Source organism: Phalaenopsis equestris, unplaced genomic scaffold, assembly GCF_001263595.1.
Source record: "Phalaenopsis equestris unplaced genomic scaffold, ASM126359v1 Scaffold001327, whole genome shotgun sequence".
NCBI lineage: Eukaryota > Viridiplantae > Streptophyta > Magnoliopsida > Asparagales > Orchidaceae > Phalaenopsis > Phalaenopsis equestris.
Window position 1 is genome coordinate 163,188 of NW_018165766.1, and position 58,752 is coordinate 221,939.

The following is a 58,752-nucleotide window of genomic DNA, read 5'->3' on the forward strand; positions in this document are numbered from 1 at the left end:
GATATTTAGTTGAGAACTTGGGAAAATGAATAACTATCTTTAGTAGGAAAAATTGTATTTTTTTGAAAAATTAAGGATTCTTAGAATTCTTATTTTCAAACATTTAAGGCTCTCTTAGAAAGTATTTTTTTTTAATATACATCTTTTCAAGTGAAGGAAAGTAATAAGTTTTAACTTTAGAGGATGATAGTGGATTTCAAAATTATTTAAGGACTTCTCTAGATATAGTAATCCTCATATATTTCCTCAAATACAAAAAAAAAAGAAAATAATAATAATTGATCAAAAAGATCTCGAAAAAAAAAGAATAAAGTGAGGAGAAGCTTGAGGAGAAGTCCTAATAAAAAAATGGTTTCACTTAAGCCTTTCTAGAGTAAAGAACTTAGAACAATCCTAAGCTTGCTTTTTATACTTATATTAGTAAAAAATATTTTTAAGAGAGTTCTTAATTCTAGAAAGTAAAGTTCATAGGAACTGAAGTTTGAAAAATCTGCATATATTTTTGAACTAAATAGGAAAACAAATTTCCAAGTTTGATGATAAATATTTTAGACCCAGAGCTAGTCTGATTCACTAGAAGTTCTTCTAAATTGACCTATCACATTTTTAGAAAAAAATTTTAACAATTCTAAGGGATGACCCATTAACTCTAATCTACATAAATTATTTTTAAAATGTAGTACTACTTGAGGACAAGTAATGTTTAAGTTTGGGGGATTTTGATACGTGATACACCAAAAATATATGCATTTTTGGACCCATATTTTATACCTATTTTTGATGATATTGCACTTTAATGGAAGGTATTTTGATTTTTTCTTGCAGGTTGTTGATTTTTAGGGCTTAAAGTAAAAAGGATGAAATTTGGAGTCAAAATGAAGTTTTTGAAGAAATGCTCAGCGCCGGCAGCGCCGATGGCGCAAAACAAATTAACGCGAAGATTTTTTACTCAGGGCCGACGGTGCTAGACCAGCACTTACGGTGCCAAAGGTGATGCAGACCCCGTTTCTTGAAGGTTCAATGTATTTGGATGATTTTTTCGAAGAGTTTTTGGAGGCACCTCTTAGAGAACCGACCTTGGGCTTTATTTGGGGCCGAATTTCATCAGAAAAAGCGCTCCTCTTCTTTTTTAACTCCTCTACTTTCATTTTTCACACCACATCATTCCATTTCACTTCCATATTGGAGTCAATTAGTGATTTTTCTTTCATAGTTTAGAGTTTTTGTGGTGAGATTTAGTGTGAAACTTTCTGTGTGAAACTTTCTGTAAGAGAGTTGGAGAAAGAGAAAAGTGAAAGATATCTTCTTCCTGCCTTTCTAAGGAAAGGCTAGGGATTTGCTTTGAGAAAGAGTTTCAGATAAGTTTTGTTTGTTTATTAGTGTTATCTGAATTTTCTTTTATATATGAAATTTGTGTTTTGTTGTGTCTTTCTCATGAAATCTAAGTAGTTCACTTTATCTTTCTCCCTACTCTGAGATATGGTGAAATGAAGAGATAATATGATGTGCCAATTTGTGATGATTTTTTAACTCTGAACTTAATTTACTTTTCGATCTAGCCAATTGAATTGTTAAAATATGTTGTGAAACATATGATCCGGAAAATGGAGTATAATATGATCGAGATAGAGTAAGGATCACATTTGATTCCAAGAAAGAGAACATCGTTTATGGAATTAAGTGCAAATAAATAGAGAAATATTCTTTATTGGGTGTATAATTGGAGAACCTTTAGGGTAACAGACTATAATCTTCAATTCAGTCTTAGTGTTTAAAAACTGAAGTGAGAGCTAGCCTTCAGGTAAAGGGAAGTGGGAGCTGGTATGCTTCTAGCCTAGCCGCGGATTTAGGGACTAAACACTGAGATTAACCAATGATTTTCTATGCACTGTATCAGGGTAGAGAATTAAAATTGCTCCTATTTGGTACAAAATATATTATGAACATTATCTCATCTCATTTTACCATAATCTCATTATAGTGGGAAGGATGATTTTTCACATAAGAATCTCTGTTACATAAACATAGTTAATAAATTAGTATTTATTATTTTAAATTTTGCACATTTGATTTGAAAATAGTTTAGAAATTTAATTTTGATTACATCTCAACAATTGAAATTAGTGACAGTGATTTCAATTAACTTTTTGTGAATTTCCTAGCAAATTTGTAATTTTCGATTTAAACCTTTCCCGTATGACCAATATTTGGGGCTTAAATAGAAAATCCATTATTACTTGATAATGATACATATACTTGCATAGAATTTGAATATTAATTGATTATATTTAATTAAATTTTACACAATCTATCACAACAAAAGTCGAATCAAGTTTTCGTGGGGAAAGTAACTGTTGAATTAAATAGTTTTGATAAATTAGGAAATTTAGAGATAATTATAAACCATAAAAAATTATTATTATTAAAAAATCTAAAACTATTATTATTAAAAAAAAATTAAAAAAATTTAAAATAAAAAATCCAAAAATAAATATTTTTATTAGAGTGTTTTACTTTGCTTGCTTTATTTGTTTATGCAAAATATTGGATCTGAAGGTTTAGTACCTTACGATTCAGAATTAGAACATACTATTAGAAAAATTCAAAAACAACAAACAAAAATAAAAAATTTACAAGAAATGGCGAATAACTTAGATAATCCAATAAATGAAAATCGACAAAGACATTTAAAAGATTATGCGAATCCGACAGCAAATGAACTTCACTTGACTATTCAAAAGCCTAATGTTGCTGCTAATTCATTTGAGCTAAAACCTGATATTATCCAAATGATACAAAATAATCAGTTTAGAGGATCAACTACTGAAGATCCTAACTTACATCTTGCTAGTTTTCTTGAAATTTATCCTACATTTAAATATGACGGAGTGTTTAATGATGATGTTAGGCTTAGACTTTTTCCTTTTTCATTAAGGGATAAAGCCAAGGCTTGGTTAAATTCATTAGCACCTAGATCTATTAGAACTTGGGGAGAACTATCACAAAAATTCTTGGCTAACTATTTTTCAACCTCGAAAACCGCTAAGCTTAGAAATGATATTACAGCTTTTTATAAGTTTGAAGGGGAATTGATATGTCAAGCCTCAGAAAGATTTAAAGATCTTCTTAGGAAATGTCCACATCATGCTTTACCAAATTGGTTAATAATTCAAACATTTTATAATGGACTTAGATATATTATAGATGCTGTTGCAGGTGGATCATTAATGTCAAAACTTTTTGATGAAGCATATTCTATAATAGAGGAGATGGCTAATAATAATTTTCAGTGACCCTCTGAATGGGTGTCTATTATTCAAGTAGCTAGTATTTATGATTCTGATGTAATGTCTATTTTGGCATCTCAAATTGCTGTTATTTCTAAAGAGATTGATCAAATGGGAATGAACTATTCTCAAGTACCCCAAGTATTAGAGGAGAATTCACTAGGACAGATTATTGATACTCAATCATCTTATGAAACTTTAAATGCTATAAAAAATTGAAATAAAAATACCTATTCTAACTATTTTAACCCTGGTTGAAAAAATCACCCTAATTTTAGTTGGAATAATTACAATAATTCGGTGAATCCATCTAGAAATTTGAACAATCAAGGAAATCCTAATTTTTTACCTTATTATCCTCCGGGATTTAACTCTAACCCTAACCCACAAGTTAAGGAAAAGAAGTTGGCGATGGAAGAAGTAATGTTGAATATAGGAAATCAAATACAGAATCAAGGGGTTGCTATTATAAATATTGAAAATCAATTAGGACATATTGCTACTGCACTTAGTAATAGAACCTCTGGAATTCTTTCAAGTACCGTGGAAGTTAATTCAAAAGATCAAAATAAATTGTAAATTAAAGCTATTCAACTTTTTGATTAAGCCTCAAATATTAAACCCACAAGAAAAATATAATATGGACTTTCTAAAATAGGAGAAATTAGATAACAAATTTCTGCTTAGCAAAATATTGTTACTTAAACTCTAGATACTAAAATAAGAATGAAAGTTTAATTCTTTTTGTACTTTTTAATAATTGAGAATAAAGTAAGCAACTAACTAACTTAACTAGATTTTTGTAGTAAGATGAAGGCAATATTAAATTATCTTTTTCCTTATCATGAATCAATAACAAGTATATGAATTCTGTTATTATATTGTGGAAGTATTCAAATTGTGTTGTGACAAATAGGAACAATATTATTATTTAATATTTTTTACACATTCTAAAGATATTATAAAGAACATTGGTTAATCTATAGTTTGAATAGACTTGAAGAAGGGTTAGGTAAGGAAGATACCAGCTCTAACTCTAGAGTTCCCTCTTCTCCCTCCACCTGAGGGATAACATCTCGTATCAAAACGTAAAACTATAAGTAAAACTATAAATCAATCAAAACGTAAAACTATAAATCAAATTGGGGGCTTTAGCCTATCACTCTAAAGTCCTCTAGTTTATTTCCCTATTTATTTTATTTCCCTATTTATTTACACTCAACCACATGAAATACATTCTCATTCATGGAATCAAATGTGATTCATACCATTTATTGATTGAGATAATACCATCTCGGATCTTACATGTTCTCACAAAAGGTATTAACATCTTAATTGACCAAATCAAGAAGTAAATGAAGTATAGAGTTTAAAATCATCAAAACTTTTTCCAACATTAAAGTCTAATACTTCACACAAATTCCCTCCAATACTTAATTAGTTATCATTTTAAAGAAAAATATAAATAAAACTACTCAGAACTCTTGGAGAAAACACAATCAAACTTGAGTTTGAAAGTAAAAATTATGCACACAAACAAGAAGTCTAAATTAAAATCAAATGTAGTCACAAAGATAAAAACTTATCTCAAATTCCTCTCCACCAAATGTCTTAAAGTTCCTTTGAATCTCTTCCTTCACTCACAATACAAAATACACTAAAAATAAAAAGAAAAAGTGGGCGGCGGTGGCTACGTATGTGGTGGTTGGCACTGGTTGGTCTGATGGATGAATGATGATTGACCTCTTCCATGGATGATCCAAGTCTTCTTTTATAAAAATCCAAGAAATTTCTTGGTGTCTCTTCAAAATGTGTCTCCATTCAATGAATCTTCTAGAAGTTACCTCCTTTCAAAAACCAATTGAATGAATTTTCGTGGCCATTAACTATTTCCCATGTTTTTATCAAGAGTTGCTTCAAACACCTCTTCAAAAATTCATCCAAATTCAATGAATCATCAAATAACTACTCGTCAGTCCTGGGCGCCTCAGTTCTTTTTTCTACCTTTCTCATTTTTGCTCCAAATTTGATCATTTTTCACTCCTTTTACCATTTTTCATCCATTTGATTGTACCTGAAAGAAAAACACACAAATACCTTTCATTAAAGCACAATTCTCAAAAATTATGTTAAAAAATGTGTACATAAAGACTATATATTTTAGGTGTATCGGGTCGCAAACACCAACCTCAGACATCACCTTATCCCAATAAATATTCACCTCTAACAGTTATAAATATAGTGCAAGATCATCAATATGTTACTCATCAAGCTGGTTCATGACTCCTACCAAATGAAAATAAGGTCAGAGAAAGGAAATAACAAAATTTAGATAGAACTATCACTGTCCAAACTCAAAATGCCTCCTGTAAAACTCAAGTCAAATTAAGACTCAAGTTATAGTGGACTCATCAATGCAACTACTACAAGAGAAGATATACAAGTCTAACCATAATAAGAAGTTAAGGAATCACCTCCCTCATGACACACATAAAGATCAAATAAATTCATAAACAATCCAAACATCCACCAACATCAATCAAATTGATCAATCCACACTAAAATAAACACAATACAACATAAACAATCACAACTCACAAACAAGCTAAATAAAACCACACTGATAACCATGGGTTGCCTCCCACGAAGCACATAGTTTAATGTCATAAGCCCAACAAACAATTTTCTCCCGGATCAAATTTTCATTTAAGTACACACCAATCAATCACCAAATATTTTCTAGATCCTGGGATTCCTATTAAATCCTCAAATTTTAGTTGTTTCTTTTAACTTCTCAAATTGATTCCAATTATTGTTCCTTGAGTTTCTTTCTAGATCCAATATTCTTCTAATGATTTTCTCAAATTTCTTATTAATATCATCCTTGAAATTTATAAGAAATAGATCTCTATATGATAAATCTAGGTTTCTTAACTTTTTTGTTAGATTCTCCCTAAATGATTCAGATTCTAGATCAAATTCCACTTCGATATTCTTCTGTCTCAATTTATCTTCTAATTCTTACCATTGGCACTGAGTAAATGGTAGAGGTGGTCTTTCTATATTTATCTTAGTAGGGGAAATAGGTTTTTTCCATTGACCTTTCAATCTCCTTATCCTCATTTCTCAACAGAAAGTTCTATTGAAACATATCTTCCAATTCTCTTCTAATTCTTAGATCGATTTCTTTACCAGTTGGTTTTCTATATTCCTAATTGTGGCCCCTTGACTTTCCAGCTGACTCTCCATTTGATTAACAACCTCTTCTATAGACATCTCCTTCTCGTATGGTAGGTTAGAGTTAAATTTAAAAGGGAAAGAAAGTCCAAAATTATGGTTATCCTGATTATTCCAATTACCTAAAGGATCATATTTATTTTAATCCCATGATTGGTTTCCTCCCTCATACTTGTTATTCCAATTAAAGTTGGAAAGATTCTCCCATCCTGAATTATCGCAATTGTAATAAGGGTTATTTGAGTGATCATCTATCTCATCGATATGTTCAAAAGAGTTAGCGTCAACCATCTATCCAAATGAATTTTCCTGAATAACTAGGGGTTCAAGAGGCTGATACAATGCATAATGATATAATTTTCTTTAAATATCTGCAATTTGAGAAGTTAAAATATTCAGAATATCATCTTGATAATAATTCATCATTTCTACAATAGCTTATAAAGATATTCTCTATTTCCTAATCCTCCTAGTATTTCTCTCTATTTTTAAGTCATATGATTCAAGATCTACAGCTCCTAAGCTATGCATACAAATCTAGAAACTTAACTAATAGGATAGATATCAAAAATAATTTTGATAATTTTGGTTTTTTTATAAAATAGATTCACAAAATCTAAACAAACTAGATAACAATACTATAATTTCCAAATCTAAGTCTTTTATGTTCAACTAAAAATTCTCCTAAAAGTTCTTACAGAAGCTTCCCCAGCAATGATGTCAAAAACTTGACCAAAATTATATTTAGCAGCTAGTGTGCAAAATCATATGCTATAAAATTTAGAAAATAATTTACAGGCTAGGGGTACTATGTAAGTATACGTATCGTTTCAAGTAATATAATGCTTTCTTTAAAACCTAGTATCGATCCCATAGAGAAGCAAGGTAAGAAATCCCTTAGGATAAGTTCTAGTCTGCTACTATGATATCTTAGTTTTGGAAGGTTGATTAAGATGATGTTTTATTTAGAATCTACTCCTAAATGCAAATATTAAATGTAAGGATAATAACTATTCCTAAATGTAAATATTAATTCTAAAGATAACTTATCCGGAGAAATTAGTTTGGTGAATTATGAGATGTAAAAACTACCATTCCCAAGTGCGACGACATAGAAAATGTGAAGGAATGAAATGCACATAATTTAATGTAGTATTGACAAATAGGAGCAAACCTAATATTTACCTCTTCTGAGCATAAAGAACATGGGTTAATCTAAAGTTGGTGTAGGCATGTATAGTAGTGTTGGGTAAGTTTTAGTCTCTCACTCTTAGATTACCCACTGTGCCCTCTCTATAGGACCTACCAGTGACCCTTAGCTCCAATCTCTAGACCAAATTGATAAATTGATAAAAGAATCTAAAAGAATCTAGCATGTCACTCTAGAAACATCATTTCTAAGCTCATCAAATCTTTTCTCCCTGTTTATTTGCACTCCCCCTTGAACGATCACTACTGCTCTTTACAAAGTGAAATGTGGCTCTACTCAGTTGAGAATTAATCCACCCTCCTAGGTCTTATTGCAATTACAACGGATTTTAACATTACAACAGGATAAAATTGCAATGTAAATTAAGTTCAAGCGAATAACATCACATTAATAATAAAAACAATTCTAACATGCATTCCAAAACATTTATTCAAATCATAGTAAAGGAAAAGTAAATGAAAATAATGGCATGAGCAGTAAAAGGATTTTATAGATTTTATGTCAACAAGGAATATAAGTCTACCTGCCATTCATTCAAGTGTATATATACGCTTAGTATTCTATTATTTTTGAACAACTATCTGTCACCTAGAAACTCCTAATAGAAACAACTCTTTAAATTATATTTCCTTAAAAGTTGCATTGCTGCTCAAACTACTTCATCATAGCCAATCGGACAATGTGAGTGCACTCAAGTTGTAAGATCATCACTCTCCCGAGTCTTAGTTTCAATTATAAAAAAATTTAACATAACCTATTGCCACTTACGTTATGTCAATGAAGTAAAGGAGATATTACTCATCACAAGAGATTTAAATCATTCTATAAGAAAATGAATTTTCCTACACATGCCACTACTTCAAATCAAAAGAAACGAGTAATGAAAACTACTCACGTAGAATGAAGAAAACAAAACATAAAACTTAATTAAATCAAAGCAAATCCACTAGAAAGTCTTTACAACTTTTAAAAGATAATGAAGAACGCAATACTTAGCTTTTTTCCCTCTGAAAGAAAGCTTAAAATCTCTTCAATGAAGTCTCCTGTCGATCCATGCTTCACTTATAGAATTCCCTTACACATTGCTCTCAAAATCCCTGACCAATCTCTCCAGACATGATGAAAATCTACATCTCCATCAGCTCACACCAAACTCTCTCTAAAATCGTTCTAAAACTCCTTCTAATAATCTCCCTATCCTTCTTCATTAGAGGCGCCAACCCCCCTATTTAAAGAGACACAAAAACCCATCCTTTCTCTAAGAGACACATCTCTTCTTCCAAAAGACACACCCTTTCACTCTAAGAGACACATCCCTTTATCCAAGAGCCTTTCCAAGTGTCTAGATTCATTTAACCTCTCAATGGAGCGTGCAAGCCATCAAGAATCTTCCAGAACATCCCAAAACTACTAAAAACCGTCCAAAACTACCCCTAGATGGTTTCTGGCACCTAGGCATCATTTTCTAGTTGTCACTGTCACCTAAGCCCCATTTTTGGGTGCCTAGGTGCCACCCTGCAGTCAGCTCCATCGTTTCGCCCCGTTTTGCTCTGTTTCAACTGTGTTTTGCACCGTTTCAGCTCTGTTTCGCTCCAAATTGCTTTAACTACAAAATAAGCATGAAAATAACATTTATTTAAAGTGTAATTTCATTAAAAAATATGTGATAAATGTATGAGATATTAAACATAGAAAGACATATGGAAATGTGATAGGTCAAAATTTTCTTCCTTGCTCGTTTTGACTCCAAATTGCACTATTTTTGCTCTATTTTCTCCAAAAATCTATTTCTTGTACCTGGAACCTTAAAAATGCAAAATGCCTTCCTTTAAGGTGTAATTTTATTGAAAATGTGCATAAAATGAGCATTAAATATATATTAAAAACAAGTAATTTTCAGGTGGATCACCTACGGATATCTTGATAACTCACCACTATGGGGTACGAGATCGACTACGAACTACGTTCTCACAGCAAATTTAACTTTCGACTCTGGCCCTTGTAGCGAAAAAATGTCATCGCTGCTCACCACTATAACCTATGTGACCAAATATGACCTACATGACTTACAGCTCATGAATCCAACCTTTATAACCTATGAAGGTTATCACAACTCACTATAATAGCCTACGTGACAAACTATGACCTACTTCACTCACATCTCATGCAACTCCTATTTTTGACCATTACACCATACGATGTCACACAACTCATCAATATGACCTATGTGGCTCATAACTCATGCAACTTATGTGGCTTATGAATGTTTTTATAATTTTTGATTTAGACCCAGATGATCTACAAATGTCATTTGTTGCTCACCACTATGACATAAGTGACCAACTATGGCCTACATGGCTCATAGCTAATGTAGCTCCCAATTCTAGCTCTTGCTGTCTACAGATGTCATCACAACTCATCACTATGATCTACATGATCAACTATGACTTGTGTGGCTCACAGCTCGTGCAACTCCCAACTCCAGCCACTACAACCTACAAACATCATTGCAACTCACCACTCTAGCCCGTGGGACCAACTACAATCTACATGGCTCATAACTTGTGCAATTCCTAACTCTGGCCCATGTAGCCTACAAACATTATCGTGACTTATCACTATAGACTGCGTGAGCAACTATGAGCTACATGGATAACAACTTCTATAACTCTTAACTCTGACCCCTGTAGCCTATGTACATCATCACAATTCACAACTACAACCAATGTGGTCCACAACACATGCTACTCTCAATTTTGGACTTTGTGGCCCATGAACTTTATTGCAGTTTACCATTACAGCTTATGTGACCAACCATGACCTACGTGACTCATGGTTCCCACAACTCCCTGCTACAACCTTAATGGCTAATTGACGCTCCCAAAGTAACTATCTATGACCTACATACTCAACTACTGCCATGGCATTCAACTACTATCTCCATGACAAGCTGGCTCTGCATCCATCATCTATAACATTCATGGCAGACTACTGCCTTCATAGCCATCGACTATGATCTTGATGACCCAGTATAGTTATTATTGTTAAACTGCTACTATATATCAATTTTGTAACTTCAACTTCTCTAATTATGGAGAATAGTTAATCCATGAACTCATAATTACATAGTGAATTATTTCAACTGGGCTAAGCCCCATGGCTTATTCCTTTTCTTAGGGTTTTCCACATAAAAATTTAGTCTTCTTTTACTTAATTGTTTTTCACATATGTGTGTTGGATCTTTGCTAAATACCGCAATGTTACATTATTACTCTACCACCAGAAACCATCATGCACACATCAGCTTGACTCCATCTATTGGAAGCAAAGTCACATTTGACATTGTCTCCAAATCTGAGATGGTGTGCTTCTATTTTTTTTTCAATTATAAACATTATCTAATTGACGAAAGAGCCTCTTTTGCACTTCTTGAAGATCATTTCCTTGCATTCTTTAATATTAGGGGTAATCTTTGTTGCAATCTTCAAAGGTCGTCTTGAACACAGTCATGATGTGGTTGTCTTCCTGAATCTTTTTCAGACATAAAGTCAATCAAAACTAATTTTAGGCTTGGGTTAACCTTCACTATAGTCTAAAAAGGTTTTTTACAACAGCATCCCAAGCATGACTATGGTACGGTAGTCATCAAATGTCTCATCCAAACATCTAGTTTTTAGGAATAGCTTCCAGACTGAGGGCGACCTTCATAACAAAAAGCACTTCTACAGTGCCCCCTCATAGTACCAGAGTTCTTCATCAACTAAATCAGGTAACCAATCTCTTCAAGGTTCCATACACGGACTAATTTACAAGCTCATATGGAAAATGCCCCCTTACAAAACATCATTCTTAAGTATGGATGCAACCATATTTCTAAGAAAGCGTACAATCTATTTCGACCTATGTCTTGTCTTAATCATCATTATAGTTGACTAAGCCACAATGATTATGGCATCTCATTGTGGCTGAATCAATCCCAAGAAAACTTGATTTGACATCTTCCATCACATATCACAGTTATCAACTAGAATTTTTGACTAACAGCCTCAAATATGTCAAAAATCTTTGGTGTATTTCATACAAATTTGCCCATCAAAAGTTAATGCCATCAGGTGGATACTCTGGCCATATACCCTAGGATGAGTCTTACTCCTTTAACAGATTCTCATTTCAAATATTCTTCAATACATCGTAAAGCTTTTAAGCATATATGGCTATACAACCTAGAACGAGTATTACATCTTTAATGGTTCTCCTTTCAACTCTGTTCCAATATGAGTTAATGTCGTCAAGCATATCTTACTATAAAACCTAGGAAAAGCCTTGCATCCTATATGAATTATCTTTTTGTCTTTGTTTTAATATAAGACTACATTCGTCAAGAGAAAGTGTTATAGATAAATAACCTAAGAAAAGTCAAAGATGCTTAGCGACATGCCATAAGTAAAGTGATGTTGGTTCAAAAGTTAGGCAACATAGGCTTATAACCACCCGAGAGATGAGACAACCACAACTCAGAAGCAAAGGAGAAAATGAACTCAGAAGTAACATAAAAATTTTTACTACATTAAGCTAAAAAAAGTTATACAGACAAACATATTATCACCATGTATAAATACCACATCATGGGATTAAAAAACTATAAAGACCGACATAGTAGAACAAAGGCTACAAAAAGATAGCGGAAGAAAGACCTTGATCGACTACAACATTATCCACATAGTCAAAAGATTGGTAGTTTCATGTTTTCTTCTTCAAAAACCAACATCATCACTTGAAAAACTTACAGTCCCCATGCTCTAATTGAGGAGTTATCTTTCTTGTGCTTGCGAAGGATACAACTGATGTTTGAAAGCTTAACCATCAAAGATAGGGTTACCTCATCTTCAAATAGTATTGAAATTTCCTCCTCAAAATTCTAGTACTTTCTTAGATATTTAGGGGACGAAATTCTCTAGATATTGACATCTCTGTAAAGCAAAAATTCTCCTCCAAATAACATCATAACATCGCATAAAATCTCATCTAGAAAGAACAACAACAACACAAAAAATCTCCTTCAAAAGGCATGATATCAAAACATAAAATCTTATCTAAAAAGCATGATAATAGAGCAAAAAATCTTGTCGAGAAAGTACAAAAGCAGTGCAAACAATCTTCTCTAAAAATCACACATTGGAAATTATCCACAAAAAACACATTAGCAGTGTGGGAAATCACCTCCAAAAAGCGTAAAAATAGCGCGAAAGAGGAGCTCCATCTATCACAAAAATGAGGGTAGGATACTCAGAGATATGCAACAACAACACATAATGGGATCTCTATTGATCTAACAAAAATAGGTTGAGAGACTCTGAGATAAGAAACAACAACACTAAAGGGATGCTCCATTGATCTCACAATAATACACTGGGAGACTCTGAGGTGGGCAACAACAATGCTAAATGGGAGCTTCGTTGATCGTACAAAAGTTGACTGGGAGATTGTACCGTTTTCTCCATTTTTTGGCCTATTTTTAGGATTAAAATGGATAAAAGTAAAAAAAAAATCATAAAACTGACCAATTTTAGTTTTACCTACAGATCGCTGACATGGCTCTCTACCATCCACCAAATCTCTCATGCCTTTCAACCTATGATTTGAAAGCCCCAGGATCCTAACATGGTAGCTCGTCTTCCATGTCCACAGATCACTAATGTGGTCCTTCGCCATCCACCAGATTGCTCAATCCTCCCGTCGTTCGATTCTATATCCCTGGATCACTAACATAGGAGCCCATTGTGCATGTCCATTGCCTTTGGATACCGGTCAGCACTACAGGCACCGTTTATGTCTCGGACTCCGACCAACCACCAGTCATCTCTACCATCAACTGTCACTGCCACCTTGACCTTGACCTCTAATGACTGCCTTGCCTTGGCCTTAGGCTCCAATGTTGTTGACTCTGGCGGCAAAAATAATATAATTTTTGGAAGGCCAAGGGATTTAAGTCAATGACCTCACACAAGTGAAAACAACCAGCTATAAATTGAACTATATAAATTTACATATATAAGTATATGTAACTAACGGTTCTCCTAACTTTAGACTCTACAACCTACAAACATCATTACAACTCACCACAATCACCCACATGAGAAACAATGATATATGTGTTCTAGAATTCTTACATCTCCCAACCTAGACCTCTGTGGCATACATTTGTCATCATAGCTCACTACTATAGCCTACATAACCAACTACAACCTACATGGTCCACAACTATGCACATTTCAACTTCAGCCCTTTAATCCTATAGAAATCATCATAACTCATCATGAAGACCTACACGACTCATAGCTAATGCAGCTCCTAAATACAGCCTCTACGACCTATAAACATTATTATGGCTTTCAACTCTAACTCGATGTCCTAAGAATGTCATCCTGACTCACCATTACGGAATATGTGACCAACTACAACATATGTGTCTCATAGTTCATGCAGCTTCTAACTCTAGCCTTATGGCCTACGGATGTCATCGGAGCTCACCATTACAACCTACATGACCAACTGCAACCTACGTGGCTCCTAGCTCATGCAGTTTCAGGCTCCTGCCTTTGCAGCCTGCAAACATCATCACAACTCACTACTACAACCTACATGACTCACAATTTTTTGTAGCTCCCGACTCCAACCTTTATAGGCTACGAACATCCTCGCAACTCACCACTACGACCTATATGGCTCACTACTCATGCGGCTCCTAAATCCACCGTCTATGGGCTACGAAAGTTATTTCAGCTTCTTACTTTGGCCTCAATAGCCTACGAACATAATCTCAACTTACAATTACGACGTATGTGACAATTTACGGCCTACATGGCTCACAGCTCATGCAGCTCTTGGTTTTAGCCCTTGCAGCATACGGATGTCATCACAACTCATCACTACATCCAACATGACTAACTAGAACCTACATGGCTCACGGCTCGTGCAACTCATAACTCCTACTTTTGTGGTCTACTTATGTTATTGCAACTCATCACTGTTGTCTACATGACCAACTGAGACATACATTGCTCATAACTCAAGCAGCTCATAACTCCGACACCTGTAGCCTACGAACGTCATCACAATTTACTACTATGGTCTACGTGAACAAATATAACTTATGTGGCTCACATCTTATGCAACTCTTAACTCTAACCCCTGCGACCTATGAATATCATCACAACTAACCACTATGACCTATATGACCAACTACGACCTATTTGGTCCCTAGCCATGCGGCTTCCAACTCTGGCCTCTATGGACATCACTATCATTTGCCACTATGACCTACACAACTAGTTGTAGCCTATGTGGCTCACAGCTCTTGCAACTCCAACTCTTGCAAGTCCGTACGACGACCTCTGTAGCCAACCAAAGCTCCCGAAGCAACCATCTAGGGCCTACAAATTCAACTACAACCACGTCATTTAACTACAACCTCTAATATAAATTTGTGCTACAACCACTATTTACAACATTTATGGCGGGCTAAAGCCTTCATAGTCATCGACTATGGCCTTAGCAACATGTTATAACACATATTGCTGAACTAACACTATATCTCAACATTGTAGCTTCATTTTCCCTATTTCTTGATAACAGTGGACCAATGTACTCACAAATTCATAATAGATTATTTCAACTGCGCCAGACTACGTGGTTATTTTCATTTTCTAGGGTTTCCCACATAAAAATTGAGATGTCTCCTCCTACTCCTCTTTTATCTTTGTGTCCTAGATTTTTTTTCAACGCTAAGACACAAAATTATTACTTTTACTATCACTGTCACGACCTACATAGAGATTGAGTGGTTTTTATGTAAATCTTCCTACATAATCTTACTGACGAAATGCGATATAAAACACATTAGCACAGAGACATAAAGATTCTCTTTTTCTCAACAGAAGCAAATAAAAAACTACAAAAGATTCCGCATTTCCTCCTATTCATTATGAACATTTTTAAGTTGAATTTTATTTTATTTTTCTACCTTTTGAGCAGCAAATAAATCATCTAAAAGCCAATAAAGATTAATTTGGTCTAAGTTGTGCATTAATCCTCGATGTGAATATAAGCTCCAAGTCAAATCATATAAAATCATTATATTCATTTGATTTTATGTACATCATTATATGTGCTCTATTATATCATTATATTTTTATTCTGAAATATGTAAAATTTATGTGATGGATTGATCCTCAACTATTCTAGTAGGATACTTGAAACTTAATATAATTAAAATCTACATATTTATAAAAAATATATATTTAAACAAATCAATATATTGATAGTTTTGTCGTTAATCATATGTCATTGCTGGCAATCCGCATAGATTATGAACGTCTACAAACAAAAGAAAATTTTATAGTTGTAAGTTAATCGTATTTAATTAGAGTTTAATTGCTATAAAAGTCATCCAAAACAAAATTAAAAAAATAAATTCATTTTTAATTAAATTTTCAAATAATTCAAATCTCAAGTTTCAACTATGGTGAAACGATAAAAAAGGTATTTAAATTCAAACTCCAATTTTACCAATTTAGCCCAGCCAAATTTGCACCCGTAGAGTAAAAACCCCATAATTGCATATAATATTCACCTTTAACAACATTCAATAGGAGTGTAAACGAGTCGAACACGAGCGAGCCCAGACCCAGCTCGTGTTCGGCTCTTTTATATTTTGAGCTCAAAAAGTATGTTCGTGTTCGGCTCGTTTGCTTAGCAAGCGAATACAAGTTGTTCACAAAGAAAGAGTCATTTTGACAACCCTAATCACGTAGTCATAAGATGTTAATAATTGGGACAAGATTTAAAACATCATTTGAATCTAATTTAATAATTTTTATTCTATTTTTTTCATTAATTCTTTTAATCAATTATAAATCTTTGTAGCCTTGTAGTCAATTAAATTTAAAAAAATACTACTCATCAAAAATATATATATAATTAATTAATAGTATTTCGAGCCAAAACAAGCCGAACACGAACGAATAAATATTTGTTCGTGTTGTTTGTGTTCGACTCGTTAACTTAGTGAACAAGCCAAACACGAGCTGTTCGCGAACAAAAAGTCATTTTAACAGCCCTACCATTCAACCAATGACCATGAAAACTTCAAACCTATTTTTTTTTTAATACAAATTTAGTCACATATTCATGAAAAATTATTGCATGAGGATACCTGACGCAAATTTGCACCAAGCTGGACCGTCAAAAAAATTTGAGTGGGTCCCATTTTAATAACAAAAACAAAAAAGTGTATTTCAATGACCTAGATTGGACACCTGACGCAAATTTGTGGCAGATGTCCGCACAGAATAATCGCTCCAAATTTTTAAACACAACAAATATAAGAACTGCTTAAGAAAGTTTAATTAGAAATTTAAACACCCAACTAGCAAATTAAAATAGACTTCATTCTAAGCTGTGCTTTAGTAGCTGGTAAGCTTTCCTAAAGTAATATGGTTCAAGGGCCCTTGCATATATACCACACATTCATTATGCATTTACATAACGAGCAAAATATCAAAATAATTCCTAACTATTTATATGGGACCGTTTATTCCCAAAACGTCTAAAAAAAACAGATAAATCTCCGTACTATTTAAATTGGGACTAAAATGTTCCTTGCGACTATAATAATCCTTCATGCGAACTATTTCAGCCAAAATTAAGGGTCTGTTTGGGATAGTAATCAATGACGATGCAACACCGCACCATAATTTTGTATGTTCGAGTAAACTACCTTTTGATATCTTTTAAAAAAACTATCACGAAAAGCTACATTTTCTCACCCGGTTAGGTTCTAACCAGGTGTAGTGGCAGCTTCTAACTACAGTTAGACTTTTTCAAAAAAAAAAATAATAATAATAACAACAATATCAGATTCTTTTTCAACAACTTCACGGCTATTTTTTAATAAATTAGAGCTGCCCCAATCAGACCCTAAGAAATAAATTAATCATATTTTAAACTTTAAGACTAGATAACCCTCACCAACCATCACAGTGTTTTGACCCTTTCCTTTTTATATATCTAACACTTATACTTCCATATTTACATGTAGAACATAAATTTTAAACATCCTTTCCTTTTTATATAGCTAACACCTATACTTCATATTTACATGCATAACATAAATTTTAAACATCACATAAAAATATCACTACTGCTAACTTTTCAAAAGTATGGTACACAATTTCAGTTTATAACACCAAAGTGTTCCAAATATAAATATAAAAAATTAGAAGTTAGATATGTAAATACATAAGAACATAGATAACCCTTTAGTTTAAATATCCCATCATATCATTCAATGGCTACATGTTAAATATAGCCTTTACAATCATAAACAAAGAAAACCATGCCCGGCAACAAAGAAAACTATTCTTTATCAATCAAGAAATTCATCCAACTAGATTAATATCACTAAAAGTATAAAACAAAACTTAAATCCCAAGTGTTTTTTTGGAACATTTTCACATTTTCCTTCAATAACTCTCTCCCCAATAAAAAAGAGTTATCAATTAGTTAAAAAATAAGCCTAAATGGCCCCTTTAAGCTTCCTTTCATAAGCTCAATTTACAGAAAACCTGCCTATTTTATGAAAACAGAAGTTAAAGTTAAGCTTGATCAGACCACCAGAAAACTAACTCACCAATTGAAGAGGCTCACATTTCCACAGAAACTCGCATTCATGCTATGTTCTTACACTTCTATCTTCTTCGCATCTGGTACAGGATGAGTCTCGTACCCATCACCATTGTCAGCATCAAGTGAAAGATGCACCCCAGGCAGAACTCCTGCCTCTAACTTCATCCTCATTTCCAGCTCGGGTTCATTCTCCAGTTCATCGCCATTGATAGCTTCAGGCGAAGGATTTACAGCAGGCTGGACTCCATTTTCATTGCTGTCGGGATGGAAATTGATCGGGAATTTAGTGACGCGGGGTTTGTCAGCCAATATGTTCCGTTGAACTCGATCAATCAAAACCTTGGTGGGAGGTTCTTCCCTCAGTTGCTCGTCATCATAATCGTTGTTTACATAGTATCCTACTCTTATGAATTCCTGGCCAACAAAGGAGCAGGTCAGAAGCAGCACTGTCACGCCAAGAATGTCCTCTTCGCGGATCTTTGAAGGGTCTGGCGGATCTGCCTGGAATGCAGAATAAGAAAATGGTCACAGCCTCCAGATAAAATTGAAGCACCCAATTCTTATGTATTTTCATATCTCACACCTAAACTTTCATAATTACAAAGCACACAAATCTTTAATATCACATATAAACACACAAATACTATTTTTTAAAAGTGAAATGCATACTTTCATGCCTAGCTTTGGAGCACAAAGTGCTATTTATGTAAACAAGAAAGTTTAGGTGTGAGTTATGTAAGTACATAAGAATTCTGTGATACATATGTAAATTTCCCAATTTTAGAAGGTTTTAGTTTTGTAAGAAATTGCCTGAAAGACGAACCGGTAGTTCCCCACATTGACGGGACCGACAAGCACACTCTCGAGAAGCTGGTCATATTTCTCATCCTCTGCAGAGCCAACATATATGAGTTTCCACTCTAGATCTGAGAGTCAAGGATGCGGATTTTTGCTTTAGTTTGTAATTCAGATAGTGTTGGAAGTAAAACAAAGTTCAAATGAATTCATTAAATAATGGGAAGATTTGCACACATACAATTTAATTCTTATGTGTTTACATATCTGAGACCTAAACTTTAATTTTAGGTATATGCGACCTTACCTATGCATGAAAATGTGTATTTCACTTTTAAAAATTAAAATAGTTATATTTTTTATATGATATGAAAATTTGGGTGGTATAAATGTAAAAAGTAGAGTTTAGGTGTTAGATATGTAAATTTATAGGAATTGGGTAGTATGCATGTATATGTCCCCCTAATAATGATAATTCCCTCCGACAGGATCAATGCCGAAGAATCATGAAAACCTTCCAGAGCACATGACGCTCAAAATATGTAACAGAAAGAATTGACAATCTTCGCTGTTTAGAAATTGACCACGGTTCTTTCTTTCCTTTTAGCAATAATTTAAATTGAGAATTAGTTTGGAGCACCTGTAATTAATCAGTGGTAAAACCTTATAAGAAAAATGGCAGGACTGTAGTTAGTTTATTCTTAAGGAGATGATTATGTAAATAGAGCATCATCTAGTCACTTAATATAAAAAAAATCAATATACTTAATATCCCCTCAAGCTTGAGTATTATCAGGCAATTCCAACTTGCCATGTAATCAAGAGAAAGAATGAGGTCCCAAAACTTCTATAAAATATCAATCTTTTACAATGCAATAATGAACTTAGTGGCAAACTTCTTAGACAACAGATCTAGTATAGTCTATGATAACATTTCTTCTGTGAGACTTAACTTTCCTGCAAAAACTAAGCTCTCAATCAATGGCGTAACCAAAATTATTTTCTAGGCTGGGCAAAGTCACCAAATGTCTAATTCTTTTTAAGTAAAATATATCAAGGGGGGTATAATTACTAGATTAACTAAATTACATAAGAAAATTTTATAAATTTTCCAATTTATATATAACCCAGTTCCACACATGCTCTCAATGCATCTATTTTGGAGTTAATATATGCTAACTTGCAGCTATGACAATATGTGAAATATCAAACCTACTTACAGTTGGATAAATCAACTTTCCTACCGATATTTGATTTCAAAATAGATCATCAAAGAATTTCTCTCTATTTGAAATGATATGAATATCCAAGATGGTAATTTCTTCAAAAATATTTGTAGCTTCTTCCTCTAAAAGTGAGAGCTCCCATTTAAGCAACTTCGATTCAATCAAAACTTTTCAATTGATTTATCTTAAAGAAAATTCTTTTTTGTCATTCTTGATAAAATATCAACAACATAAACAACCAATACGATTAAGCTTGAGGATGTCTACTGCGAAGGTGGCAATAACTTTACAAATATTTTCAAACCAACAATGTACGAATTTAAGCCCATAAATGACATTCTCAAGTAAATCTACGTGATTTCCCCCTGAAGAGCTCAACAAAGTGGTTGCTTCATATAAACAATCTTATTTAAATCACCATAAGGAAAACGCTACTCACATCCATTTATGACAAATAACAACCTTGATTGATGGCCATAGATAAAGGACTTTGTATGGAATTAAATCAAGCAACAAGGGGAAACATGTTAAAATAATTTATCCCATCAAGATATGTTAACATTTTGGCAATCAACCCTTTAAATCAACTAAACATCATCCATGTTGACTAGGCAGAGCTCTCATTTTAATATATGACTGTTGGCTTTTGATAAGTCCTTGAAATAGAGAAATATGGTAAAGACTATGAAAATGTACAGAGGAAAAAATAATTGATTTAATGGCACATACGAATGAATGGGATAAGCAATATATTGTTGAAAACCTTTTCAAAGAGCGATGGGTAAATGGTACTTAAATAGCTTGTCAAAATTTAAAAGGTTATGCTTTAAGAGGTGAGTGAGGTTGTGCAAAGAAAACAATAGAGGCAAGGAGGCAAGTGAGCGTTCTTGCAAAAAGAGGAATCAGTAGTGAAGTTACCTCAAATAAAGAAATAAAAAAAAAGGTGCGGTCTAAATGAAAATGACTTCATCCAAAGCACATAAGTATCAAACAAGACGATCATAAGTTTTATATCTTTTGTGAAAGCAAAAAAGGGGCATCCATACAAGTAATAGATTCCATGAGCTTCAATATATCAGCCAATTATCTTCCTTGAATTGAGATATGAAAAAATTAATGAGGAATAAAAAGTTACGAAGTAGTTATGAGTCTTAGTAAGCCTGTGAATAGATAATAGGTTTGTTACAAAATAAGTCATGAATACTCTTTACACAAAGCAAGTGCATGTACGTATAAGCATACAAGGTGAATACAAAAGCAAAAAAAGTTATAAGGTATCCTACACTAGCGTTTTAACTGGTCAAGAGCATGGTTTAGCGGCTTGTTAAGAAATTTGCAACGAGACATGCTCCTTTATGGGCGCGTATGAGGCAAGTGATGAAAACAAACTAAGCTTGAGCGAGCCCAGAGCTTGTACACATTTGACTCGCTCAATTTTTTTTTGTTTTTTTGTTTTTTTTTTTTTTGGTTTCAAATGAGATTGTGTAAATAACTCATGAATAACATATGCATACTCAACTCGATCCAAATTTGTTTGCTCAAACTGGCTCAAGTTCGGTTTGAATTTGAGCTCAACAACTAGAATTCCCACGTGGGCGTGGGCTATACGACTTAAAATGCTATAAGCAAAATTCACCTTTGATGTGGTACCATACAAATATAACAGAAAAACTTAGAAAAAAAAAAAAACTAATATCCATGACTCACGAATGGCTCACAGACCATTAGATTGCTCTTTCTCCAGATTTTTTGGATATTTAAATATATACCCGCCAATTCCTATATATTCACATATCTAACACAAACATTATTTTTTACATTTATACCACCCAAATATATTATATCACATTTTTTTTAAATGCAATATTAAAAATTAATATAAAAGGATATAAATAAATATTATTACTTAAGAACTTAATTATTTCGAGCCAAAAGAAACTAAACGCAAACGAACAAATATTTGTTCATGTTCGACTCATTTATAAATCGAGCTAAAAAATATTGTTCATGTTTGGCTCGCTACCTTAACGAATGAATCTAGCACGAGCCTACTTAACAAGTTGAACATGAGTTGTTCGCGAACAACAAGCTTTTTTGACAACCCTACAAGAGGCTTGCGCCTCACATAATGTGAAGCCCACCTCAAAGAGCACCTCGTCTAAATTCTGATGAGGCATACGTAATTAGACCTATAGATTTCTTTAAATAAATATAAATAAAATCACTCTAATAAATATTCCTTACCCATGTAATACACAACTGGGAATAAAACTGATTTTATTATCATAGTCATTATTTTAAAATTTAAAATATATTTTTATAAATTATTATTAATTAAATAAGAGAAAGATAATTGAAATTTAAAATGAGGAATGAGAGAACATAAATTCAATGGTGTACAATAACAACAACAACAAAGTCTTAATCCCACTACGTGGGGTCGACTAATGCAATGGTGTACAAAAGAGAAAAAATATAAATTGTTGGGCTGATGATTCTAATGACAGCTCGTCGAGTAATAAAACTGATGGAGACTTTTAAATTTAAAAATTCTATACTTAGCTTCATGTTATGTTTTTATTTTGATGTGTGATAGTAGAAGCATGAGAGAGATTAATTATATCAAATTTATTTTGAATTATTAAGTTATTATGTCATATTTTGATCTTTATATAATCATTCTTATTTTATGATTTAAAATTTACATGTTTAAAAATTACTTCTTAATTGAAAACTTTATTTTTTTTACCATATAAGCATGTTAATATATTACATCTTAACCTATTAATATGTTAGAATGTAAAAATGTTACTTCTTATTACATAATTTAAATTTAACATAATAATTCTTGTTTTACACAATTTAATGATTACGAGGCTTACCACTTAAAAAGACCCAATGCTTACACCTCGTGCACAGATGAAAACTGCTTCAATATCTAATTGTGCAATTTTAAACTTAGTCGAGTACACAAATACAAGGAAAATAGCATGTGACTCGAACCCAAAAGAAGGCAATCAAAATATTAGTAGCTATGGAGTTTGAAGGATAAAAGCTGGAGAGAATTTTGTTGACCAAGAAAAAAAAAACACTTTGTTCAGCCTACGTTAGAGTGTTGGATCAATAATGGACAATATTGAAGGACTTATCCTATTTTTGGGCAAAATGCTATAATTTTTTTGGATTTGCATATTTCATCGAAAAATAAAATATATCAAAATAGAGTGCAGATATGAGAGGGATTATTTTCTTGAAAGTATGTCGAATAAAAAAAATCTCATATTTATTTTATAGAATATTAAAACATTATCTTTGTGATAATGGAAAGTTTAAGGTTATATAGCAACCAAGTAAGAATATTATTTTTGAAGCTTGTCATTTTGAATACTTAACTATATCATAGCTATTTGAAATAAATATATCAATGATGGAGTTCTTTCCTAATAATATTTTAGGAGATAATTTGTGCAACTACAATGAACATGGTTACTTTTAAGGACAGAAAATCTCAATGTAAAGAATGCAAATACTAGACATATTACTTTCCCAAAAATAAGTAGAATAAAGTCTCATGTCATCTTTATTGAGTCATGACACATTTAACTTAGGTCATTCAAAAGGTTCATAACTATTGAACCAAGTAATAATAGCATCATTGGACATTTGACATTTAGAAATTTTGATGGTATCATTATTATCTAGAAATGGTATATTAAAAAGGTAGTGTTTTGCATTGAGTTCACAAAATTGTGAAAGGCTTTAAATTGAAAAATAAAAGTATATAACAATGAATTTCATAGTACAAATTGCGTCGAAGCGTTTTATTAAAAGTAGATTGAGAAGTATTGACCCTATTAAAAAAAAGAGTCGTAGCAAAGACTTAACTAAAATTATGCAAAAATTTCTGTCGGTCAACTTTTTTATTTTGAAAATAATTTTGGCTTTTTAATTTAATATAAGAGATATAATTTTGGTTTTGAAGTTAGTATGTTTTACTTTTCGAAAAATGAGACCAAATGGATCTCATTAGTTTAATAGTTTGCATAATTGTGTTTGATACTGCGAATATTACATCTTCCCGAAAGATAAGTGTATACCTCGGCGATGAACATAATCCTGCAAACTAAGAGATTTGTGACATCTGTTTGGCCTGCGAGCATTTTATGTGTGACCAACAAGTTCTCCTACATAATTTAAAGATTAAGTAGAGTTTATCTTACCTGAGTTTCAAGTTCTCTATAGAGGCAAACCCCTATAGTTAATTACATCTTAAATAATGGGAGTCACTTAAGAATTCAAAGTTTAGATTTTCACGGTAGAACATGGAAAAACAAGTGGGAGTGACTCAAATAGGAACAATTATTTTCGGGAGTCCAAAAGAAGGAAAAAGTATGGGACGTCACAGATCCTGAGGAGAACCCTCAGTGACTTCCCAAACTATCCTACTAGGTGGTTGCGTTTTGGAAATGATGTTATTTGAGTGTTTCATCTTGCCAATTATTGTTAATTAGGACTTATATTTGCATGATACAATCATACAAATGGTCTGAGGGTTTATGTCGTAACGAATGACAACATCAGAACCTATAATGAGTTAGAGCTTAAATTATACAACATGACTGTGCAAATACCTAAAGATAAGGTGAGGATTTATGCTGTGCTAAACGGGCTACCTCGAATTCCTATGACTTGTTATTTAATTCTAAGGAAAGGTTGTTGTAGATCCGCTTGCTCTCTCGAAGTTATTCTTCAGTACATCCTCATCATGCTGCCCACGGGGTTAGCTCTAAGTTCTTCATCAAAATAGCAGTCATAGGGTTTAAAGTTCAAAAGATTTTACCAGGTGTGTTTAAGTGACAATTTTTGTTATTATTCAAGCATTATGTGGGGGTTAAAGTTGATTAGAGCGATACCAATTATGATAACACGGTTCTCTCTTTGTTGTATCACTATTTTCTTTTGAATTTAATTAATCTAAACAAATTATTAAACTCATTTAAACTGGAAAGATCTCGTTAGCAACCGTGGGTTACCGCATTCGAGAAACTCCCACAAATTCAAAAGAATTTGTTTTGCTTCGTTGTTTTTATTTTTCTTTGAAACTGTTGTTTAATTTTGAAAATTATTTTGTAATTTTCAGTTTTGGTATATGTTTTGCATCAAAATTAAATAAATGCAGTAAAAAAAAGTGTTGTAAAGTAAATAAATAAAATTGTATTGCATAAAAATAAATGTGTACATGAGTCTCTGCTACCGCTGCATGACTAACATCATAAAACAAAATATATTTGAAGAAAATTTAAATAAATTGCAGAAAATAAACGGAAACATCCAGTATGAGAAAGTCGGAAAACGAGTCATAGAAAAATACAAGTAAAAAAAAATTTACAGTCACATATGGAAGACCAGGACTGAGTGTAAGATATTGATAAAGGTGGGGGCTCAGAGCTGGACTATGTGCTTCCCGCCTTGAATAAGAGCTACCAACCCGAGAATCTATGAAAGACAGTTCTTAACCTAGATCCAAATGACTAATTATGAATTTTATAAGTTTTCATAAAAAAATTCTTTGATTTTCGTGCAAAAGTTTAAATTTTTTTAAGCAGATTTCTTTTTAACATGCAGAAGAGATTGTTTTATTTTGTAAATATTTTGTAAAGTATTATAATCCACAGACTAGTAACTCTAAACGAGCTAGGACTACTGGCAACCTAAAAGCGTCGAGGGCAATAATCCACCAAGAGTCAGCGAATAGTATCATCGGTTCTTTCCTCTTCCCTCATTGAAAATCTTTGAGATAAGAGATATTATTCTAATAATCGCATTTCATATCCCTCGTTTAAGCACACATAAGCAATGTCGTCATCGTCCTTGCCACCTATACTCTAGACTTATTGTAGTCCGGTGATTCATACCTGACATTAAGAAATGTCTCCAAATGCCAGGAAGATTTGAGTGTAATGTTCAAGCTCAAATCCCAGTGCAATGGGTTTCACTATAGGTTAAGTCATTGCGGGAATTTCAGTAGTTGATTTAATTACAGAAGAAATGTGTCACATCTTGGTGTATCATTATGTTTAGTGTTTTAATTAATTGGTGAATTAAGATCAAGTGTTTAGTTTCATTATTCATTTGAAAATTAGGTAAATGAACTCTCACTTAGGGTGTGTCTTTAAAATCTAGGAAGTGCGCTTCTAACCTAAGCTTGAAGTGATCTAAGGTGTTTTGCCCTCAATTAAGTGTTTTCCAACTAATCTTCAAATATTTTTAAGTGTTTTCCAAATAATTAAATCAGAAATTCTCATTTCTGACTTAACCATTTTAACAAGAAAAATAACACAAGAGAAAAGAGGAGACCGACCCACTTTCAAAACTAGTAAAGCCAAAGGGGAAAAAAGCAAGTAAATGTGTTTAAATAATAATCAAGTGAAACCCAAAACAGTGGGCAAAAGGGCTTCTTAAATCCAACTCTAAACCGTGCTTAAATCAATGCTTAAAGGCTACATAAACCTCTCTAAAAATCAGTGCAAATCTAGCCCAAATCGATACGTACGGTAGCTTCAAAAACAACGCAAAACAAGCCCAAAAAAGTGGAAAAAAGCAAGTAAATGTATTTAAATAATAGTCAAGTGAAACCCAAAACAGCGGGCACAAGGGCTTCTTAAATCCAACTCTAAACTGTGCTTAAATCAATGCTTAAAGGCTACATAAACCCCTCAAAAAATCAGTGCAAATCCAGCCCAAATCGATATGTAAGGTAGCTTCAAAAACAGCACAAAACAAACCCAAACTAACATTTATAAAGCACCCTACGACACTCGACAACTCCAAACAACACTCAATAATTTCAAACAAAGGTCAATAAATCCAAACAACAAATTTAGAGCTTCCTACCGCAATTACCAACTCCAAATAGCAACCTACGACGATTAAAGGCTTCCAAACAGCCACCTACAACAATTAAAAGCCCCCAAACGACTCACAACAATTCTAAACTTCAAACAACACTTCTACATCTCTCCTACAACTCTCACATCACTTTTAAACTTCAAACAACACTTGTACAGGTTTCCTGCAGTTCTCACGGCACTTTTAAACTTGCAACAGCGCTTCTACAGCTTTCCTACAGCTCTCACGACACTTTTAAACTTCAAACAACATTTCTACAGTTTTCCTACAGCTCTCACAGCATTTATACAACAATGGAGAGCATTTTACAGCACTTGTACACCTCAAACAACACTTATTGAACAATGAACAGCAGCTTACAGCACTTCTACACCTCAAACAATAGTTATACAGCAATGGACAACAACTTGCGACACTTCTTCAACTCAAACAACACTTATACAGTAATGGAAATCAGCTTTACAACACTTCTACAACTCAAACAACACTTAAACAGCAATGTACAACAACTTACAACAGTTCTTCACCTCAAACAACACTTTTCAACACCTATGGAGTTCCAAACAGCACCCTTGACTCCCCAAATCAGCACCTTAAAGCCTCTCGAGATAGTATATGTGCAGTCCAAAATAAACATTCTTTAAACTATTCAAAATCAACATTAATTCAAGCTCAAGATTCTCATGGATACCGCTTGATCCTCATATACTTTCATATAAGTACATACACTTGTTGAAACACCTACATGAAAGCACAAGCTACCACAAAGTTTGGTATATAACGTCAACTTCAAGTGTATACAACAAATCAGCATAAAGGTGAAGGAATATAAAGTTTAGGAATTAGACATGAATATCAATTCGCTACCATGATTACAAAGCTTTGAATCAACACCATACAAGATTTCAAATTTCCAAAATAAACAAAAACCCTCATATATATATATACTTTATGTATTCACATATTTAACACCTAAAACTCACTTCATATATTCGTAACGCTCAATTTTTTCACATTACATAAGAGAGACCACAATTGGATTTTTAAACAATAAGATATATGTTTTCATGCATAGTTAATATGGTGTGTATGTAAGAGAAAACCGAGGTGTTAGATATTTGCATACATAAGGATTATGTGATATGAATGTAAAAAGCAAAATCTAGGTGCTACATATTCAAATATATATGGATCGAGTGATATGTGTGTAAGAAAAACTCAACATTACAGATGCTATATGGATTTATTTGTGTAAGAATAAAAGAACATCATAGGTGAAGAATGCGATTTGTCAGATCATATTGATGAAGATTTCGCAGAAATCCTAGCGGTTGAGACTAAAGCCTCTGCGTTGTCGCGCGATGCTCCTTCGCCCACCGAGGAGAACACCGATGATGAGCTACAGAGGGCCATTCGACAAAGAGATGAACTCCTTCGCCCATCGAGGAGAACGCCGATGATGAGCTACAGAGGGTCATCCGACAAAGGGATGAACATATCATCCGGATGGAGAAAAGAATGGATGAGATGATGACCGTTATAACCACACTTTAGAGTCGACCTCAATCCCTGAAAGCAGTCTCTCTAAAAGTAAATCAACCATAAATCATTCATATTGCATATGAAATAAAAAGTAAACCCAGAACACAATGTCGGAAAAGGATATCAAACAAATGGTTGAATAACAAGTCATGGAAGCTTTGGCACAATCCAAGGGAGGAGCATTTATTCCAAAGGATAGACAATATCCAGAGGAATTCGATGCAGTGTCGTACCCAAAGGGCTTTGTACCACCTACATTCAAAACATTTTATGGAACAGGAAACCCCAGTTAGCATGTTGCACACTTCCGAGCAAGTTGCTGCAACGCTGGGGTAGCGAAGCAGTATTATTCCGCCAGTTTGTGAGCTATCTCTCAGGGGTCGCTTTTGATTGGTATGCAGAACAGTTTAATGGGTCAATAAAGACATTCACAGAGCTAGAGAACATGTTTGTCAAGAGATTCGCTGGATCTCAGCACCATATCACCGTCGGTGATCTCGTGGTGGAGCAACAAAAGCAGACAGAGACTCTAGTGGAATACATTCTGCGGTGGAGGAATCTAAGTATGAAGTGCAATCCACAATTGCAGGAGTAGTATGCAATTGAGAGCTTATTCAAGAGCATTCATGGTCCGAGAGCTTTCCTACTCAAAGGATTTACAATCAAAATATTTGAAAAGCTGCTCAGTAAAGCTGCAAGCCTACAAGAGGAGGCTATGCAACTCGGATTTCTGGAAAAAGTTAACAAACCGAAGCCAGCAAAGACATTCAAAAAGAGATCTGGGACGGTAGCAGTAGTTGACAAAGGCAAGCAGCCAATGCAGATTTATAATCAAAACATTTGAAAAGCTGCTCAGTAAAGCTGCAAGCCTACAAGAGGAGGCTATGCAACTCGGATTTCTGGAAAAAGTTGACAAACTGAAGCCAGCAAAGACATTCGAAAAGAGATCTGGGACGGTAGCAGTAGTCGACAAAGGCAAGCAGCCAATGCAGATTCAAGTATAACAACCTCGGCAAACGGACCAACATCCACAAACCACCCAGCAGTTTGGTCAACAACACAACCAGCAGTACCAACAAGAAACTTACCGCACAGACAGAGGGCAAGGTCCTTCCATGGCTGACTGACAGAACAGTCTACTCCTTCAAAGATGAGGCAGTGGGAAAGATGTTCAGAAATTTGATTAAGAAGTCCGAGTTCATTTTGCCAGAGCCAAAGAAACCAGACGAAGTTGGCAAGACGGATCCCCCCACATACTGCCCATACCACAGATTGCTCGGGCACACAATAGAAAATTGTTTTAGTTTCAAAGGATGGCTCGAGAGAAACTATGGGAACGAGAATATCAGAATTCCGAATAAATATCTGAAAGAACTTGAAAAAAGGTTCGGACAATGTGATTTCGGCTGGGCCCATAGTTTTGATCGACCCCTATGTAACAGAAGCTGGATGGAGCATGATCTAGACTAGATCCTCTAAGAAAATCCTGGATCAAATTCAGGCAGCCTCAGCACAAGCCTTCGTCTAGAGCCTACAACCTACCAGGCCAGCGCCGTCGAGCACACCGGAGAAGTCACCTCCGCAAGAGAAAAAGAAAAAAAATTTCAAGAGGGTAGAGATTGTTAGCGCGAAGAGTAGAGTAGAGGATGTTTTTTCACGATTGGTTGTTTCGAATTTAGGAGAGAAATCCCTCAAATCATTCACTTTGTCTGATTATTTCTGTCCCTCTGGGGTCACGTAATGCAAAGAATTTTAATTTTGACTACGTTCTTACTATTTATAGTTACGTAACTAACAACCGATCTAATACTAATTTTGATTCTCTCGATGATCCTCAAATTATACCAAATCCTAATGAACTTATTAACATGGCTAAAGAAGACATTTACGATACGGTATGACAACTCAGATAGCGAAGCATCCGTTTTTGAGTTCCAAGGATTGCCAGTTGCGATTGAGTTAGAGTTATCAGATTTCAAACACAACGCCAGAAGAGCCAACCAACACCCCAGAAAAGAAACCTCCAGGCCCAACCCAAGTGATGGAAGAAATAACATAGGTATATTTGAGTAGAGGAAAGGTGTTACCACCAATAATGGGTCCAGTTGTGAAAGAAAAACAAAAACCTGTTGGGTCTAGCTACGAAAGAAAAACAAATACCTGCTCATGAAGAGCCAGCTTCACCGATGAAAGAGACACATGTTCAGAATCCGAAGGCTAGAATAACAGAGTGAAATATAATGTTCTAGCTCATCTTCGGAAGTTGTCAGCCAAACTAAGCATTTACGATGCTCTGATCATTTCAAAGGAGATGAGAGAAGTTCTGGTTAGGGCTTTGCTCGACCCAGAGATTTGCTTAGCTCAGTTGGCTAGCAGCTCTGTGAACGAGGTTTGTTCGTTAAAGAAATAGTCTGGTGTTACTTTTACAGATGATGACTCGTTGCTCGGGACAGCCGACCACAACAAATCCCTCTACATTTCTGTGAGCATCGACAAACTCACACTCTCTAGGGTGTCAGTTGATCCAGGAGCATCAATTAACTTAATGAATCTACGAATGTTAGCCTACTTGGACATTAACACCCGTAAGCTTTCAACTGACAAGATGATATTAAGAGGCTTCAATCAAAAAGGAGAAAGAACACTCAGATAGATAACATTATCAATGACGATCGGTGAACTAATGACGACCACAAAATTATCGATAACACTTGAATTATCGATAACACTGGCATCTCGAAAGTTAATCTGTTGCAATATGCAATGACCAGACCGTCCCTTTCTGGTAGATTGACGAGATGATGATATTATTACAATTCGATATAACTTTTATACCTTTTTGTGTAGTCAAGGGACAAATTTAAGCAGACATCCTCGCAGCACATCCATTGTCAGTTGACTCTCCCCTCAATGACGACTTGCCTGACGAACAAGTAATGGACATACTACATCTCAATGCTCAACATTGGGAAATATACTTCGACGGAGCTTCGTCAGCTCGAAGAGATATAAATTCACAGACAGTAATCCCTGACAGAGCAGGAATCGGCCTAATCTTTTTACACCCGATCGAGGGATGTTAAGATACTCTTACCACCTGATAGAACCTTGTAAAAATAATGAGGCAGAATACGAAGCCCGAATAACGAAATTAGAGTTAGCAATTTTAATGGAAATAACATACCCCGTCATCTATGAAAATTCATAATTTGTCATTCACAGGTAGTCGGACAGTATAAGATTCTGAAGCCCAGACTAGAACAGTACCGTCGCTACACAATGAAGTTGTTGGAACAGATTCTCAATGTGATGTACATAATTCCCCGAGGTGACAATTCTTATGCAGATACTTTAACCAAACTAGATAAGGAGTTTGCATGCCCTCCGAAAGATTTCATCGATGTTACGATACAGGAATGTCAAGTTTTATCTCAGATCGACATGGATATCATCCATAAACAAGGAAATGAAGATACGGTAGTGGCAGTCGCCGAGGATGAAAAAGATTGGCACCATCCGTTTGTTGAGCACTTACATACCGGAACACTGCCAGAAGATAGATCAAGATGAGGGCATTATCATATGCCCTAGTTGGCAGCATGTTATATAAAAGATCATTCGATCAAATGTGATTAAGATGTTCAAGCAAATCAGAAGCACAAGATATCGTCAAAGAAGTACATGTAAGATTATGTGGTGCCCACCAATCAAGTCCAAAAATGAAAATGAAAATCAAGAGAACGTGTTACTATTGGCCAGCAATGATGGATGATTGCATGGAAATTGCCAGAAATTGTCATCAGTGTCAAGTGCGTTGAGTGGTCTTGCATCAACCTCCAAATGTGCTACACCTAACGATCATATCGTGGTCACCGATTCATACTCGCAGATATAGTGGGTATGATAGAACCTCCATCTTCTAAAGGGCACCGATTCATACTCGCAGCAGCAGACTATTTTTCGAAATAGGTAGAGGCTGTGTCGTTGAGGGAATTCATGAAGCACAGCGTTCTTCAATTTTTCAAGACTAAAATTGTCTACCACTTTAGTGTTCCCCACAGTGTCATTTCAAATAACGGTCCAACGTTCAAGCGTACAAAAATTAATAGTTTTGTCAAAAGGCATGGGTAGATTGGAGATATTTCACAATCTACTACCCCAAAAGCGAACGGGTTAGCAGAGGCCTCCAACAAGACTCTAATGCAAATCCTAAAGAAGACATTAGATGATAATAAGAGAGGATGACACGAGCAGTTACTAAAGACGTTATGGGTGTACAGGACAACGTTTAGACCCCGACTTAGTCTACACCCTACGCTCTGATGTATGGATCCGAGGCCATGCTTTCCTTGAAAGTGCAGTTACCCTGTCTCAGGATCGCCATAGCCAACAAAATCACGATAGAAGAGAACACCAAGCTCCGACTCGAAGAACTAGAAAGCCTCAAAGGGAAGCCACTCGCAGCACAGAAGAACCACGAATTATACCAAGCAAAGATGACACAAACCCACGACAAGCTGGTCCGCCAAAGAATGTTCAAAGTCGGTGACTTAGTCCTAGTCCTCAGAAGACTCATTTTTGCACGCCGCAAGATATGAGAAAAATTTGAACTGACTTGAGAGGGACCTTCGTGGTCGAAAAAGTCTACTCCGGAGGATCCTACCAACAGATAGATTGCCAGGGTGAAAAGCCCATGTTGTCAACCAATGGGCGATATTTAAAAAAATACTACGCATTGTGACGATTCGAGGGACCCAATTGCGAATCCTGAGATACGTTGATGTGACAATTATCTGTAATTGGGTCCAATAAATAAAATAAATAAAATGTAATGAAAATGATAAAATGAATTCTTCAAAATAAAATCACATTCTCTTCACATTGAAATATGAAATTCTCTGAAACTAATTAACGTCTACATACTTGAAATGAAATGCGAACATCATTTTGAAAGCAATAATTAATAATAAATAAGTATTGTTCATGTTCGGTATGAATTTTAGCATACTGACGTTTCTCTTATCTTTTGCAGGAAAATGTCGGGTAGGAGGCTGATTTTCTCCTTTAGATACGACATCAAACTCTCACTTGACGACGAAAAAGTGGCACAAGGCGCCATCATAGACTTCGATCTGGACTTTGAACCAGTGAAGATGGACTATGTGGAGCACCTGTTGAAGTTGATCAATTCAAAAGAAACAGAATGTCTGAAAACTGTACTCACCTTCAAAAGCAAAGAAAACACCGATAGCTCAATAGTAAAGACCGTACAGATGCAGTCAATGTTTATGACAACAGAAGGAAATCTCATCGGTGCTTCGTTACAGGAGGCCCCGACAGGCACATCCAAGAGGGTACCATTTTCACGAACACAGCGACACAACATGAAGCGTCGCAAGCTCCTGATGCAAGACAACTTGGAGAAAAGGATAACCGAAGAGGCAGCTTCAGCGGATAAAAGGATGTCATTCTCCAGCATCCAATAAAGCGGATAAAAGCAGAGCTAGTGGTAGAGCCTACTTTACCAGAATACGCATCGATCGGGCCCCACGAGGATCGCATCACAGTTCTGGTAATACAAAGTCAAGAAGATCAGCAAGAAATCAAGCCTTACATTCCATGATTTGTTAAACAAAGACAGCTATAGATAATCTCAGAGGATGAACTGGAGAAATTTCAGAGGGTTCGAAAGCAGAATTTTGAGCACTTTGAAAGAATTCGTGGAAGGTATGTCAACATTCTGGAAGGACTAGAGCTGCACACAGATGTGTACTCGAAGGACGAACAGATGAGCATAGTTGATTGTATCTTTCACCTCAAAGACTTAGGCAGGCAGACCGTTTAAGAAAGAAGACATTTTGAACCCCAGAAATGGATGCGGGGTAAGGGATGGATCACTACTCAGTGTGGTTGCTGCTACAACTACGCTCATGAAAAGAAAGGGAATCCTCCGGGCATCCTAAGATGAGGTAGATCTGATGCACTTGATGATAAAGAAAATGATTATAAAGATGGTTCCTTGACACATTTTACCAACGGATTATGTGTCTAACAACTGCATCATCAATATTTATGAAGAAGAGGATTGTATCCCACCACATATAGACCATCACGATTTCCTGAGATTGTTCTGCACAGTTTCCTTCCTCAGCAAGTGCAACATCATGATGGGAAGAGTTACGAGTCGTTAGCCCGAGTGAATTCCGTGGGCTACCTCTACCAGTTGGATCAGTGTTAGCACTTAAAGAAAACGGAGCCGATCTGGCAAAATTTCATAAGTTTCACGGAGGAGAGTATCCATCACTTTCAGAAAGATGGATGATAGCAAAGCACATTTTAGATACCATCCTGACCCGGACCTTGAAGGGTTACAGCCTCTGGAGTTGTGAGACAGCACACCTCTAAGCGTGTACGATGTCTTGGGAGGAGGGTTAGTCTCTATACAATTTTAGACGGATAAAAACACTAAACATGAGGAAGAACCGATAAGTTACAAGCAAGGACCGCATTATACAAACATATGATAATCATATGTATCATTTGATGCTCATCAGAATAGCACATTTAGATTATGTTTTGATGTATCTGATTTTAGAATATCAATAAAGTCTACTTTTTCCATATTGTGCGATTGATTAATGTCGTTAAGTTGAATCCTTGATTCAGTTTTGCAAATACTAACGAACAAGGAACGATACACAATGATATGCATTAAAGAACACGCAAAATAATGTTGACAACAACATAAAATTAAACAACTTTCAAAACTCAAAAAATGAAATAATGACCAAACTCGACAAAGAAAACAATAATTTAATTTCATACGAATTTGTACTTATCCATAAAATAACACAAGTCAAGTGTTCTAAAGTCAAAACAATAAAAAAGCAACCATTTCAAATCCAAATTTCGAGCTGGCTAGGTTGAGCCTTCTCAATCTATTGACACCGTCATCCTTATCCTCAGACCAAGGTTTCCAACCACATGAACACTAGGCCCCCCGTTTCATGAAGAAGAGGTTTACTGGTTTTATTGACATAAAACCGCACTCTTTTCAGTTCTCCTTCTCTTTTAGTGTAAACCCCTTGTTGGTGGTCCCCAAATTTTGATGTAAATTCCTTGTTTGTGGTCCCTAAGTTCTGACGTAAATTCCTTGTTGGTGGTCCCTAAATTCTGGCGTAAATTCCTTGTTGGTGGTCCCTAAATTTTAACTTAAATCCCTTGTTGGTGGTCCCTAAATTGACATAAATCCCTTGTTGTTGGTTTCTAAATTTTGACATAAATCACTTGTTGGTGGTCTCAAAATTCTGACGTAAATCCCTTGTTAGTGGTCCTTAAATTTTGGCGTAAATCCCTTTTTAGTGGTCCCTAAGTTCTGACATAAATCTCTTGTTGGTGGTCTCCAAATTCTGGCGTAAATCCCTGATTGGTGGTCCCGAAATTCTGGAATAAATCCCTTATTGGTGACAGTCCCTTTCTGACGTAAATCCCTTGTTGGTGGTTCATAAATTTTAACATAAATCCTTTGTTGGTTGTCTCCAAATTCTGATATAAATTCTTTGTTGGTGGTCGCTAAATTATGGAACAAATCCCTTGTTGGTGGTTCCTAAGTTCTGATGTAAATCCCTTGTTGATGGTCTCCAAATTCTAGCTTAAATCTCTTGTTTGTGGTCTCCAAATTCTGGCATAAATCTCTTATTGGTGGTTCCTAAATTTTGGCACAAATCCCTAGTTGGTGGTTAATTTTGACATAAATCTCTTGTTGGTAGTCGTCTCTTTTTGACGTAAATCCGTTATTGGTGTCCCCATGTTTTGGCATAAATCTCTCGTTGGTGGCCTTCCCTTTCTAACGTAAACCCCTTGTTGGTGACCCTATTTCTGAAGTAAACCCCTTGTTGGTGGTACTTTTCTAACATAAATCCCTTGTTGGTGGCCCTATTATGGCGTGAACCTCTTGTTGGTGACCCCCTTTCTGGCATAAACAGTTTGTTGGTGACCCTCTTCTGGCATGAATCCCATGTTGGTGGCCGTCTCTTTTGGCGTAAATCCCTTGTTGGTGGCCCCATACTTCCTTTCTCAACCTGATCTCCTCAATTAAATTTACAACAATTAAATCAAATGGCATAAACAAAACAATCAAACAACGTAAACATGTGCCGAATCCCTTCATCACCAGCCAAATTGCCAAATTGCCAAATTATTTTAGAAAAAAAAGTTGACCAACAATCCCTTGTAACTTTTGTGTTACAATTACAGAGAAGACAAAACAAGCAAAATGTGCTTATGGGAGACGAAACCTCCCATTCAACGTGAAACAAAAGAAAGCATGAGAAGTTGTTTGGCGAGAGAGAGAAGCCAAGCGTGAGCAAAGGAACAAATCTTAATCGATTTGTAGTAGGATGTGCAATGGAGATGAGCAAAGTACAGAAGGAGACGGCATCGAGCAAGCAAGGGAGGCATCTCTGTGCGAGATTGATGATGCTAGGCATCAAACCTAAGAGCATCAAAGTCCTGTGAAGTGAGGCGATGGGGAGCGGGCTTCAAAGCCTTTCAAATGAGACATTAGTTGTAGCTTGGTCTAACAAAACTGGTGTCAGAGTGGATTTCAACTGGTTGATCATTTGTGAGCTAGAGCATTAGCATCAAACACAAAGCATGAGAGTATTTTTTGGTGTTCAACAAGTGTGCTAGGCTCTAATCGCAAGATAAAGATAGTATGTGACGTTTAAGACAAGCATGCAGTTGATCATAAATACTTAATTGAATCCAAGCATGCTTGTTAAACACAAACAACACTCTTTTGCTCAATCGTCGAAGTTGATGCTCCAGCTTGCAAAAGATCAGCCAACTCAAATTGACTCTAGCACAACTCTAGTTCAACCACGCTATAACTGTGCCCTGTTTGCAAGGCTTCAAAGCTTGTTTCCCCTTATCTCACTTTGCACGGCTTTGACACTCTAGGGCCCAACCCTTAGCGTCACAGATCTCACACAAAGACATCATTCTCACCTACTTGACGACGGCGCCTCCCGTACTTGCTCATTTTTGTTGCATACTTTGTTACAAGGCGATTGAGATTTGCTCCTTTGCTCATGCTTGGTTTTACTCTCTTGTTGATCGATATTCCACACTCTCTTTCCATCATAGAAGTTATTTCCTTTCGATTGGGGGGTTTCGCCTCCTTTTAAGCATGGATTTCTCACTTTGCCTCCATCATAATTGTAAAACAAGGGTTACAAGGGATTTAAAAACCAAGCATTAAAAAGAGTTGTGTATAAGATGATAGAAATACAACAATGAGGGAAACACCCGAGGAGATGCAACGAGCATAGAAAATGAGAAACACAAATAAGAGGAGAAAAGCGTGCATATGTGTTGCATGAGCGAGAAAGGTCAATAGAGCGTAACAAATCACGAGTAAGACTGCCTATATGGTAAACTGAGGGTCACCCCTCTCTATGCCCGATTTAAGATACAAAAACTAACGTCAAGCAAAAGAGTAGATAATTAATGGAATCACAAGGCCATAACATTGATGAAGGAATTTTTTTTTTTTTCAGAGGTCATTTATTTTAGTTGAATGATATTAGATATTGCAAGCTTTGATTAAATTTTGATATAGTTTAGAACCTGCAAGTTAGTAGATGTGGTCACATGTTATAGGCATTTCTAAGCATTTAATGGAGTTTTTAGAAAAAGTACTGATTTTACTAAACAGTAACATTAATCATATGCTAATAACAAGGGCTCAAGTTATCTTCATTTTGATTTCAGTATTAAGTGGTACATCCTGAAATATGGTTGCCCCAGCTATTCCAAGATGATAAAAAACTATTCATTGCCCATCATGTTGTGAAAAAATTCACACTTGAGAGCAGTGATGCGCACAAGAATGAGAAAATAATCTACAATAAAAGAAATAAAAGAGCAGTGATGCAAATTTTTATGAAGTTTGTGTGGCTCGATAAGATACTCTTGCATTCACAACAGATTAGAAAAAAATATCCACTAGCTGAATACAAAAGCAAGATTACAATTATTTGCTCATCCAATAGTTATTCTTGCTTTAATCTCACAAAATTTATTTGCTTTCATTCCCTCTCCAAGCTTAAGCATGATTTCTCCATCAACTATACTCACCAAAGATAAAGAAAATCCGTTGCCTCCTCTTTTGAATCATCTGGTAAGCTACCAACAGCTATGAAAAACATCAATTTATTCTTATACAAAACATTTTGCTTCCAAATATCACAATTAGCCCTTCGTTGCTCAATATTGACCTCCCAACAAAGAAATTCCTATTGTATGAAATCGATGAGTATAAATATCAACCTCCAATCATTCCACTACCCACCAATCCTAACTCTGCTTGTAACCTTGGTTGAAGGAAAAGAATGTAGCGACAGCTTGCAACCATTGATTTATTCTCTTCTTATAAAACAACATATGATGTTAAGTATGAAAGATTAGATTTGAATGAATGAAACCTTCAAAACCAAATCTTATAATGGTTGAATAAAGTTGGACTCTACAACCTCAAATATAATACTCTTTGGAATAAAAAATAAGTGATTTCTTCCCGCCATAACTATTTTGCTTAGTTCTAGAAATAGATCAATAATGTTGCAAATTCAATACAGAAATCTTCATGTTGAGCATGAATTCAGAAAAATATCAATCCAATCTAGTTTCCACACTTCTTTTCAAAATCACATGTTTTCACTATAGATCGTAGTAATTTTTTTTCCCGCGAACTATAAATTAGCTCAAATTTTTAAAATTGAAACAAGGCTGACATTTTAGAGTTCACCGAGGATGATATCATAAAAAGAATAATCCTATCTCTTCTTGCACTATTTCAAGAATGAAATCTTTTAATTTTATTGCCTTCTTGATTTTTTTTCTTTTTATTTTATTATTAATTTTTTTGGGTGTAAAATCTTTGCTAATAGATTTAGCTATAATTCTATGTTATAGTTAGATAACAACAATATAATAGTTAAAATTCATTGCAACACACAATATAGATCAATGCCTAAACCATCCAGAAAGTTATAATTCATTCACACAAAATACCAAATTATGAAACTTTTTTATTTAATTCAATAATTTTTTTCTCATGCTTAAATGTTATTTGAATTTCTAATTATTTTTTGCTTATTTTTAGCTGCAGGTTTCATCCTAGCATTTCTAATAGCTTTTAACTGTCTTTCAAGTCTTTCAATAATAAATTTACGAAAGACAAAACCATTCTGCATTTAAAACCTCCAAGATAGGTTCCTCATTATTGTAGGGCAAGTCAATCATAGGCTTTACAATTTAAAAGAGCTATCAAATATTTGCATGATGCATCTTTTCTTATCGCATCTTTTTTCTTTGGCAAACTGCATATTTTAAACAACACCAAGACTATCTTTATAGATTATATTAACACTAAACAATTTAAGATTTTATAACGCCTAACATACATTATTTTTCAAGGAATTGATAATAATCTCAAATGTTTCAAACAAATAATAGCCAATTGATACAGTTGAACTTTAAACATGGTCTACTTCTAAACATCTTAATAGTCATCACATCCAAGCATATGATCTTACACCTTCAAACAAATATGATGTGTAAATTAAAAAAGGCAAAACATGGTCTTGAGCAATACACAAAGGTATCGTTTAGCTATTTCACAAAAATCATATATGAAATGGGAGATAAACAAAGCTAAGGAGATCATTCAATCGTCATGATACATTCTAAACAACAACAACAACAACAACAAACCTTTATTTCACTAAGTGGGGTCGGCTACATGAATCCTTTTGCTGCATTGCTTCCTATTGAGTGTCATATTTTAAAAAAAATTAAAAAATCATTTCTATTATTTAGAATGATAATATAATTGTTATATGTGATGCCAATAAAAAAAATATTTATAAGAAAAAAATTATCATAGAGTTTGAAATAAGAAAATTTGGCGAGTTTAAATATTTCCAAGTTACAAAAGCAGACAATAAAAAAAAATTGTTCTCTCAACCTAAAAAAATAAAGATAGGATCTTTTGATAGAAATATGAATGATTAAGTGCAAATCTGTGAAACCCTAACTAAATCAAGTTAGAAACCGAATATAAATTAAAAATGAAAAGAGGTTGACATTAGATAGTATCAAAGATTAGTTGAAAAAAATAAGTATCAATCTCACACCTATCATAACATAATTTTTATTGTATCACAAAAAACAATTATGCACAAACCAAAGAAAATTCATCATTAAACTGCTTAAAGAGCACTTAGATATCTAAGATCAACCCTTGAAAAAGGATTCGCCATAGGAAATAAAAACCCTACGATTTGAAGGTTATTCTGTTGTTGACGCAAAGTCGTCAATGGATAAAAAATTCACTTCACCATATTCTACACTATTGAGAGCAATTTCAAAAATATGGAGAAACAAGAAATAACCCATTTTCTCAAAGTTAAGTGCAAAATTTGAATTTGGAGCAGTTGCTCGCTTAAACACTTATACACTGAAATTATATAATAAGGTTTAAAAAGCGAATGAAAAAGACCTATGAAGATATATTGTGAGTTTGTAATAATAAATTTGTCATCAACATCACACAAAATTGAATGCAACATGATCAAAGAAAATATATATCGAGGGGGACAACCATTTCATAAAAGAGAATTTAGAAAGTGAGTTAACTTGCAATCCATATGTTTAAATGGGAAGTAAACTCATTAGCATATTTAACAAAAAAATTTTGCAACAATGCATTTAAAAATATATTAAATAAACTTGAAAACTATCATCCAATTTGATGACAAGTGTTAAATATTAGGAGTGTAAATAAGGAATAAAAAAACCATGAATTAATGTGCTTATCATAGAATTAGAGTGCAACAAACTCATATACTTAACATGAAACAAAGAATTCCAGGGTTTCTCCCTTCGCCCACCAACCATTAAAGAGAATTTTAGACAACAATTTTAACCTTTAAATTCTCCATAATAAGTACTTTCGAATTATTTTCTATATAGTTTAGGTATAAATTTCAATTGGGAGGGATGGACAAAGCAAGTTTTTAGCCATTTTTCCCTTATATTCTCCCTTATATCAAGTTTTTAGCCATTTTTCCCTTATATCAGCTAGGGAAAATGAAACTAATATTCTCGTAAGAAAACATCATGAAATATGTTAATAGAAAACCTGAAAAGGTTATTATCCTAGGACTAACTTAAGGATAACCATGACTGTAGCTGTCAACTTATGCAGTAAAGTAAATGTTGAAGTGTAGTTCAAAATAAATTTGTTACTGTAATATACTCTGTATAGCAAAAAGAATTCTGTTGTGCATATGCAACTCTTCGAAATTTTTGCCATCTCAACTTATCAATTTATCAAACCATAGATTCAGGGCAGAATTTTATCAAATACAAACAGATATTCCAAACCTACTACCAATAGTACTGTAAGCTTTCATGATGTCATCAATTATCATCAGATTTCTAAGCATACTCTTCCCCCTTGCTAATATTCTAACATTACAAAGTTGTAAGAGAACGAATAAATCCAAGTAACTGCAAAGGATGTGAGTTACATTAGGCCTAACATAAGATATATTCTATCCTCCACACGCCATATGATATATTTTAGCCCAATCAGATAAGATATGTTCTAACCTCCACACAATATGTTTCATTTTAGTCAAACCTTGCATGCCCTTTATCAAGATTTGGGGATTTAACCAAATTTATGGCTGCAAATCTAACATATACTTGTTGCTTATCTTGACATTTTAAAGAATTTAGATTTTTTTTTTTTTTGCTCATGTTTGTAAAGACCGGCTGAAAAAGTGAAACTTGAATAAAATAATTGGGATTATGCACGGGATCATCCATTTCTCATTTATTTTGTTCACTTTTATCTCTTGATGTTCTTTTGGAGCTATTAATGATTGTGATTTTAACTATCATAACAAGAGATCTGAATCATACGTCAACTTCAAGGAATAATAGGTACAATTCACAATCAAAATGTACCAAACTTCTCCATAACCTCTCTTAATGTTCTTTTACATTGAATTTAGTAAGCAACAAACCTTTTACCAACCCTTTTCTATAATTACCTTATGATCCACCATTTTAACCGTTTTTACGCTAATTTACAATGATAAAACATTTGGGATATATCCCTATCCTAAACAAAAATAAGAAAAAGTATATAAGAAGATAAACAAAAGTTACAATTGATAGGTTTAACAGACCACTAAAGCTGAAACCTAAGCATAACACGAGCCTACTTGTTTTGATTAGGAAGAATATCTAGAAATCAAACTATAAGAATGGAGTTTAGTTCCAAGATGGATCGGCCTTAGCAAAGTAGCAATGTATGTTGATGATAATGATTATCAAATATCAACTAAATATAAGGAGGTGGTATTTAAAACTGAGTAAGTATATAGGAAGAAAAGGATGTTTAAAGTTATATGTTTTAGCAATGTATGTTTATATTATGATTCACGCATCTTTGTAGACAGATGGATAATTTGATATGGTGACGACCAAATTTAAGATATAGGAACTATAAATATGGAAAAAGCTAGAGACAGACAAAAAAGGACTACCACAACATGAAATAACACCTCATCTACACAAATTGAAAATATAATAGGATTTGTAAAGTTGAGTAGGGTTAAATCTAAGGATGCATCATAATAATATCTTTTCTTCTAAGAAATATTTGGAAGCAATAATATCTGTATCACAAAAATCAGATATGCTCATAAGAATATTGGCGTAAAATAGGATTAACGTTTCAAGTAGCACTCAACAAAAGATGAATATAGAATGAGGATTAATAAACCTATCCCCAAGTAGCTAAGTTAAAGGTAAGCATGCATTGTCTGCTCCAAAGTAACATGACAATGGTTTAAAATCAAGCATAATTAAATAGATTTAGAAAATAACATTTTAAGGGCTAGGCAAATTCATTTATAATTAATGTTGTCAAAGTGAACTAATGTTTCACATAGTGCTCTTGCAATGCAACTTCAAGCCATAGCGCCTCACACTCCTTAAATGTAAGTATCATCGTTAAGATATGGCTAATCAAGTTCTTTTCCATTAATGTTCCAAGCAATGACATGAAAATTTTATCTTTATTAAGCGGTGATTCTCATAATGCAAACATTAATGATGAGTTAGATATTTTATGATGATGAATTGACATAAGATGATTTGAAACTAGAATCAAAGGTTAAAGAAATAAAAAAGTGTGCTAATAAAAAAGTCATGCCAAATATAAGTACAAGATCTTAAGATTCTAGAGTATTAAGTGCGAGGATGAAGAATTATGTATGATAAATTAAAAAATAGATAGAGAAGTATAATTTCAGAGGAGAAATTTGGATAAAAAAGAGAACAAACATGAATGATAGCAAAGATTAAATAGATAGTAACGACAACGGATTGCCTCTAGCCACACATGCTACAAACATAAAACTAAGTTAGGTGTTGTTAAGATGAGAATAATTAGGTGGATGAGTGGATTTACACTTAGAGACAAAATGTGAAACAGATATATCCGTAAAAGAGTTGGCGTAGTTTTAGTGACATAAGATTAGAGAGAGTTGTCTTAGATAGTTTGATCACATTAAACGCCGACCATCTGATGACCAAGTTAGAAGAGTATATTTTTAGATTCGACTTATGTTAAGAAAGGAAGAGATAGACCTAAAAAGATCTGGGCTTGTTGTATAAAAAATGATTTTAATTTATTAGAATTAAATGAAAATATGACACTCAATAAGACACAATGGAGAAAAAGGATTCATGTATGTAACATAACCCACTTAGTGGTTTAAAGGCTGGTTATTGTTGTTGTTTAAAATATAATCCACATGTTAAGAATTTTGAACTTCAAAAACAAAAAAAATGAAAATGCATAATTTTTCCATACTTTAGAATGATGACTATCAATTCATTTTCTTAAAATTTAATGTTCTTAAATCTATCTATCGTACAAATAACTAGTTAAAATTGTTACATTTATTTCCTTCTAGAAACTGAATCTATTTGTCAATAAGTTTGAACTTCAAATACAAGTAGAAGAAAATGCATAATTTTTCCACAGATACTATGATGCGGTAACTATCCATGTTCATATTCTAAAAAGTTATTCATCATTCAAATAATTATTTTATAAGTGACATATTTTTTTTCCTTTTTAACAACCTATTTCATTCAAGGAATCACCTAGAGTGATGCACAATGCTGGAGGCATTGGATAACCATATCATCCAAAGAGTGTCTACTGATTTGGACAGCACTGCCGGCAACCTGAAAGCATTCTTGCAAGCCAATATACGTGTTGGCATCATGAGATCAAGCTTGCACTGTTGGGAAAAAGATGCCAGCAGAAACCAAAATCAAACACAAAGAAATTATTTCGCATCAAGAAAAGCAACTGAAATCGATCATCGCCATCTCTCATTTCATTTTTCTTTCGCTCACACACGATACACAGACCTCTCGTGCTCAAGTAAGCCCCAAGAATCGGAAAAGATGCACAGCGGCATTACCGTGCCCTAAAAGACCACCCCAATCGATTCAAACAGGATAGAAAAACGCAGCATCAAGAGAAAGCGCAGAGACCCAGCAAAGGGAAAAGGAAAGCAAAACGAATGAGATTCATACCGTCCGTAAGAGGCACCAGACACTCATAGGAGATCTCGAACTGGAAAGGATTGAGGAATAATGCCGCCGGATTGTCAAGAACTGCCACGTTGGTTATGTTCACTGCGCTCATGACCGAGACCTTTGATCCGGCAAAACCCTAGAGTATGTCGAAACGTCTGAGTCAATGAAGAGATTCGCCGCCAATTACATGGGATCGGAGGGCGGGAAGAGGAGAAGCGGAAAAGGAGGGATCTTTTTTGGAGAGGCGGTAGCTTGGATTTTGGATTTTAAATTCTACCGCTCCTCGTGAATCAGGTGCTGGTAAGTTTCTGAAATTGATTGCAGAAGTCACAGAAAAATGATTAAAAATTAATAATCCTGAAATTTTGGAATGCACTCCAAACTTCAAAGAATTGCTCTTCTAAAATATAGACTAAAGCAGTCGGTTTTGAAGATCATTTGTATGTAGCCAAATATCTTACAGAAAGCTGGCTAAAAAATCACACTCCCCGGAATTGACTGGCGCTCCGATTCAGGTCAGATCCATTCAAACATGAAATATCCAAAAACCTATTGACACGTAACAAGTTGCTAGCTAATGGGACAAATTTTTATTTTATATATTTTTCTCAAGAAGTTTGATGGAAAAAGCTGCATTTTGTCACTTGATTTGGCTGAGGGCTAAGTTCTTTTAAAAGCCGTATTTCACATTGTTGCACCCTATTCGCGATTCAGAACGGAAAAAAAATGGGGTTGAAATATCATTACGATGGGAGAAATATTCTGAAATGTTGAATACTCAAACGAAACATTTATGTTTTATCCTCCTTCTGTAAAATGGAATGAAGCCTAAACGTTTGCTCAAACTAAGCCTAAATGCCATGATTACCGAAAAATTTGGGGTGGCAGCTTCTTGAATTATGCAACAACTTTAGAACTGTTGCTTCAAATAACTATAGCTATCCAAACAGATCATAAGTCAGCAACTCATCCACTCCGTGCCCCCTAAAACTATATGGCATACCACCTATCTCATATTTTTCTATTGGGAGATTTACATACCTACCAGCCAATTCCTATGTACTAACACATCAACCACGCAAACTTCAATTGTTACATACAAACCATCCAACATATGTTCAAAACATAGAAAAATTGTGTGGTTGATATGTTAATGCATAGGAATTGGGTGGTAGATATGTAAAGGCCTTTTATATATTCTTTACCATCGAGTGAATTATGTAACGCAAGACAGCCTCAAATCCAAAAGACATCAAACTTGATATTGAGAAATATTTCATATTACAATATACAATCTTAAACATAAAATCTAGTTATATATTCTTTGTACTTAATATCTTCCGATCAATAAAAACCATAAAGTCACCCTCTCTCTCCTTCTCTCTAGTTTTATTTTTGTTCTCTACCCTTTCTAGTCATTTTCTTTTATAATTATAACTAGGTGGTATTAACCCACAAACAATTCAAGATCTAACTACGTGAAAATGAGATAGGTTAATCAAATCATAATATAGCCTAAACAAAGTTCATCAAGTCAAAATTTAGAAACCATTTAAATATTTTAGAAATCAAAACTTGTCGAGTAATAAGCTATCAAAAATCACAAGCCACTTAAAATTGAATTAAATAAATTGCCAAATAAATAAATCTTATTTAGGGCTTAACTTGTGGTTGTCGCTCGTCCGTTGGGTCGTCATTTGCCCGCCACTGTCCTCGTTGTTGTCATTGTGGAGTCGCCAGTTTATTTTCCGTCGTATAGCCTCTCTCTCTATATAACCCTCTCTCTGATCGTGTGGATGATCTGAAGTGAGAAGAGATCGGAGGGCTAAGGTATACAATGACGAGAACAGACAAAGGAAACACGTGGAGGTGCTTTGGTGAGGTGGACTTCGCATAGATAGCTCCAAAGTATATGCCCAAGTTAAGATCGACACTTCGGAGGTGTACTCGTGAAGAAGACCTGAAAAAAGCAAACCCACAACCAGAGATTCAGGTCATTGCACCTATCACAGGGCTCGCTTCTTCCCATAAGAGCAATCTCTTAAAGTTAATTACATCTTAAACAACTGTGAGTTGCTTAAGCAAACTCTCGTTTAAGGTTGTAACTCGTCCTCAGAAAGTTTGAATGTCGTTGTCAAGGAAAGGAATTTCAAGGTCATATCCTAAGGGTAGCGGATGTTTGAAAGCTCAGAAGAGTCCTGTCAAGATCCCAAACTATCATATGATTTTATGTCATTGTCAATGGTTTAGTTGAGGTTCGTCCTCTGCCTCCAGTTTTGAAGGTCCATCTCTGCAAAACAGAGTTACCACACCCTAATAACATGAAAAGTAAATCTAGAGTGATGTCTGCCTTTTTTCTTCGGTAACTCTGCAAAATATAGTTAGCATAAAATGTTTTTAATTTTATTGTTTGGTTGTTGTTTAGGACAACCCGATCAAAATGACCATGGCTTTGCGTTCTCCTAGGGTTGTCAGGTTCCTTGATCTATTTAGTCTGGAGAGGCGATCAAACCTACTTCCAACCAAAAATTCTTGTCAGCAATTATGGGTTGTATTGTCCAAAAAATCTTTGTAGGCCCGGGTAACAGGGTTCAAGTTGCATTAGGTGATATGTGTTCATTAAGGTTTCATTTTAAGTTTTAATGTTTTTTTTGGAATTTAAGGGTTGAAAATTTTAGGTTAGTTAAGACTTATTAATTGATTAATTTTTTTGTTTGATGTTTGAAATGACCCGATCAAGATCCCATGATTCCGTCGTCCCGGGGTTGTTAGGTTTACAGTTTGATTATTCACAAGTGACTGGAAGATATTTTGTTAGCAACCATGGGATGCCTCATCTAAAATACCTTCTCAAACCAAGTTTCATTATGTAGTTACAAGTTTAAGTTTTAGTGTCTCTTAGGCTCGATTTTATGTCGTGTTTTATGTTTGTTTGTTCTTTGGCCCAAATTGTCCCTGACTGAGGCTAAGTGTGCTTTTGTTCTTTAATGAGAAGTCAAACACTCCTTAACCTCAAGTCACCTAGATTGAAGTTAAGTTCAAATTAGCTTGAGTTAGGTCAGATTGATCTAGAGTGAATTCCTAGTTGATCTGATTTAGCTCAGGATCACCCTAGGTCAACTTCAAATTGGTTTAAGTTAGCTAGAATTTAACAAGATTAACCTTGGATAGCTTAACTTGGTTGGGGGTCAAGATAAGCCTAACTGATTTGGACTAACTTAGGGTTAGACAGAGTTGACCCAAATCAAACTGAGGTAACTTTGAGTGGGTTGACTCAAGTTAAGCCTCTTAAGTTGAGTCAAATCTATCTTGATTCAAGCTTAGATGAAGCCAAAGTCAATTTAGATTTGATTTATCCTTTAATTATATTTGAGTAGATTAAACTCAGTGCAAATTGAACTTAAGTTGTTTGAAGTCGAGTTCTCGATCGGGTTGACCTGATTAAGTCAGATTGACCCAAGGTATTCAAGTTGCTCTAGGTTGACCCAAATTAAGTTGGGTTAACCTGAAGTATTGATTTGGTTTAACTTGAATTGGTTCGGGGTGACCCGGTGGCTCAGTTGATTCGGGTTAACCCGAGTTTGGTCTAGTTAACCAGGTGATTCAGTTAATTTAGCTTAACCCGATTTAGATCGAGTTAACCTGGTGATTCAGTTGATTTGGGCTAACCCAAGTTAGGTCGGGTTGACTCGGTGATTAGTTGAGTTGGATTAACTCATGTTAGGTCGGTTAGATTGGTGATTCAGTTGATTTCGGTGAACTCGAGTTAGATCGAGTTGGCTGATGATTCAGTTGATTTGGGTTCACCATAGTTAGGTCAGGTTGACACGGTGATTCAACTAATTTAAGTTAACCTGAGTTAGATTGGCTTGTCCCGGTGATTCAACTAATTTGATCTAAGTTGGGTCAGACCAAAGGGTTATTTAAATTGGGTTAGGTCTAAGTTGGATTAGATCTACAGTCATCTAAATTGAAGCAGGTCTAAGTTGGGTTCAACCTAGTAGGGTTATACTTGTACTAAGTCTAGGTTAGGCTAGATTTAGGGGGTTTTAAGTTGGACTAGGTCTAAGTTGGGTTAGACCTAAAATATTTCATGTCAAAATTAGGTCTAATTTGGGTTAGACCTAAAATGGCTCAGTTTAGGGTTAGGTTTAATTTGGGTTAGAAGTGAAAGGATTTAGGTTGAACTAGGTCTAAATTAGGTCAGACCTACAAGGGTATGGATTGGGCTAGGTCTAAGTTAGGTTATTTCTATTAGGGTTTAAGTTGAACTAAGTCTAAGTTAAGTTAGACCTAGTAGAGCTTAGGTTGCGATTAGGTCTAATTTGAGTTATACCTAAAGGTTTGATGTTGAACTAGGCCTAAGTTGAGTTAGACCTAGGGTGGTTTGAGTTGACCCAAGTCTAAGTTTAGTTAGACCCAGTTGGGTTAAGGTTGAACTAGTCCTAAGTTAGGTTAGACCCAGGGGGGTTTGAGTTCAACTAAGTTTAAGTTAAGTTAAACCTACTTAAGTTTAGGTTGAACTATGCCTAAATTAGGTTAGACGCAGTTGGGTTTGGATTGAAGTAGGTCCTAGTTAGGTTGGAGTAAATAGGTTTTATATTGAACTAAGTTTAGGTAGGATTAAACCTAGGATGTTTTAGGTTAAACAAGGTCTAAGTTGGGTTAGACCTAGTAGGGTTTGGGTTGGTATTGGTCTAATTTAGATTAGACCTAGATGAAACCCAAGTTGAACATGAGCTAGGTCAAATTTGATTGGGGCTCAGAATTGACCTTAATTGGGTTGGGTTCAATTGTGGGTCTACTTAGGTTAGGTCTAAGTTAGGTTCAACTTAAGCCAAGTTCAAGCAAAGTTTGGTCTGAACGAGGGCCATTCAGGGTGGTTTCATGTTTAGAGGGATAATCATGTTGTTAATTCCATATGACCCCTATTAGGATAGGACCCTAAGGTTGGCCTATTGTTTTAAATTAAATTTAGGGGACAATTTGAGCCAAATTGTAAACTTTTAATCTTTATATTTATACCCCTAGCTTTCAAATTTTCATTTCAGTGTTTTTTAAGCTTGAAAATTGTCATTTTAGGGTTTAATTTCACTGTTTAAAATTTTCAGTTTAATTTCCATCTTAATTTACATTTTTTTTATTATTTCAATTTTTCTAATTATTTGTCAAGATAATTACATTTTGATTAGAAAATTTGTCATTTTAAAGTTAAGAAGCCCATCTTACTTTGAAAAAATCAAAGGATATTGATCCCGATTTTATATGAGAGTACGATGTATGCAGTTATAATCTTAATTTTTCCTTACCTATATTTCTTACTTTACAACGACACAAAAAAATTGACTTTGAAGCAAATAAAAATGCAATTATTATATTTAAATATGAGATACTACACTAGTATATGTATTCTTATCAAGTAATATATGACTTTTTGATTAAGCCCCAAATATCGAACCCACGAAGAGAAATTTAATTTTTTAATAAGTTAGAAGAAATTAAATAACAAATTCTATTTTGCAAAATATTCTTACTCAAACTATAGATGCTATAATAGAAATATAAGATTGATTTTTTTTTAATTTTTGATAATTGAAAGTAAAGTAAACAACTAACTAAATTTAACTAGATATTTGTTAGATGAGGGAAATATAAAATAAAATACTTTTTTTCTTATCATGAATTAGTAACAAGTATAGGATTTCTGTTATGAAAGTATTTAAATTGTGTTGTGTCAATTAAGAGCAACAATATTTTTTACCCTTACTACAGATGTTGTAAAAACATTAACTAATTTAAAGTTTGAATAGTCTTGAAGACAGGCTAAGTAGGGAAGATACTAGCTCTCTCTCTACAGTTCCCTCTTCTCCCTCCACATGAGAGCTAATATCTCGTATCAAAACCTAAAACAATAAACCAAATTAGGGGCTTTAGCCCGTCACTCTATAGTCCTCTAATTCTACACCCTTCAAAATTTATTTTCCTATTGTCGGGACTTGTCGGCACTATTTTGATTTGGGGAGTTGCCCGTGGAAAGCTTTTCTCAAACCCAGCTTAATATAAACCCTATTTAAATCTTCATATTAAATAGGGGAAATTGTCGGTAAATTGTCGGTAAATAATTGTCGGTAAATAAAACGGTTTCGCAGACCAAACAAATGTCATATATATCTTAATTTATTTGATCGAGCCTCATCCTCAAGTCTTGTGTTTATCCTTCGGGATAGATACAATATTTGAGGTATAACGCTCTTTCGTTTAAACGTCCTTCCAAAGCGGGCGACGGGATTTAGATTTCGGTGACTGACAGCTTCATACAGGCAACTCCCCAAACCAAAATAGTGCCGACAGCTTCTGGCGACTCCACTGGGGATAAGCTTTTCTCTCCATTTAAACAAAGAAAAAATATCTTCATACATTGGTAATGCGTTCATGTCCCTTATGAACCAAAATTACACTTCTTCCGTTGACATGTTTTACCCATTTTTGCCTTGGGAAAGTACGGTTTGGACTTCAGGACTACCTGTTCAATCACCTTTGAATAGAGGGGTTCAGGAGGCCATTAAAGACTCTTTAAATCTTCATGTGGGGTCGGACCCCAATAGGTGTGTTGGTGGACTAAATTCCACTTGGGCATTATGTGTTGGTAAATAGGTCCCACACCAGATCCAAAACACTTCACATCTTCTCAAGTTTGATTTGCTATTGTACAAATTAAATCAAAGTTATGTTGTGTTGCGCACTCTTCAAATTTTCTTTTTTACAAATTAAATTTTTTCTACTTTCAAATCACCTTTTTATTAAAATTTTTAAAATCCCCACAAACTAAAACTTGCCCGGTCTACAGATTAACCTCTGTTAATTTTCAGTGCTTGCACTAAGATTACAAGGTTTTGGCCATATAACTATCCCCAGAGCTTTCTTCTTTTAAAGTTGTTGTAATGACCTGCCCAACACTGACTTTTTCTTGCAACTTACCAACAAGCCGCGAAGCCCGAAACGTTGTTTCCACCATTAAGTTCGGAGACGGATTTGAAGACCTCGAGGTCATCCTCAGAAAAGCTTTGTTCGTCGTGATGAAAGTCACCGCTTCAGAAATTCAAGAGTTGTCTGCTGAGTTCAACCTGAATTGTCTTCAGGACTTCCCATCTTGCAAGAAGGCTAAGTCTGCTACTGCCACCGCAGCACCTGCCAAACCTACTGTTCCCACTACCAAGGGAAAAGAAATAATGATTGTTGAGGATCCAACTGAAGGATTGGCTGCTCCACCTTCAATGTTTGAAATTGGATAAAGTTTAAAGACTGCACCGCTAACCCGAACTCAGAAAAGAAATTGCAACATGAGGATTTAGAAAGCTGCTAAAGCCCAGGCTTCTGAGAAAACACTCGTCGAGGTAGAGCCTCACCAAGAGGAATTTGAACTACCAGAAATATATCCACTGCTACGAGGAAGCAGATTTCATCCTCTAGTGGACACTGACAAACACGAGAGTGTCCGGAAGATTGTTGTTGCGTTGTCATCGCTTCACGGACATGATCGAGAGAAAAAGAAGTATACCCCTATCACTCGAGTCAGCTCAGTTTTTCAGAGACTAGCTGTCAAAGAGAGCTGTTTAGTCTGTGATTTACTCAAACGAGTGGGACATGCAATATCCCCTCAAATGAAGCAAATGAAGGAATGAAGGAAGAGATTTTAAGGGACATCAAGTCCGCCAAACAAAAGTCAAATGAAAATCTGATCGCTCGCATTCTCGTCTGGTTCCGCCTGAGGAACAGGGTTGACACTGCTGCTATTACTACAAATTCCACCGCTACTAGGACCACAGGCCATTGACCAGTAAAGTCAAGACTGGGCCTGAGAATCCTACCAAGCACACATCACAAAGATATTCCTAAAAAGGAAAAGACAAAGAGGTTACCTAATATTGTATCTGGTCTACACCGTCGGGAGCATATTTCTCCTCGACATACCAATGCTTCTGCTAGGACACTCCGTCATGAGACATCATCGTCAAAGAGAAAAGTATGGATACCCAAGGTTGCTGCACCGATATAGTCCAGTGAACCCGCATGGCAAGATTATGGGATGAAGTCGGGGTCCAAAATATCTAACATCATCACAACGATTGCCAGCAAGATGGAAGAACAAGTAGAGGATGTCTAGCTGAGTCCTCCAGATCTTAAGATGATTCAAGAATTGATAATCAAATAAAAAGTTGAAAAGCTTATAGTTGAGATTTCTGAGTTGGCTCGAGAACATGGAGTTTCCATCGATGATGAAAATTTTGACTATAACGATTACCTCGAAGAAGATTTCATGGATGTTCAAGTTATCGAGACCAGGGCCACTGCATCTGGGCGCGACGCTCAAACTTTTACTGAAGAGAACGTCGTAGATGAGCTGCGCAGAGCTATCCTCCTAAGGGATGAGCAAGTCAGTCTATTGGATAAAAGGATTGAGGAGATGGTCGTCGTCATGACCGCTATGGCCACTATTCAAGGGCAATCATAAGTGTCGTAACTAGTATATCCAGAGATCAACCAACCAGAAATCATATATATTACATATGAAAAAAGAGAGGTTGTCTCAGCAAACAGGGATGAGCAACCGAAGAAAGATTCTCCACCGGGTGCCATGCTAGAGAAGGAATTTAAACAGATGGTCGAGCAAGTTCGGGATGCCTTAACCCAATCTAAGGGTGGAGCGTTAGTTCTAAAAGATAGACCTAACCCGGAAGATTTTGATGATGTACCCTTCCCCAATGGTTTCGTTGCCCCTAACTTTAAAATATTTGATGGAACTGGAAATCCCAGACAGCACATAGCACATTTTTGAGCCAGTTGTGGCAATACAAGAAATAAAAAAGCTTTACTCTTAAAAAAGCTTTACTACAAGAAATAAAAAAGCTTTACTCTATCAACAGTTTGTCAGTAGCATGTCAGGAGTTGCTTTCGATTGGTATGACGATTTGCCCAACGGATCAGTTAAGATGTTCAGCGAGTTGGAGCAATTATTTATAAAGAGATTCACCGGGGCGCAACATCATGTTTCCATAAAAGAACTCATGATGGAGAAACAAAAGCCCAACAAAACTTTAGTGGATTACGTTTTGAGATGGAGAAACCTTAGCATGAAGTGCAAACTTCAACCACAGGAACATCATGCGATTGAGATCCTACTCAAAAACATTCATGGACCAGTAGCTTTCATACTCAAGGGACTCACCATCAAATCCTTCGAAAAGCTACTCAGCAAGGCTAGCAGTCTTCAGGAAGAAATCAAACATATGGATTTTCATGAGAAATCCAAAACAACCCGAGTGTTTGAAAAGAAATCCAGAATTGCAACTGTTGATAAAGGAAAAAAACCGATAAAGATATATGCAGAAACTCCTCGTCAATCTTTGTCACAACAGGCTTCCAAACAGAATACAGGCTTCCAAACAAAACAGCCAGTCTAACCAGTGACCGCCTCAGAGAGGATCATCTCAAAATAAAAGCGAATAAAAGACTATCGCTGGCAGAACGACAAAAAATGGTATACTCTTTCAAAGATCAAGTTGTATCTAAAATATTCAGAAGTCTGATGAAGAAGCCTGAGTTCAAACTACCAGACCCAAAGAAACCCAAAGAGGGCGATAAGAAGGATCAACTGAATTATAACCCATATCACAGATTACTGGGACATACAATAGAAGAATGTTTCATTTTTAAGGATTGGCTCGAGAAAAATCTCAAAGAAGAAAATATAACGATCCCGAAAGATTATTTAAAAGAAATTGAAAAAGATTCCATAAATATGATTTCGGCCAAGCCAATCTCTCTGATTTATTCGTATACTGGAGAAGATGGATAGAGTACAACTTGTAACAAGCTTAAGAGGGTCCTAAACCAAATACATAATTCATCAAAACAATCTTCCGCACATGCCGGAAAAGATGGATGGGATACAGTTTGGAGCAAATCATCGAAGAAGATGTTAAATCAAATCCAAAACACTTCAAAGCAAACTACAACTCAAAGTCTTCTTCCCGCCAGGCCCGAGATTAAGATTTCACTGAAAGAGACATCGTCATCCAAGTCAAAGAAAAATAGGAACGTCGTCACGAAGATTGATAGCACGGGGGGTGGGATAGGGGCTCCCTCTACTAGATTGGTTGTCTCAGATTCGGGGAAGAAAATCCTCGAACCCCTGACTTTGAATGATTATCTTTTTACCCCTCTAGGGGCTGATGAATATAATAATTGTGATATCAGCCATAGGTTACGTTTTAACTATTTCTAATGATGACGTAATCGATTGTGACCAATCTAACTCTGATCTCGATTCCCAAAACGATCCTCAAATCGTACTTGAGTCTGATGTACTCGCTAATTTTAAACAAAAATATTTATTTACTTAGAAGCTACATTTATTCATTAAAAAACATTTTTTATAAAGACTTGCTAGGGTCATTTTCTTGAATTTTGATTATTTTGGTGATTTTTTGAGATATTTTGTATTTTTCTTTTCTTTTGGTTTTTTCTTAATTTTAAAATAGAAAACTATGTTTTAAATTTTAGAAATATGAATTTTATTTTCCTAAGTTCCTCTAACAATAGTGGACCTACCAAACTTTTTTTTGTAATTTTTCTTATTTATATTTTATGTTTTAGAATTATTTTAGGCAAAATATGGGTAGTTTACTTTGAAAATTAGGGTTTCCAGAGAGCATCCCTAGACATGTGAAGAATGAACCCTCCAAATTTTATATTTATGTGATTAATATTTAATCCCTTAAAATTTAAGGAATTTTTTAAGTATTTAAATAGTTTAAAAATAAATATTACGAAATTATTTTTTATTTTTAGTCAACATTGTTCTCCTCTATTTACTGAGCACAGAGATTTTTTTTTTCTACACCAAGTTATGCATTTGTAAGTTTTTATAACTATTTAAATAAAAAAATACCCTTATTTTTCAACTTATCCATACGGCTGTCAGCACTTCCTCCGAGTCTCCGAAGCCCCACATTCGTACTTTGGTTTGTTGGTTCCATATGCATAGCCGCCTCGTCAGCTCTGCAGTTCATGTTCCATATGTTTGTTCAACGCGATCTAGACCATCCAAACGATACACACATGATCCAACGACTCTTGATCATCATCCCCAATCATCCTAAATGGAGAATCTTTCACATTATAATCCTAATTTCTTACTCAATTCTTAACGAAATCACATGGGATTTGTTCTTATAGCTTCATCTAGGTGAGGCAAATCTATCTATATGGTTAATTAAGTATGAAATTAAGATCTACTTCACCAAAGCCCAAACTAAGCTCATATTTGGAGTGAATGGTGTATACCTTAGCCAAAAAGATGATGCCTCAATTGAGATGGTTGAAAAAGTTCTCCTTGACTCCATGAAACTTCTCCAAGTTTCAATTTGATCTGAGAATAATCTTAGGTATGATCAAAACCAAATGGAGGACCGGGCTAGGCCTTGAAATAAGTTATGGTTCTCGGGATGATGAGGTTTGATGTCGAATGATGTTTGTGAGTATGGGGAAGCTTTTGGGTAGCTCAATTTGGATTTTGGAGGTGGTTTGTTCGAAGGTCAAAATTTGCCTTGGATTTCAGTGGATAAATTGGACTTGGGTGGTGGAGATCGATGGCTGAGAAGAGTGGGCTTAGTCTTAGGGTCACTGTAGGAAGCTTTGGAAGCGAGTTGGGGGGAGTTTGCTGAACAAATTTTCATCTCCTTTTTAGGCCAAAAGAGGAGCTCATTTTATTGAGGTATCTATGGCTACCATTAGGGCAAGCCATGGTGGCCACGTGGCCGCTTTGGTGGAGGGAAGAATGGCTCTGATGGCTAATGGCAGTGAGCCGCTCAAGTAGGTTCAATTTTTGGGTTTTCCCCAATTTGGGTCTCTCAATTCTTCCATTTTCTGGTGGCTAGGGTGCCTGACCAACAAAGGCAATGTCACTTCTGAGTTCATAGAGGTCAGGGAGTTTGACTGGTCACCTCAATTTGGTTCCAAGGAGGCTTCAAGGGAAAGGTGGAATTTTGGCAAATTGAATTAGGTTGGGTTTAACCCCTTGATCCAATGGCTAGGTTTGGTCCTAAGGTGGTTAGGGTTGATGTCTTGACCCCACCCCTCTGACCGACCTTTTTCTTTTTGTAAATCGACAATTATAAGAATTTGACGACGCTACTAGAAGATTTAAATTCCAACAACGGTGTCAAAATCTTGACTGCGACTTTATATATATGTATTTGATTTAATAAAGATGTATAAGTATAATATTCAATAATGTCAAAGTCGAATTTGTCAACGCAAGTATACGTATCGCTCAAGTAATATAGGGCCCTAATGGAGTCCTAGTTATCAATCCTACATGGAGAAATAAAATACTACGGACTAAGGCTTAATAAAAAGTAATACTTCAACTACAACGACGGCGTTCAATTTGCTTATCTATCACTAATAGGCATTTGAAATAAGTAGATAATTTGGATAACTAATAAATAACTAATGATAGAAAGTAGGGTTTAATTTGTGATATTCAATATATAAGAAAACATCATTCTCCTTGTCAAGAAATTATAGTGAATGAACAATGAAAGTTCATTTTGCTTATCTGTCACTAATAGACAATTGAAATAAATATGTAATTTTAATAACTATTAAATACTAATTATACTAATGAGGGTTTAATTGTGATATTCAATATATAAGAAAGCAACCTTCTCCTTATTAAGAAATTATAGTGAATTAATAAAGTGAATTAGTTCAAATTATATTGTGCCAAATAAGAGCATACATATTCTTTACCCTTTGTTCCAGGCATAAAAAACATTGACTAATCCTACGCTTGTTTACTGAATCTGCGGCTAGGACTATTGGAACCATTTTTTGTAAACAAAGATGTTAAAATTGGAACCCTAAGGGCTACCATCTACACATCAACACCCAGACGATAGGACCGAATTGGGGATTTTAGTCTATCACTCTAAAATCTCTAATTCTACGCCCGATAGAAATATTTCCCTATTTATTTGCACCCAACTTCCAAAGGCTTTGACCTCCCTGAATCTTGGATGTAATCTTCACTTTAGTTGTAAAACTCAACATATTTTAACAAATCAATTGGCCAGATTGAAAGTAAATTAAGATCAAA

The 58,752-nt window shown here is 34.8% G+C and overlaps 1 protein-coding gene across 1 annotated transcript; it reads right to left on the bottom strand.

Moving 5' to 3' along the window:
- Window positions 1-18,137: 18,137 nt before the first annotated feature.
- LOC110034015 (probable histone chaperone ASF1A) lies at window positions 18,138-46,016 on the bottom strand. The gene is made up of 3 exons (XM_020738244.1): window positions 45,588-46,016; window positions 19,231-19,346; window positions 18,138-18,921 (listed from the first exon to the last, which is right to left on the bottom strand). The coding sequence occupies exons 1-3, from the start codon at window positions 45,697-45,699 to the stop codon at window positions 18,475-18,477; spliced, it is 675 nt and encodes a 224-aa protein (XP_020593903.1). The 5' UTR covers window positions 45,700-46,016; the 3' UTR covers window positions 18,138-18,474.
- Between the last annotated feature and the right edge of the window lie 12,736 nt (window positions 46,017-58,752).

Bases quoted from the DNA above. Each gene is read 5' to 3' on its own strand.
- LOC110034015 (XM_020738244.1), bottom strand. From the start codon at position 45,699: ATGAGCGCAGTGAACATAACCAACGTGGCAGTTCTTGACAATCCGGCG. The intron at 19,347-45,587 runs GTATGAATCTCA...CTTGACTCTCAG, and splicing joins TCTGGTGCCTCTTACGGACG to ATCTAGAGTGGAAACTCATA. The intron at 18,922-19,230 runs GCAATTTCTTAC...TCTGCATTCCAG, and splicing joins ACTACCGGTTCGTCTTTCAG to GCAGATCCGCCAGACCCTTC.